This window comes from Lytechinus variegatus, chromosome 9 (genome assembly GCF_018143015.1).
Source record: "Lytechinus variegatus isolate NC3 chromosome 9, Lvar_3.0, whole genome shotgun sequence".
NCBI lineage: Eukaryota > Metazoa > Echinodermata > Echinoidea > Temnopleuroida > Toxopneustidae > Lytechinus > Lytechinus variegatus.
The window spans coordinates 7,446,886-7,518,974 of record NC_054748.1 but is presented as its reverse complement, the minus strand read 5'-3'; the positions used below and the strand labels follow the sequence as shown (position 1 = coordinate 7,518,974).

At 37.2% G+C, this 72,089-nt stretch overlaps 1 protein-coding gene across 5 annotated transcripts; it reads left to right on the top strand.

Annotated features, from left to right (window-relative positions):
* The first annotated feature begins 17,318 nt into the window (after nt 1–17,318).
* On the top strand, nt 17,319–59,930 carry LOC121421023 (ecdysone-induced protein 78C-like). Of its 5 annotated transcripts, none has more exons than XM_041615613.1 (7): nt 17,319–18,683; nt 41,948–42,129; nt 43,423–43,576; nt 49,472–49,818; nt 50,393–50,568; nt 52,112–52,404; nt 56,556–59,930. In XM_041615613.1, exons 1-7 carry the CDS (start codon nt 18,569–18,571, stop codon nt 56,813–56,815), a joined length of 1,527 nt encoding a protein of 508 aa, XP_041471547.1. In that variant the 5' UTR covers nt 17,319–18,568; the 3' UTR covers nt 56,816–59,930. The 5 variants fall into 5 exon arrangements, with proteins under 5 accessions (XP_041471547.1, XP_041471549.1, XP_041471548.1 ...); XM_041615615.1 differs by having other exon boundaries at nt 17,320–18,683; nt 43,423–43,567; XM_041615614.1 differs by having other exon boundaries at nt 17,320–18,683; nt 49,475–49,818.
* The last annotated feature ends 12,159 nt before the right edge of the window (nt 59,931–72,089 follow it).

Here is a 72,089-nt window from a genome sequence, read left to right as displayed (position 1 = left end):
TGTTTCAATTTAGCTTAATTATTTTCTCACAGTAGGCCTATACATTTTAGGATGTGGTTATACAAGAAACTCATCGTGGATCCCCCATTTTTGGTGACAATCATCAGGGGGCTTGCCTTCCCTATCTCGCCGAATGTAGAATTTGCTTTTCCTGCGAGGAAGCGAAATAGATTCATTTTAGGCTCCACGCTAATCCCCCGTCTTAATGAGAAGATTAAAGCGATAGAGACGCAGGAATGTCAAATATACCATGTGACACATTTGAGCTGCTGGCTAGTGAGAGATTTGAGGATGATGTCATAGAATGTGCTAAGACAGGTGGTATATGTATGTATGTAAAAGTGACATAGATAGGATTGTATGGTGGTCTATGCCCCCAAACAGAAATCAATGTGTTGTTTTGTTTGTTTGACTTTATTTATTCACAGTTACATAAGTTACAAATATGCAATATACATAGTTGCCCACAATGAGAATATGGCTATTTTACAGTGAGGCCATGATGTAGAAAAATCAACAAGAATACAGCAAGTACAGAAGGCAAAACATTGAAATTCAGCAAACAAATTTTATGATGACAAATCAAAGTTGCACTAAATGTATAGTTGCCTGCAACAAGCATGTATTGCTATTTTACAGTGAGGCCATGATATATGAAAACTAATAAGAATACAGCAAGTATAGAAGTTTAAACATTGAAATTCAGGAAACAAATTATATGATGACAAATATGCATTTTATGTGTGTTCTTTCTCTTAAATGCCATGTATTTCTGGTTAAAGTATGAAACTTCTCATTATCTTTCCTTTGTCACAGCAAAGGTTAACACTTTTCTTGCATCCAATTCTTTTTAATTGAACTTCGGGGTAGCATTTCATAGAATGTATAGTCAGTGATTTTCACTGACTATTTGTTATAAGCTACTGAAATTATTGCTTCTGATTGGCTCAGTGCAAATTAAACTGAAAAATCATTGACCAAACTATATAATGTAACAAGGATTCTCTTCCACTGATGTTCTTCTTTCATCTCTTCTCCCTTCTCACCTTTATTTCAGACTTCAAGCGGGTGGTGGTGTTTTGCAGGCATCAATTTTCAGACTATGTTATAAGCTAGTGAAATCCTTGCTTCTGATTGGCTGATAGTAAATGAATCAGTGGAAAATCATTGACCAGCTCTTCATGAAAAGCTTCTTAGGTTATGCTCATATTTTTCTTTCTCCTTTCCACCTTTATTTCAAGATGGAGTTCAGACTTCAGGGGGTGGTGGTGGTGTTTTGCAGGCATCGATTTTCAGACTATGTTATAAGCTACTAAAATCCACACATCTGATTAGTCAAGAGCAAATGAATCAGTGAAAAAATCATTGACCAGCTCTTCATGAAAAGCTCCCCAGGTTCCATCAATTCTTCTTCCATCTCCAATTTAAGATCGAGATGATGAGACTGGCTGTTGCTGGTGTCGTGCAGGCCGGACTGCATCGCCATTGGCCGCTATCTTTAGCGGATGAAAATGTGCAGGCCAAATTAGCATATGTGCTTGAGATCCAAGGCCATGCAATTCCTTGTGCACAGATGAGGTGTAGTTTTTTACTAGCAGACACGGTGTTTACTGCTGATCAATGGCATATGCCTTGATGTTCATTGACTTTGCATGGTTTTTGGAAAAGTCATTTCAGTGAAACTGACTCCTCATGTAATATAAATGACTCAAGTTGCGTGTCATTTGGAATAATGTAGGCTAATATCTTTGAGTAATACTGCAATCACATTTCTCCTACAGCAGCCACGTACATCAGGTAAAAAACAGCAGTTTTTTCTTCATATTCAAATCACCTATATGTAGCTGGTACAAAAAAAATTAAAACAGGCGTTGTCGACTCTCCATGCGCCATTAGTTGGGGGTTTTGTGACCGGTATACTGATACAATGGATTGGTTTTACAGCTAGTCATTTCGTCAGCAAGAGGAATATCAAGTGAAAGAGCTACAGAGATGTTTTCAGTTAATCCCTTCTTTCATCATTTTTTTTTCTTGGGAAATGTTAATTTTTTAATTTTGGTGATTTTATTTCGAACGGCCCCTTTAATTTGCAATGATTGCCCTTATCCTCAAAGTATATTTTCAGAAAGAGGGAAAAATCCAACTATCGCTTAATATTGCATTGTATGCATATTAAAGACTTGTTTCTCAGCTCTGTTATCAAAGTGTAAACTTGTTGTCTTTCCTGCAAACTGAACTTGCTCTGTTTGTTCAGTGGGTTAATATAGGGGATATTGGCACCTTGAAGCGACACGACACGTTGGACAGTGGTCAGTGGTCATCCCAGTGAGATTTTTGCCACTTTTGACCATCTGCCTTCCACCCAATGGAAGGTTTTTCCCAGACAGACATTAGTCTTCCATCCAGGCACCAATCATTATCTCCCTTCACTTGCAGTCTGCAAGCACAGACTCATAATTGTCATTTCAACCAATAACAGGTCTAGAATGAAGACTAGTTGCCAAAGGCTCTGTCTGTGTTAAATAATAGCCAGCCATATTACATAGTGAATCTAGTCTCACTATTTCAGACTCAGCATTATGTGCTATTCAAATTGCAAAAAACAAGGGTCTGTGCTTGCAGACTACTTAAGAAAATAAAGATTTTTATTAATCCCACTTTACATATAGTGTGTGGCAAAAATAGTCAATCATGACTTATTGCCAAATAAAAACAAGGAATGGCATGGAGAGTACAAAAAGGTGTTAGTGCATAGATGTTATGTTTTTTCTTCTCAAATGAATACTCTACTATTTTGTGCATTGAATCATTTGCTTTTTGTTCTATTTTTTGTCACTGAAATGGATATTTTACAGATAGATGTCGTCTGCTTCTGCATTTGTACACTGTTAAGCATCTCCCTTGTCTTGAATGGGGAGGGTGCAAAAAGGACATTAATGCATGCAAATTTATATTGTAGCTGAAAAAAAAATGATTATTCTAATAACGGACATTACCTTTCTTATTGATTCATACACAGTGGAAGTGCTGTTGATTTTTTTTATACAACCCTGTATATGAACCTTATGGTACTTGTTTAACAGTTATACAACCATGCTTAACTTATTGAGAATTCAATATTGAAAATTAAACTGTTGATTAAGATAGTAAACATTGTTTGAACTGTAAGATTCATATTGTAAACAGCATCATGTATAAATTTTAAACAACATTTTTTAATGTGTAGACTGTTTCTCCATTTTTGTCTCACCTGCGAAGCAGAGTGAGACTATAGGCGCCGCTTTTCCGACGGCGGCGGCGTCAACATCAAATCTTAACCTGAGGTTAAGTTTTTGAAATGACGTCATAACTTAGAAAGTATATGGACCTAGTTAATAAAACTTGGCCATAAGGTTAATCAAGTATTACTGAACATCCTATTAGAGTTTCATGTCACATGACCAAGGTCAAAGGTCATTTAGGGTCAATGAACTTAGACCATGTTGGAGGGATCAACATCGAAATCTTAACCTGAGGTTAAGTTTTTGAAATGTCATCATAACTTAGAAAATATATGGACCTAGTTCATGAAACTTGGACATAAGGTTAATCAAGTATCACTGAACATCCTGCATGAGTTTCACGTCACATGTCCAAGGTTGAAGGTCATTTAGGGTCAATGAACTTTGGCCGAATTGCGGATATCTGTTGAATTCCCATCATAACTTTGAAAGTTTATGGATCTGATTCATGAAACTTGGACATAATAGTAATCAAGCATCACTGAACATTTTGTGCAAGTTTCAGGTCTCATGATTAAGGTCAAAGGTCATTTAGGGTCAATGAACTTTGGCCGAATTGGGGGTAGCTGTTGAATTACCATCATAACTTTGAAAGTTTATTGGTCTAGTTCATTAAACTTGGATATTATAGTAATCAAGTATCTCTGAACATCATGTGCGCATTTCAGGTCACATGACCAAGGTCAAAGGTCAATGAACTTTGGCCGAACTGGGTGTATCTGTTGAATTACCATCATAACTTTGAAAGCTTATGGATCTGATTCATGATTGTACATAAGAGTAATCAAGTATCACTGAACATCCTGTGCAAGTTTCAGGTCACATGACCAAGGTCAAAGGTCAATGAACTTTTGCCGAACTGGGTGTATCTGTTGAATTACCATCATAACTTTGAAAGCTTATGGATCTGATTCATGATTGTACATAAGAGTAATCAAGTATCACTGAACATCCTGTGCAAGTTTCAGGTCACATGATCAAGGTCACAGGTCATGTAAGGTCAATGAACTTTGGCCATGTTGGGGTTTTTTGTTGAATAACCATCATATCTCTGTAAGTTTATTGGTCTAGTTCATAAAAAGTGGACATAAGAGTAACCATGTATCACTGAACATCTTGTGCGAGTTAGAGTAGTATTCAAAGTCAGCACTGCTGCTATATTGAACCGCGTGGTGCAGGTGAGACGACCAGAGGCATTCCACTTGTTACATTGTTAATATCTCTTGTCTTGTATTGGGAGTAATTGCCACAGGAGCAAATGTAGTGTCACCAAAGTTATATGCGCTATATTTTTGTGCACTCTCCCAATATAAGACAAGAGATATTAACAATGTAAAAATGGAGAAACAGTCTACACATTAAAAAATGTTGTTTAAAATCTATACATTTCATATGCTGATTTAAAACGATCTGTGATTTTTTAGTATAATTACAGATTGATGAATGCATCAGATATTACTGTGTTTTAACTTGAGGATATTTTTTATATAGCATATGTAATGTTAACCTATAAGTTTGTTTTATAAGATATGCATTATAGGCAAAACATATGGTAGAAATTTAGCATGTAAGGCATAACATGGGTGGAGCACTGTTGTGCATTAAAGCATGTATATGGATCTTTGCAGGCTAACAATCAACACGTAAAAAAACTGATGACGGAATAAAAACGGTGAAAACAAGCTGCGAAAGCAATGAAAAATACATCAGCCATGCTGTTTTTCTCATCAAGCACTTTGCATGCACACATAGACTGTACCTTACTATTGGGAAGGTACACATTAGTTGCACACGAGGCATACCAGGACACACAAGCAGACAGAAAGTCTGTGCACATCCCACTCATACACTTGGCAAACATTACACACCCATGCCTAAAGCCTGCACACTTGATACCACATTGAAGTGCAGTATAAGCCCCTGCAGAGCACACTTGGTATACACACTCTGCACATTATCGCACAGAGTGTGTGTGTGATACAGCACACAAACGTCTCCATTGCCTCCCATGTGTATGTGTGCTGTAGACTAGTCTCCATTTGCAGACCCTGGATAGTGTACAAGAATGAAGGCCCCATTATTTTATGCTTATCAGGTAATATATTTTATAACATATAATTTATTATCTATCTATCTATCATCTATCTATTTATCTGTCTTTTTGCCTTTTAAAGGGGTGGTCCAGGCTGAAATTATTTATCGCTTAATAAATACATTAGAATTCACTGAGCAAAATGCCGAAAATTTCGGTGTGCAAATTTATAACATGTAATTTATTATCTATCTATCATCTATCTATCTATATATCTATCTATCTATCTGTCTTTTTGGCTTTTAAAGGGGTGGTCCAGGCTGAAATTATTTATTGCTTAATAAATACATTAGAATTCACTGAGCAAAATGCCGAAAATTTCGGTGTGCAAATGTTAAAGGAGGCTAGACTACTTGGAGGAAGGGGGAGAGGAGGAGAGGGGGAGAGAGAGAATGAAAAAAAAAATGGGAGTGGGCTCAAGGATTTTTAGCTTTTAGCTGTTCGGCCGCACACATCAGCATTCGTTTACATACAGAAATTTTGGGGTTGCGCAAATAAGGCCAAGCACGATCTCTGCAGAGAGTTTTTTCACCCAGATAGGGATGACCTTAAACGTCGTTCAAGAAAGCGCTCTGATGTCCGGCATAACTTGGCATAACTCCTTCGTATGGCATCGCGAGAGCGATTGAATGGAATTAAAGGAACACATCAGTTTGGCTTGTCAAAGGTTTCTTTATGTTACACGTGTTTCCGGGAATTATATTAAAAGGGTACTCCAGGCTGAAAATAGTATGATTTGAACAGATAAAGGAAAAATCAGACAAACAGAACACTGAACATTTTATCAAAATTGGACAATGAGTAAGAAAGTTATGACATTTGCATTATTCTGGTGAAACAGTTCTAGCCTTGCCTTCATGAATATTCAATGAGCAAATTGATGATGTCATATCCCCACTTGTTTTTGTTAGTTTGTATTTTGTTTTATGAAATTAGGTTTATTCAGATATTTTCTACCAAGAACTTCAAAAAATTGGAATAACAATTGAATCAAGTGCATTAGATATTTCATTCCCGTATCTTATTTTGTTACAAGGGACACATATTATTCACACATGTATGAAAAAATGAAACATTTACGATTTCATGTAATAATAAGAAAAGGGAAAGTGGGAATGTGACAGCATCAGCCCACTTAATGAATAATCATGACGACGCGTGTATAACTGTTCTCACAATATAATGCTGGAACTTAAAATTCAATAACTTTGCTGATATTTTGATTACATTTTCAGCATTTTTGCTCGGTGAGTTTTACTTAGATATTAATATTTTTGGCCTGGAGTACTCCCTTAAAGGTCAAGTCCACATCAGAAAAATATTGATTTGAATCAATAGGGAAAAATCAGACAAGCACAATGCTGAAAATTTCATCAAAATCGGATGTAAAATAAGAAAGTTATGACACTTCAAAGTTTCGCTTAATTTTCACGAAATAGTTCTATGAACGAGTCAGTTACATCCAAATGAGAGAGTTGATGACGTCACTCACTATTTCTTTTGTGTTTTATTGTTTGAATTATACAATATTTCAATTTTTACGAATTTTACAATTAGGACATCCTTGCCTGAACCACAAAATGTTAATATAATGTAATTCCACGTGTTCAGGGAGGAATGAAACTTCATTTCACATGACAATGACGATACAATTAAAATATTTCACATTTCATATAATACAATACAAAAGAAATAGTGAGTGATGTCATCAGTTTGCTCATTTGCATACCAACCGAGATGTGCATATAACTGTTTTGTGAAATGAAACGAAACTTTAAAATGTCATAACTTTCTTATTTTACACCCGATTTGGATGAAATTGTCAGCATTATGCTTGTTGGATTTTTCTCTTTTTATTCAAATCAAGTTTTTGTTGGGGTGGACTTGTCCTTTAAGTAACTCTTACTACTACTACTACTGCTACTACTACTGTTACTACTAATACTACTACTACTACTACTACTACTACTACTACTACTACTACTACTACTACTACTACTACTACTACTGCTGCTACTGCTACTGCTATTACTACTACTTCTACAACAACTCTACTGTTACTACTAGTTCTACTACTAGTACTACTACAACAACAACTACTACTACTACTACTACTTCTGCTACTACTGCGACTACTACTACTACTACTCCTACTACTACTACTGCTACTACTACTACTACTGCTATTACTACTACTTCTACAACAATTCTACTGCTACTACTAGTTCTACTACTACTACTACTACTACTACTACTACTACTACTACTACTACTACTACTACTGCTACTACTACTACTTCTACTACTACTACTACTACTACTACTACTACTACTACTACTACTACTACTACTACTACTACTACTACTACTACTACTTCTACTGCTTACCACTTTTATGACTATTTGCGAACTGAAAAAAGCTTGTACACAATTCATTCATGATATCCCCCTAACTTCCCACAGGCTTTAATAGGCATACAGTACTGGAGGGAAACATGCTTATCGCATTCTCGTTAATATTTTTTTTTATCTAGTTGTAAAAATCTATCCAGATAAACCCTCTTTATGCCTTCCTATTTCCTTATCCCGTTCCTTCCTGTGTGTTTTATCTCTCTCCTACTAGTGTTTCCTTGCGCTAAGTATTGTGTAGCAGCAAGATTTCAGCTCTTTATAAAATAAACATATTTATGTACTCAAACCTCAAAACTCAGTGCTTGGATCATGTGATTAAATTCACCAACAAGAATAACGCCCATACACTCTTAGTCTGAGAAATGTTTTAACCAACCAATGATAGGGTTGGTTAAAATATGAACATACCAGCTGTTGGTTAAAAAAATTATCCATTTATTGTACATGCAATTTTTTTAAACAACAGTTGATAAGGTTCATATGTTAATGAACCTAATATTTTTGTCTGAGAATGTGGTACCCCTGGACCAAGCCTGATCGAAATAGTGGAGTCTTGTCGATAAAGATTCTCTTCATGAATTTAGAAGCAATCTGCACAATGTACTGTGCATGTCATTACAATGATAGTATTATATTCAAGATCAAAACAACACTGCTTAAGACTTACTTTTTAATGATATTTCTTGACATAACAGTTGGGTTTAATATATTCGAAAAAAAAATCATTTGATTTTTTCTCTTCTGACACTGGTAAAAAAACTGGCATTGTTGTTTGTTTGAAGCCAGAAAGAAATTGAATTCTGCTTGAACACAGTTCATACATTATAGACCTTCGTGTCTGAATAGTTCGTGCTTGAATACTTGGAAGCTTCTTCTCTGCTTCCCCTGTGCCCCCTCCCTTCCCCTCACCCCTCTCCCTTTATCCACCTTCCCCTTTTTGTTTACCCCTATTTCCCCTCTCTCCTTCCCCTCTCCTCTCCCTTTTGTGCATGCCCTCGCCCCTCAACCTCTCTCCCCTTCCCCTCTCCCTTCCCTTCCTTCCCCTCCCCCCTCCCCTTTCCCATCTTTACCCCTCCCCTTTCCCTTCTTTCCCCCTACCCCCTCCCCTTTCTGTCTTTCCCCCTCCCCCCTCCCCTTTCCCGTCTTTCCCCCTCCCCCCTCCCCTTTCCCGTCTTTCCCATTCCCCTCCCTGCTCCCTTCTCCACTTCATCACCCTCCCCCCTCTCCCTCACACCCTTTCTCCCTCCCCTTACATATGCACATTCCTAGTGCGGGCCCATGTCCTCATGGTGAACTTCTGGTGAACTCTTTTGACCTTTACGTGACCTTGATCAGATTGTAGACCCAGGACTCAAGGTGACTACTGTGCAAATCTTTCATGTTCTATTTTAAGGAGCTGACATTTTTAATGAGGGCATTTCACACCAGCAAAACCTGCATTACAACTCACCTGTGTACTAATATAAAAGTCATGGTCGTTTACCTTAATACAGAGCCAAACTACGGGAGTACCATATATTTCTACATTTACTCTCAAATGCTTAAGCAATAAGATCTCACTTTTTAGGTGCTTTTCATTTTTTCTCAGTCTTATTAATTTTTCTGATTTGGTGTTTCATATTAGACATTATCCAGGGACAGTCAATTTTGTCTTGCAAAAGTAAATTTCTTCTCTTTTCTAGCACCTTACCCCCCCCCCTCTTGTGTTTAGTGTGTTTTCATTTTGCCATCGGACACCCCCTTTACCTTTATATGTACCACTCTCTTTTTGCTACCCTGCTTTCATTTAGTTTATCTCCCTTATTCCTCCCTCTTCATAAATCAATCCACTTGTCCTTACCACTTTCCTCCCTCTTCTCCCTTTCTTCCTCTTGTTGCCTCTTACTCTTTGTCTCTCTCCCCTTTCCTCTCTGACTCTCCCTTTCATCTCTGCTCTCTCCCCTTCTATGTATGTCCCTTTCCATCTCTCCCCTCTCTCTGTGACTCTCCCCTTTTCCCTCCTACACTCTCCTTCTGTATGTTCCCCCTTCCCTTCTCTCCCCCTCTCTATCTGACTCTCACTTTTCCCCTCCTAATCTCTCCCTTTATATCTATGTATTCCCAAATTCCATCTCTCCCCTCTCTGTCTGACACCCATTTCCCCTTTCACCCCCCTTATTTCTATATATTCCCCTTCCCCCTGTCCCTCCTTTTCACCTTCACCCTCTCTCACTTTCCAACTATCTCCTGACTCACAATGTTACACTGTTCAATACAGGCAGGTCTGTAAGTGTTCGCACTGTGAGTCATATCCCCACAAACCCTTGGCCGAGTTGAATTCACAAGAGAAGTCAAAATGATTGTTCATGGTTGTTGGAATCTAACCACAACAATTTATTCAATTGCCTTATTCATTAATTAAGTTGATGTATTATTAATTACGCATATACATCGAAGAGAGCTCCATTGAGTTGTCTCTGAGTAAGTTTGAAATTATTGGACCGATCTGGAAACAGTATTAATACTATCAAGTCTCCACAACATCACTTCGTCGTTGCACTCAAGAATCGTGATTTTGTGCTTCAGAAATAAAAAAATACCCTAAACATCATTCAAATTTTATTCTGTAGACTGCATGTGTTACAGTTAGACACCCCCCCAAAAAAAATATATATATATGTAATTTTTGTAGTCAGGGATATGTTAGATTATCAGCACATTGTATTTCTTCCTATGTGTTTTATATCCTCACAAACAATATTTCAAATACAAGACGTGCCAAAGTTGAGGATTTTTTTTCTAAATAAGACTTTTATGTAATTATCATTCCCCTCAAAACTGGTACATTTGCTGGAGACCAAGAGAAAGAGTAGACAAAGAGTTCAAAATGTTTGTAAGTTTTCTCTTTTCCGAGTGGAACTGATGTTGTTTGCGTAAGTATTCTAAAACTGAAAGTAAAATCACAAGCAGGAAATAAAGTATTTACTTTAATTGTTGTTTTGTATCCTAGTTTCACAAACAAGCTAAAAGAATATTTCTTTATATCTCACTTCTTCTTTTTTATTGATGGCTTGTGGTTTTGCGCCATTTGGCTATTTAGGGTTATTTTCCCCTTATGTAGGCCACTTTGCACGAAGCAATGTATTTTGTATTTTTTTTTTTTGGGGGGGAGTGTTGGTGCAATGATGGGACAACTGCTGATATAACAAAAGAGCAGTGGGGCTAATGTACCACCTTGGGCTACTCCATGATCCTCTTTCAGAAAACCTGTTATAACAAGAAAAACATAACCTTAACAGTTTACCATTAGCAAATCAAATTGAATGATTTTAGTAGCTTATTTGACTAAATTGATGAGCATACATGAAACCTCCATACAGCCTTGTCAGAATTTTATCAAGCCATTTTAAAGTCTAATAACTTCACACAATAACAATAGAGATACATTAAACTGATATTGTTAAGTTCTATGAAATGAGACCCCTGATGTAATCCCAGTCTCATGACTACACTGACTATCTAACTGTTCCAATTTGCTTGGAATTTTCTTTAACAAAAATTCTTCTCGTCTTTAGATAATTGCATTATTTTGTCAGACAAAAAAACACAAGCAAACAAAAGAAAAAGAAGAACAAGATCATCACAGATTGAGGGTGTAGAGACCCAGTGCTTTAAGAAAAATTATATTCAGGGCTCTGTCTTACAAAGAGTTGCAATTGATCCGATCATTCACAACTAAGGAAAGCCAGCAACATCAACTTCTAAAATACATGTAAAATGATGTATATTCAAACATTCAACATTTTCTTGACAATTAGGTATGCTTCTCTTTGTTTGATAAGAACATTGAGCAAATCTCCTGAAAAAAAAATGATTGGCATTGATGCATTTCCATATACTTGAGATTGATCGGATCAATCGCAACAATTTGTAAGAATTACAGGAGATATAGACCTCCTGGCCCATTCCACAAAACTTTGCAATTGATCATCAAGATTGATTGCACCAAATAATCATTGCAACAAAGCATGATAATCAGTTCTGTGATCAATGCTAAGATAAGTGTAACTGTTCTCTGGAGCTTTAGATTCATAATGTTTTGCTGTAATGCATTCACATCACTCACCATTGGGCATTGTGGTAAGTTATACTCCATCAAATCAATTTAGAAATCCCAGAATCAGACAATTAGCAAACCACATGTGGAACTTGTGTATTTTCTCAGTTGGTACTGTATAGTGGTTTGATGTATCTAAAAATACTTTAGATGTCTATCAAGTATTTTGTGATTCTAAGAAAGTTTAAGTGATAGAATAGATAACTGACTTTTTTTTGTTCCCTTCATGGAATAGTTTTAGAAGGTTGTTTTATTTCTTGATTTGAACTTGATTTGAATTCCATGGTTCATTGTTCCCCCCCCCCATGTCAAGCTTTTACACTTTGTATTGATGGGGGAAGGAGATTAAAGGGGAAGTTCACCCTGAAGAAAACTTTGTTGCAAAAATAGCAGAAAAAATAGTAAAAAATATTGGTGAAGGTTTGAGGAAAATCCGTTAAAGAGTAAGAAAAGTTATTAGAATTCAAAGTTTTGGATTTGTGACGTCATAAACGAGCAGCTGCCCCATATGTTATGTAATATAAAATGCATGAATTTCAAATTTTGCATGGTTCCTGATGACTTAATTTTGTTTTCTATTCATGATCGGGTGTGAAATGATTTGTCTATTGATATACAAAAGGTACAGTGAAAACCATTATCAATTTTCTGAGAAAATGACATTTCATTGATTTTTTACCATTTGCTATGTAGGAATGCTGCTCGCATATGACGTCACAAATCAAATAATTGAAATTCTAATAACTTTTTAATTATTTGATGAATTTTTCTAAAACCTTCGGCAATATTTTTTATTATTTTTTCTGCTATTTTTACAATAAACTTTTTGTCAGGGTGAACTTCCCCTTTAATGGCAATTACATCATTTTATATTCAAGCTTTGTAACAAAATGTGCAAATGTGCAAGAAGGAAGAGGAATAGAAAGGTGAGGGAGAGGAGAAGGGCAATAATCTTTAGAGTTTCATAGTTTGCATCTCATGAACGAGTCTTGTTCACCAATTGTACTTTTCCAAACTCTTTCGACATTCTGATATCCATGGCTCTAATTAGCCCCATTTCCCTTTTATCCTGCCCGATTGTTAAACCTGGAATTAAAAATAAAATTAGGCGGTTTCAAACCGCCTCGATCACAAGAATCCCCGTTAAATTACGAGAACTTTTTAAGGCTAAAAAATACCCGTTAATTATTCCTGCATTCAGACCGCCCCGAAACACATCCTTCGGGATAAGTTCCCGAAGTTACGAGCATGCGCAGTATGGTCTGATAAGCAGGCAAGGCGCGAGATTCAAAATCACTAGCCCAGCAGCCACCCACGCCGCCGCGCCCAACGACACGCTGGGCTAAAAGTTCCCGTAATTTGCTTTCACATCGCCTAAATACCTGCGACCTTGGAAAAATCCCCACGAAAGTTCTCGTAATTTCGCCAAGTACCTGCTATTTAGCGGGTATTTTCTTTCGGGGATATTACGCGTAGTTTGCTTTCACATTACCAAAATACCTGGTATTTTCTGATCGGGGTAAATTTCCCGATCAGAGAATACCTGGAACTGGCGAACTTCGAGGCGGTCTGAAACCACCTATTGAGGTGAAACTCTACCTTTTGATCTTCAACCCTGAGGTGAGGTTGCCACTGCTATTTCTATTTTCTCATTAAAAGTTGAATTCACACCTAAACTCATTCATAAAAATACCTGCAAATATTAAGAAATTGGCCACAAAAGGCCAGGGCCCCGTCTTACAAAGAGTTGCGATTGATCCAATCAATCTCAACTGTATGGAGATCCATTCATACCATAGTTTTTTCTACAGAAAATTTGCACGATCTCCTTAGATAAAGAAAATCCCACTTAATCTTCATGAGTATAATGAACTTAAGAATATAAGGCCTTGTTTATGCTTCCACTTTTCAGGCCAGAATCAGGGTATCCAAATGTGATTAGTCCAAAACATGGTTGCGTCCATGCTTACTTTAATGTAAATGCTGTTTCTTGAGTTATCCCATGTAGCATACGTTTCACGTTCTATTTGCTTCGCCTTGGCATTTTTCTGCTTCCACGCTACAAGTATTCTGGTACCTTGGAGAAAGTTGCTGCAATAGTTTGCAGAAGTTTGTAGCCATTAGGTTGCAGATGTTTTTACGGCAATATGACAAGTTTCTTTTCTAATTTCTTATCTTGCACCCTGAGCATCTTTTCATGATGGATACTATAGTATATTACAAATGTCCATATTATTATTATCATTATGAAGCACATGTATTTGCTTTCATAATGTTAATTTTTTTGTGGGTAGAATTCCCCCCAAAATCTCTATATTTCTAGGATGAGGAGGTGTGAAAGCTTCTAGCATAATGTGATCTTGAAAAAGTACAAGTAAGTTGTTTGGTGGAGGAATTAAAAGTGGTTCATGTTGTTTTTATGGAGGTTGTTCGCCCCAGAATGATGAGGGCACATTGTGGTTCTCTTTTTCTCCTTATGTCTGCTATCTGTCTGAAAGAAGGGGGAGGGGAGGAGAAGAGAGAGAGCGGGGGTGAAAAATTGAAGGGAATTTGTGAAGGAAAGGGGGAAGGAGAGTAGAAACAGGTAAGGAACGCATGAAATAATGAAGAGGATGAGGGACTGGAAGAGGTATGAAGAAGTGTATCGGGACAAATGAAATATTTGATAATGAAATAATGTTTTATTTAACTAGTAGGGTAGCCACTACAGTAAGTAAACTGCTCTACCAGCTGGCTCTGCATCGTTATTATTACCCTTCTCCAATCTAAATGGAGAGGTCCTTGTGAGAAGGTATGACCGGGCCAGGATTGAACCCACGCTCTCCCATTCATGAGGCGGGCGCTATGCCACCGAGCCACCTTGCCTGGCCAATCGATTACTAAAGTCGCATTGTAGAGAAAGTTGTAGAGTAGGCCACTGTTCGTTGTAGCTGTGTGCACTAGTCTCCAGAATTGGAGTGAGAGGGTCGTTGGTCCAAATCCTAGCCATGGCGTAACTTCCTTCAGGAAGAAATTCATCCATATTCATGCTGCATTTGATCTAGGTCTGGAACATAAAAATGTATGCTTATCTTTGTGAAATCAATCTTGGCTCTGAACCGATAATGCTGATGATCACCAACACAGAAAAGCATATTTCGGACAGTATACTAATATTACTTGCAAAAGTACCCAAATTTGATGGAATTCCATGCTTCTTTTACTAGTTTCTCAGCAATTACACATATTCATACAGAGTCATTGGGCACATATTTTTGACATATCAACACTTGGGTGTTAATTTTATGGATTCTGTTCGAACTCATCTTGAGACTGTTACCACATCTGGTATTTGTCTTTAAACAAATTGTAGAAAATTTAAAAATTAGTTGTTAAAATGAAGGAGTGAACAATGAGCTAAGAATTTTGAACAGCGTTTTTAGTGTTTTTACATTGTATTATTTTAAGATATAGGCGTATTATGGGCCTACCATTTTCACCAGATGGCATCTTAACAGTCTACCCTGTCCCATGTCAAGATGATAATAGACCCATAATTCTATTAAATTAAAAAGGGAGAATATAATTAGGCTCCATAAATCAGGACATCTAATTAATGTGGTAATTATCCACCTGCATAAATCACTGGTCATTCTGGTCTAGAGCACCCAGGCCCTGTGAAGGACTGGTCATTCATAACGCTTTAAAGGGGAAGTTCACCCTGTCTATATGTTGGTTTTGATAATTGCAGAACAAAAAAAAAATGATGAAAATCATTGATGGGTTTTATTAACTCTTTTCAAGCTGAATTAAGTTTGGGGAATAATAAATACAATTGTTTCCATGTTATTTTCTTTAATTCAAGATATCCATATTGCACCATTGATACTTTTTATTATTTAGATGTTATCAAAGACCTATTAACTTATCTAATTTGAAGGAAGGTGAGAAAACTCATTATTACAATTGTTAAATTTAATTAAAAATTGCAACATCAACGCACAAAAGGTAAAGGACAAATCCACGGATTATCCACCCTAACTAAAAGTTGACTTAATTAAAAAAGAGGAATTCAAACAGCATAACACAAAAAATCATCAAATCCAATGTGAAATAAGAAAGAGCTAATATTTTAAATATCTTTGCTTGATTTCACATCCTGATTGGTATGCAAATGAGGGGACTTAATCATCCACTTGCTATCTGTTTTGTTTTTCATGATATGAAATGTTTTAATTTTCTCATTGTCATGTGAAACAAAGTTTTATTTCTTTGCTGAACATGATGAATCACCATTGCTTTTAACATTTTGTTGTTCAGTCAAGTTGGTCATGATTTTCAAATCTGTACAAAAAAATCAAATAAAACAAGTTAAAGAGATAGTGAGTGAATGACATCATTGACTCTCTAATTTGCATACCACTGATTTGTGCATAGGCCTATAACTGTTTTGTTATATAAATAAGCAAAAATGTTAAATGTCATAATTTTTTATTTTATTTTTTTTACAATCAAATTTGGATGAATTCTTTTCAGCACCATGCTTGTTTGGTGTTTCTATTTTCATTAAATTCACCTTTTCTTTTTTCTTGGCTGGACTTTACCTTTTGATGTATATTTATTTTTGTACGATGTATTGTATATAAAAATGGTTAATGGAACATTTAGGAGATTAAGGTAGAAAATATCTCTTGTTTAATCAGAACATAATATTTTATGTCACACAAGATGGACATTTTTTTAATAAAGATAAGCTGACCATTTGGAACCATGTGGTTTCTGTATGCAAAACCTAAAGGAATTACATAATATACATTGGTCTAGACACTATTTTAACAAATACACGATTGTGGTCTACTTCTATCATGCTTTATATATATATATATATATATATATATATATATATATATATATATATATATATGCATGAGATCCTATTATTATATCTGATGGATACAATGTCTTATTGTCCTCTGTTTCACCATGGTTTCACCATGCTTTATAAAAATGCAGTTGTTCATATTTAGGCCCTATGTGTTTTTTGGACACATGCTTACTGAATCTGATATTTAATGGCTCTTTATTCGAACCTCCATCTATCCAGATGTTTCTATGTTCTTATATGTTTCCCAGTGCACAACGAGACAGTGTTAAAAATAACACCCAGCATATTGTAAAACCCTGAATGGCTTGACCACATGGTCTGAATGTCCACTCCGGGTCATTAATATGCAAATCCTCTCCGGCCAGCCAGTAATGATCAGGCGGCCTTGCATGGTCTCGTTTGCCTTCCTCGAGTTTTAAATTAATGTAGCATTGATAAGGGGATGACGTGCACTTGTTGTAAGGTCATGCCATTGAAACCCTGCTTATGTTCTCATTTCAATGTCCTCAAACCTTCTTTTGGTCACCTCTTGCTTCTGTCTTTTTCCTCTTGGTCTATTTCAAGCCTCTCTCTCTGTCTCGTCCATATAATGTTAGGAATCACCTTCGGAGGACGATAACAAAACTGGACATTCATCAGGCATTTCACACACCTCTTTCTCTCGGTGCCAGCCACCCTCTCTCTCGCTCACTTTAGCCATGTCCTGAGCTGAGGACAATCACAATAGCCTATGTCCACTCCGCTGACCATTCACTGACCACTCCACTTCGGCAGCTAATCTTTTTATTTCAATCCATTTAGATGAATGGAATCTGGGTATAGGGATTGTCGTAATCGCGTTGGTTGTTCCGTTTGTTTGCAAGCCCGGTCTTTTCAGGATAATCAAGGACCCAGCTTGATTGGTCTGAAAAGAGGACCATGTTACATGTATTCAGACAAAACCAGAAATAGTTCTCTTACAAAAGGAGAGAAGGAGGAGCACCGGTTGTAATTATCCAATGCAGTGCGCTGGGACTTGTGGATCTACTCAACGACTCACACCTTGTTCATTTCTCTCAACAAAGTTGTTTTGTTGCTGCGACCATTACGAAAATGGACAACAAGTGAAAAACAAACGACTGGTGGTGTACTTTAATAGCTGTTTCAGATTGAAGATGTTCTTTAGGCCTGCACTGTGAATCAAGCTCAACAAGTCATTTGTATCCTCGTTTTAAACTTCGGACTGCAGCTCAAGATCAGTGATTCCAAATGTGCTTGCGATTTGAAGACCAATTGCTTGACTTGAGGTGGACTTGCGATATCTTTTCCTGAAATTTTGATATTTTAATGTTCTCTTGAGATTATGGTGGCATAAAAAACAAGCACCAACATTCAGTAAAAAAGAATTGTCCTTTTATTTTCAGGAAGGTTATTCCAGTGTCTCTGAATGCATTTCAGTCAAGAATGAAATGTTTTGACCAATCTTTTTAGAGAAAACAATTATTTTAACTGGACCATTTACATTTTCTAGTAGTCGATTTGTGGAGTATTCATTTACAACCCTGAATGGTATATCTGATTCAACATTTGACATTCTAATGAGAAAAAAATTATAATTCAAAGAGTGGAATTGTAGGTTCACATGCGTGCATGTGCTGGAGGAAGTGATAAAATTCTTCAAGACTATCATTGTCACCCTGCAAAGTGTGATCTCGTGCTATCTGATACCATTTTCTTTGCGTGACTTTGACGCTGCCAAACTAGATTAGAGAAGGACATCACACTGATACGGTTTTCACGGAATTCTCGGAAGAAGGTGCCAGCAGCCAATATCATTTTTTTTAATGACTGGATTCGATTTCTTACCAGAAGCCATGTTTGAGCAAGTCTTGGGAGCTCTGTCCAATGTTCCGGTTCCCATGCCTGGCAATGCTGGGGCATCACCGGCGACGTTTGGAGGTAAGGGATGAATGACGATGATGATGATGATGATAGGGGTGATGATGATAATGATGATGGTAATGATAGCGATGATGATTGTGATGATGATGATGGTAATGATGATAGTGATGATGATGAAGTTAATGATGATGATGGTAATGATGATGGTGGTGGAAGTGATGGTAATGCGATGATTCAATTCATTTATTTCCATATTCAAATTCAAATTGTACAATATGAAAACATGATCAAAAATACAAACAAGAATTAATTAGAAATGGCAAAATACAAAAACATTACCAGTAGGCCTACCAAAAGCTACAAAAAATACAAAAAACAAACCAAAAAAGCAGAACATATGATGCTTCTTATGACGATGATTGTGATGATGATGGTGATGATCATGATGAGGTTATGATGATGATGGTGATGATGATGATGATAATGAAGATGATAACAACGATGATGATGATGATGACGATAATGATGATGATGATCCTGCTGCTGATGGTGATAATCTTCAAATTGATTTGGTAGTGCCAGTGGTAATTATTCACTTAGTACATCTGTGGCTGCCATGGAATTAGTACTTTAATATCAGTATGACTGCTTTTTGTATTCTAAGCTTGTATAAACTATTCTTGTATGCAGGAGGAGTAGTTTGATAGCCCCCCCCCCCCACATCTCCCATTTTCCTTTTTTATTGAAAATCTAAAAGAAATTCATCCAAAGGATGCACTAAGTCAATGGATATCTAAAACATGCTCTTGTGGTCAGCTAAGTCAATTGTCCACTCAGCTTTATAATGCTCTTGAATATTTTACAGTATTTAATTATGGCCCCTTTATCCATGAAAAAATAGTAATCCTACATTTATCCATAATATTTTGGTTTCTCTCTCTTTAGAATACCTGTACAACAAGAATAATTATCACAGATAATTTTCCTTTAATTCATGGACTGTTGGTGAATGATGCATTTGAGGATTTTGGTCCTTGATTCTGCCCGTTTTGATGAGGTCATAAGAACATAATCATGACAGCTAGTGATGGTCAGTGTGTCTCTTGACCATTGGACATGGGGGTCATGAGTGGTCACTAGGGGTCTGACACGTGATGTCCAGTAGGGTGATGTCCGTTTTTGGTTTACATATGTTTGACATGATTTCATGTCATCCATAGAAGATTGTATGCATCATGCCTTGCCAATTTGAGGAGTACTGATTAAATGATGTTGACGTCTATGGTGATGAACATTGACACCATGTTTTTCAGTTTTCGTATCCTCTGATATCATGCTGTTGAATTTGTTGACTGTTTGATAATCATGAAAAATGGAAGACTTTGACCAAAAGGTATTTTGTCTCCCCCTTCCAACCGTTATTGACTGAAAAAAAGTTTGCTCATTTTCTTTATATTTCTTGCACCAAATACATTAAAGTCATGAATAGGAGACAATTGAGTTTTTGCAGATTTCTCTCTCTCTTTTGTACTAATCCATCATGAATGAGGGGGGGGGGGCATTGAAACCCTTTCTTCTTTTAGTTCTACCACAATATGTACGAAGGTAGCTTGTTGAAGAGATTTCAATTCAAACTTTAATGTACATAGCCCCCAATAGTATTGACTCAACGGAGCATGCGGCAACTGCTCTGAGTCAAGCCCAACTCTAGGTGGTTTCAAACCGCCTCGATCACAAGAATCCCCTTAAATTAAATTACGAGAACTTTTTTAGGCTAAAAAATACCCATTAATTATTCCTGCATTCATACCGCCCTGAAAATACCCTTTTCGGGATAAGTTCCCGAATTTACGAGCATGCGCAGTATGGTCTGATAAGCAGGCAAAATCACTAGCCTAGCAGCCACCCATGCCACCGCGCCCAATGACACGCTGGTCTAAAAGTTCCCATAATGTGCTTTCACATTGCCAAAATACCTGCGACCTTGGATAAATCCCTGCGAAAGTTCTCGTAATTTCGCCAAGTACGTACTATTTAGCGGGTATTTTCTTTCGGGGAAATTACGCGTAGTTTGCTTTCACATTACCAAAATTCCTGGTATTTTCTGATCGGGGTAAATTTCCCGATCAGAGAATACCTGGAACTGACGAACTTTCGAGGCGGTCTGAAACCACCTTCTGATATACTTGTCACACCAGTGACAGGTCTCAGTCTGCGGCGGGTGGTTCACGCCGGACCTCCCCCCTTTTCTGGGAAGCCCATCTGAACTTGGTTTCGAATCACTTCCCCCCCTCCGGAGGGGGGAGAGGAGAGCGGGTGGAAGGGTCCAGGCCACGACGCCAGTGACATCCAGGGGATGACTTGCACTTCCACTAGGTATGAGTTAGCCCAGGGAAAGAATTAGATCAGCATTTTTTGTTTGCTCATCTTCATCATAATTTCATGGCTACACTCATGGCTAAAATGCATGTATCTTGCATCTTTTTTTTCTACTTCAATGTACATGTACTGCAGCTTGCAACACATGTGATTTCCATGTCAGATGAAGGCTAGGTCCTGAAAGTATTAATATATGTATCCTTGTCTTAATTAGCCGGTGGACATTTTGAACATGACGTAGATGAGATAAGGATGTGAGCTGTAAACTGAAGTGATAGCTTTTTATTAGTCATTAAGGATTATGTAACCTACCTAGGCCTAGATGCAGTGTAGGGCCTATAGATTTGTTACACAATTCAAATATACAAAATTTATCCAGGTTTTGTTGCTGTTATTCACCAATTATGAAGTGAAGCACTGTGCTTTGTATGATTGTTTTTAATTGTTATTAGGCCTATGTATTTTAAAGGAAATATGTTTTCATATCTAGTATCAGTATGAGGTTTAAGGACCCCATTGGAAATAAGCCATCTCGGCTTTCATGGGCAATCCTGTCAAGGTATACACTACTGTTCATATTTTTCATGTACTTGTTCACAGTTACCTGACAAATAAAATCAATCAATCAACATGATCCTCCCATTTCTTTGCTAGCATTTGCTATATTGCAGAGAACTCCTATAAACAACACTCTTAAAACAAATTAGTCAAATTGACTAGACCAGTAGTCAGCTGGGTGCAACTGATACAACAATCACTGATCTATTCTAGTCAGATATAAATCCGTTCTAGTTAGAAAATAGTCAAATATGACTAGAAGAACAGTTGCACACAAATATTAACTAGCCATTTTTGAGCGACTTGTTTTAGAGTGAAGCGATGCAGTTTCCCAGTGAGTTATCTTTCTTATTTTTATTTCTTGTATTTATATTGTGCTTTGTAATTATTTTGTGAATATGTTTGACTGTGAAATGAAAAGAATAAAATTAAAATTCAATCGATCAATCAGGGAAAGAAACCCAACTTTTTATCTGGTAACCAGCTAGAATTTATTGTTTTGCTATTAATATTCTTTTTTGTAAAGGAACAAAATACATTTTTTTTCTTCTTAGTTCAGATTAAAAAAAACAATAGTCTATATCATCCTTACAATGCAGACCCTGATAGCATAAAAGCCATGTGCTTTCATTGTAGAATTACCTGGGAAGAGACCACACATTGCACATCTTTATTATTTAAAAAACATAAACAATCCTTGAGAGAAGAATAGCTTTGTCCTTAAATGACCTCAGTGAACCATTATCAGGTACTTATCAGCTCCCCTCTCAATGCCTTCTGGCCCATAACACCTCAAGGGTACCTGTTACATAATAGCCCACCTTGTAGTCTACCTCCTCAGCCACTTTGCCTATTTCATCAGACTATTAATCGAGTCTTCGAAACGAGGTCAAGCCTTAAAATCAATTCTTTAATAATTATAAAAATCAGGACCACTTTATTATGAAGAACAATAGAATATTCAATTTTCGAAGCTTAATTTAATTACTTTAAACCTTCAGCTGTTGTAATCAATTCATGAATGGTCTGTATTTGTAAAATACTTTAATATATGTCCCTATTGATAAGATGTTTTACTGGTAGTTGTTGGAGTAATAATGTGATAGCCAATTATCCTAAATAATTCTATAGTCTGCTTGTCCTTGCTGAAATTTTATATAGTTTTTTTTTCTAAAGAAATGAATTATTATACAAGTGATTCTTCCTGTTTTTATTTCTTCACATTGCTGCATTTTATGACAAATTATTGTTCATGATTTCTTTGGGAGATAATAGAGACTGTCCTTCAAATGCTTTATTTTTTTTTAAAGATAATTTTACTCTTAATTCCATTATGGCTTTTTGTGTGGGATTTCATGTCTCCTTGCTTTTTCTTTTGTTGTTTGTTTTGTAGGTCCCACCCTAAACCATGCTTCTCCCTATTTCTCTTCTTATTCCTATTTCTCCCTTTCTTTATTATTTTGCTCTCCCCAATTCTTTTATAAAAGGTATTGAAAAAAACTAACGTCCTGTTTTATTGAAAGTAATTCATGATTTTTGCATTGTTTCTAATATCATCTTTTTCCTTCTACAACCAAGCCAAGGCTACTCAAAAAAAAGGTGAAGTAAAATAAATCAATAAGTAAAATCAATTTTGTTTTTAATAGCCGAGTAAGGAACAACATAGTTAAGAATTTCAAAAAGGTCTGTTTTCATCTTTTATTTGTTTTATTACTAATAAAATTGCTTTTACCCATTATTTGCAAGCCACCAGCTAAGAAAAAAAAGCTGAATTCAAAATTTGGAAGCTATAAAGCAAGACTGGGGATGGCACAACAGCATTGATCTTTGTTGTCTTGTTATTTTCTGCCAATCCACCAAAGCCTTGCCTAGGAAAAAATAAAAGTTCATGGAGAGAAAAAAGTACTAAAATGGAACTATCCTCTATGGCCTGTATTCTGAAGTCAGGTTTAACTTAGACCATGGTCTAAGTCTGTGCTAAAATTATGGAAAGCCAAATGTTCAAAGATTCTATTTATATTTTATATTTCTTATGTTCACTATTTTGTTTGTTTTTGCTTTCATAATGAAGAAAAATGCTTCAGTAAACATTCCCAGACAATTATTAACAATTTGGGTGTCATATGAGTTAATAAATTTGATTTGTATTGTAAGGGATTTGTGAACCAATTGGCTCTCCATAGTTAAACCACAACTTTAAACCAGAGTTTAAGTTAAACCCGACTTCAGAATACGGGCCAATGGGTTTAGAATTGTTGATATTGACACGTTCTGCAGCAGGTCAAATTTGTTAAGGTTTTTAATATTTTTTGGGGCTACTTTTCACAACTTACTGCCTATCAGCGTGTCTCTGAAGCTACAGCATTGGATAAGATTTAACATTGCAAGGAATGGAGATTTCCCAGGGCTTTTTTTAGCATTCCGGGGGGGGGGGGGGGGTTGAAATTACCCTGAGCCCCGTCCCCCCTGTTCTTCAGTAATGATAACAAAGCAGATCAGCTCTTTTGTATAGTCCTAGATACAGTTTCTTTATCCCTGATACTTTGTTGTACTTTCACTGTCTGGGAAATAAATCAGTGTTATGTAACATTTTCCATGCGAAAGTAAAACTCCGCCAACAACTCATTGTGTTTTATTTCGACCATGCTTCCGGATAGGACAACGACTGTGGGATTTTTTTGTTTGTTGAAAACATAGTGGTCTAACCATAATATCCTGCTTTGCAATTACAATTTAATGTCCAAGAGTGATAGAAAGAGAGAGAGAGAGAGACTGTGTTCACCCATCCTTTAAGGGGGGGGGGTATTATTCTTCTCTGTGTCTCAGAAAATTAGCAGATTGATATTAAGTTATTTAAAAGAAATGTTTAATAATAATAATGATAGTCAGTTCTTGTATAGCGCATAACACATTATGAATAGCGTCTCTATGCACTTCCAAAGGACTCAGATATTGGTACCCTGGCTGTAGCTCAAGCAGCTTTTATGCGCTCGGCATTTCAAGGAATAAATTCCTGCCAGGTACCCATTCACCTCACCTAGGTTGAGTGCAGCACAATGTGGATTACTTTCTCGCTGAGGGAAACTATGCCATGACTGGGATTTGAATCCACGACCCTCTGATTAAGTATCATTTGCTCTTTTTTTCGCATCCCCAGGAGGTAGAGATATAGGCACATTCTCCCTATTTCCCCCCATAATATGCTATCACCTCCACCCCTTCCCCTCACCCCCCCCCCATCTGCCTGTCCCCAGCTCAACCCTCCCCCTTCTCTTGCCTCCCCAAACCCGTCACTGTTTCTAATTCCATATGGATAACTGGTCTTTGAGTCATCCCCCAACAAAAACTTTGTGAAATCCATCCCCCATCCTGGGCCGCTAATAAACTGAGTCTAGACGGGAAGTTTTAAACAAATCACATCGATTTCACTGAAATTGGGGGTAAGCAATCCATCCCTCCTAAATTGGCCAGCATGGACACAAATTAGATGCATGATGAGTAGGCCTCCATGACATCATGTTCAAAGTTTCTGTGATACATATTTTCCTGTACCAAAGATTTTGTAAAAGAAAATGCTCTTCCTTCCTTAAATGGTTGATCTATTTCTCTCCTGATTCATATTAAATTCTTTGTTTTTCTTGTGAAACCATTACGTGCATTCAACCCACCTTGATATTTGTTGATTTGGTGCTATGTCAGTAATTTTTATTCAAAACTATATTTGACATTTAAGTCTCACCAAAAATTAGTCTACTGTGCAAACTCTTCACTCAAGTTAAATGGTCTGAATGCGTAGCCTACAATGGCCTGTTTAGTGAAGGCAACCCTCTCATACAGGAAATTGCAACAGCAAGTTTTATATGTACTAGTCTTGTTTGAAGACCCTCTTGTTGATCAAAGCGTCAGTAATGGTTTGTGCATGCAGACTACCAGAAACGGTGGGACTTTTTTTTGTTTGAAAAGCTGGACATGCTGGTGTTCTACTAAAATGTTGAGTGTAGGAATGTGTCTACCACGAAGCCATGGATAAAAGTCATCAAACTTTTGTCAAAGGTTTCTCAGCAATTTTTTTCTTGAGCAATATTATTACCCTAAAAAGTGGTATTCTGAAGATTTGGACATTCTTGGGGATCTATACTATCCCTTAACCATGTGAGGGAGATGAGACCTCCAAACCACAATTATGCATTAGGGCCATCTTTTGTTCAGCATGATTGATGAGACCTGAACACAGTTTGAACTTGAACAGAAGGTGGTTTCAGACCGCCTCGAAAATTAGAACTTCCGCAGATATTTTGGAAAGCAAATAACACGTAATTTCCCTGAAAGAAAAAACGTGCTAAATAGGAGGTACTTGTCAAAACTTATGAGAACTTTCACGGGGATTTTTCCAACATTGCAGGTATTTTGGCAATGTTAAAGCAAATTACGTGAACTTTTAGCACAGCGCGTAGTAGGGCGCGGGCCGTGGGTGGCTGCTGGGATAGCGATTTTGAATCTCGCACCTTGCTTGCTTATCAAACCATATACTGCGCATGCTCGTATCTTCAGGAACTTTTCTCAAAGGGTATGTTTCGGGGAGGTGTGAATGTGGGAATAATTAACGGTATTTACTTGCCTGAAGAAAGTTCTCATAAATTAACAGGGATTCTTGTGATCAAGGCGGTTTGAAACCACCTAGAGTTATATTTGGAGATGGGCTGGATTTGAGGAGAGGAAAGAATGTGGAAAGGGAAATAATGGGGAAAGGAAGAAAAAAAAGGATTGACATTTGCAGTAAAAGGATTTGAGAAATAGGATAGGTGGAAAAATCTAAGCATGAGATTAATAAGAATTGAAACAGGAAACAGAGTAAAAGCAAATTTAAGAATTGGCCTATTTGAAATAAGAATTAATAAGTATTACCCTGTTTTCATAAGGGCGCCGTATAATTTTTTTCAACAAATAAATTCATGTCTTTTCCCATTTACCACACCTGGGTGGTGTGTGGCAAATGTAGATCAACGCCTGTCCACAAGATGTTAGTTCATATCATCAAAGCTCTGCCAGACCAACACATTTCTATTACAGGAAGATGGATTTCTTGAAGAAACATTTCTTTGAAATCTAAGTTTTTGTATCAGGAAAGTGGGATACAAGTTGTTACCATTGTAATTCTGAGTTGCTTGTTAGGAATGCAGAGTATTTATTCCCTGCTTTTTTTGTCTTGGAGTTGGATTGGAATAATTCTCAGCCTTGACCTTAACTTTTCTTGCAACTATGTAAATACTCAGGAAAATGGATGTTTGGTATGGGGATTTAAAAATTTGGATGCAGGAGGGAAGGTCTTATAAGCAATACATTCAATTTAGGGTGCGTTTATGCTTCCACTTTTCAGGCCAGAATCAGCGTTTCCAAACGTGATTAGTCCAAAACACGGTTGCGTCCATGCTTACTTTCATTTAAACGCTGTTTCAAAACGCCGTTTCAAAACGCCGATCGTAAACTCACAAAAAGGTGCGTTTATAAAGGTCGTCTGACCAGAATCAGGCTTTCTGGGGAAGCATAAACAGAACCACGATCGTAAACGTGTTTGAATGACGTCATTTGGTTCATGCTTCCGGTGAGATGAAAATCTGCGGGCAAAAACAGTCGTATTGCTCCATGTTATCTCTACGTAATAACAACAATCGGGGAAAAAACAAAATTTCAAGAAAGGCGCGCCCAATTTGACCTCGCTTTACGATGCGAAGCCAGCTGGAGATCATGATTTACTCTGAAAAGTGAAGCATAAACAGCACTCCCAGAACCACGTTTACGATCGGCGTTTTGAATTGACGTTTGAAATGGCTGATTCTGTCCTCGCAATGGAAGCATAAACACACCCTTAGTGAAGAGAAAAAGAACAAGGAAAGCAGGGAATGGGAAGAGGAACTGTGAGCACAAAATTAGAAATAAAGTGTTATGAAGTTGTAAGTGTAAAATATTCAAATTCCTAGTCGTGAATTCATGAGTAAGTGGATGAAGAAAATGAATCATGGCTTTTTGTTTTACATGCTGTTTGTATACATATCACATAATGCTGTGTGGAATGTTATGCAACGCTTTTTACTGCATGAACCTTACAGTAAGTTGTTAAAAAACTTTAGACAAGTGTTCTTAATTTCTTGCTGATTAAATATAAAAAATTAAACTTTGTTGTTTTTAAGATCTTAAACACTGGTTTGCACTGTTTGAACAACAATTGTAAGGTGTATTTAGTAAACAATGCTGTATAAACAGTTTGAACAGCTTTTTTTCTACCGTGTATTTCAGCAGCACATGTAAAAAGGAAAGGTTGAATGTGAGAGATGCTATAACTTGTGATTGCAATGTCTGAAGTGAGCGACTAGGCGGCTTCGCTCACACAACAAATTTATAGATCCATCCCGTCAATGAAAGAAATATCATAAAGAAATGACCCAATTCTGGTCACCTGCATACATCGCCGCTTCCATATGAAATATCTGATCGCCGTGGCAACGGCATATTTGGACTGGATTGAGCTGGCAGTGACCATGGTCCTTGGAGTCCTGTGGCCACGCCCATTTTTCGTCCCCGAGGACCGGTGTCATGTCGAAAAGGGGGTAAGCTTTTCAATCAGTGCTGTTCTAATTTGACTGGTTCAGAGGCTCTAGGCTTGACTCAAAGACTCTGCAAAAGTTCTTTTCAATCCTTAAAAATAAAATGGAGGGGGAGAAAAGGCAGCTTGTGCAAAATAACAAGTAGTAGAAATTCAGTCATTAGAATTTTAGAAATGCAGTACGATAAGAGGGGAAGGGGAGGAAAGACTTGTTTAATCTGTAATAAATCTAGGAATTATTTTTGCAACAATCATGACCCCATCACTTATTTTTATCATTAAAAACAAAGACAACAATCTTCTACCCCTCCCCATATTTGTTTTTATCAGTTTGAAAACCTATCCTCCTTCAGTCTCAACTCCTGCCCCTCCCCCCTTCTAGTGAAGCTTTTGCTGAGCTGATGATCCGAAGCACTGTTTGAAGACATTAAAATTTGTGAGATATTTCCTATTTTTGAGCAAGCGCCATGAGCGCCCAGCTGAGGCGGATACCGGCGCTATACAAGAACCCATCATCATCAGCTATTCATCTATTTCTGTTAATTCAGTTATAATGTCATTAATAGAGTAAGCTCATTTGACCCTTGTTTATCAGTTGAATAAACACAGAAAGGGAATTAGATATGGCGTGAAAATCATGGGATGTAAGAACCGGGGGGGGGGGGGGGCAGAGACATGGAAGAGGAAGGGGGTGAGAGGGGGAAAGGGGATAGGGAAGAGGGGGAGGGAGGTTAAGCAAGGAAGGGGGTGGTGAGGGAGAGAATGGAGCAAGGGGGAGGAGGAAGCAAGAGAGATGGGGAGGGAGTTGTCAGCTCATTTTGAAGAACGAACGTTGAAGGGGAAGGGGATACAGAAAAAGAAAGAGGGAGTGGGAGAGAGTTGAGAAAGGGATCGTAAGAGATGAGAAAATCAAAGAAGAAAAGGAGAGAGGGGTCAGGAGTACGGGGAGCAAGGGGAATGGCAGTGAGCGGGAAGGGGGATGAGAGTTTGACGATAAGCATGAGGGGGGGGGGGGTGCTTGAAGGTTAGCCTACAGATGATGAAATGGAAGGAGGAGGGGTGTAGTGGTCAATGTTCATCTTTTGTCCACAATCTGAACAAATTTTGTGGTCAGAAGACAGAGTTGACAAGTCCAAGGTTTACAATCCATTACTATTTTTGTTTGACCATGGAGGCTACCTCCATGGTTTGACCAATAGGGGAGACAAGCTTTAAAATTGTCAAATTCTACATAATGAAAATCACATGATATCACTCATTACTTTGGTAGGCCTATATGTATATTTCATGCTACATATATTTAGATTTTATTATTCAAGGTCCTTATGACATGAGCAATAACTGAATCTGTAGGTCTCTACCTACATGTATGACCCTCCATAAATCCATTTCCATTGAAATTGTATCCTCTGCATGCAAAAGAAATGTGTTTGTCCATGCATGTAAATGTATTTTGTGAAACATAAATTCTAGTGTTATCATGATAAAATTAGTAAACTTGGGAAACTTGTTTCCAAAAATGAACCTCCTTATTCCCTTTGTTTCAAAAAAATTATTCTCTCTTCATTCTTCTTATTTGATAGTTTTATATTAATAAAAGAAATTATATTTACAAAATGGTTGGAAATTATTTTTCAAAGTCAGATGAAGTAAAAAAAAAGTAATTAAGACAGAAACCACATGAAGAATAATGTGAAAAAACACAGCCTCCCCCTCTTTTTTCTTAAAGCCTGTGTATAGCTTTGGTAAAGGGTCAATAATGTGATTGATAATCGAATATATCATCTAATATGACAGTCTTACTGAAGCGTAGAGACCGTTAGATATTTTTCCAACTGCACTTCTCTGAGAAAATTTCAAATCTTGGATATATAGCGCCCTCTCTCGGCGATGCTTGTTTTAAATTAAAAAAATGGGCATTCAAGCACTTATCTTATAAATTTAGTGATTAGATATCCAAAGTTACAGACAAAGAACATATCTTGAAAGTTTCAGCCCATTCCATGATTTGGAATAGGATTTAATTGAAAGACAAAAACACACAGATATTTTAATTTGATCGGGTGACCCGATCAAGTTAAATTTCCATGTAAAATCGCAAAATTTATCCTGTAAAACACATTTTCATTTCATATCCTCCACATCATAACTGTTATAGGGCATATCCATTCATATTAGCTAGCAATGAATTGGAATAGTGATAGGTGCATTTTGGTGGATTTACCAAAACTATACACAAGCTTTAAATTAAATAATTTTGAATGTCTCCACACTTCCACCTAAAGATGAACAGCCACAATCTGGAGGGTTTTATCTTTATCAGAGTGTTGGAAAATGTGTGATAATGGATGAATATGACCCTCGGGTCCATTGTTTCTCAAGATTTTCATTTCAACTTTGTTTATATGTAAGGTTGAGAAGTTGAAGGACTTTGGAAGGTTAAAGTCAATAAAAACAAACTTGGTGTAGAAACCGTTGGCCACACGATTGATCACCTGTTGGCTCAAAGAATGTCATCGTTTCCTCCTCTTTGTTTTCATCAATCTGGGTGGTGTTTCACAAAGATTTAAGTATGACTTAGAGTCGCACTTTAATGTCTAGTTGCGCGCAGTATAAAAGGCATGACAGCATTGGTCAGATCATGCCAAGAGGACGCGCACTACTGCGTATTGATAAATAAGATTGCGCGTTGCATACCATGTACGCGTCGACATTTAAGTGCGACCTAAGTCATACTTAAATCTTTGTGAAACACCCCCCAGGTCTGGAAACCAAATAAAAGTGGCCATTGTCAACATCATCAATGTTCATCTTTTCTTTGATGGCCCCATATTTTATTTCCTCATCATGCAAGTTCAAAACAAAATAAGAATGACATTTTTTTTTCAATAATGTCCACATGTTTCATCATAATCATTTAACCTGTGAGTTATTTCCTTCAGAACTATTGAATTTAGCATATTTATGATGCTAAGAATAAAGGTCTTGAGAACATTTGTTATCCTAAACTACTGTATCAAAGAATTACTCCTAACATAATGATACTATCAGTGGGGTTAACATGTTTTATGTTTTTGCAGTAGGGGCATTAATGTTGGGGTGCACCCCCAGTTGGACTCACTACCTCCACTCACCCCTAGTTGCCACACAGAAATTTAAAGAAAAAAAGGAGGATCAGCCCCTTGCCTCTCACATTTTTTCTTGCCCTCCGCTACCCCCCCCCCCCCCGCCCCTCTTTGAAAATCCTGGTGCTGCCACTGAGTTTGATGATGAGGTATGCCTACGCTCTTATATTTTGTCATATGCCTACATTTGAAGGGGGGGGGGTGAAAATCACTTAAAGTTGAAAAGTTCATTAAGTTTGCACAACAGTTCTGGCATCATGCAAGTTCAAAACAAAATACGAACAATCACCTGTATATGCTGCTGTTGACTTTGGTTTGAGTCACAGTGTTAAGAATCAATCAACGATTTCAAAGCAAACAAGAAGAAAAAAATATTGATGTTTGCTATTTGACCAAGTTAAGCACAAATGTCCTTGGTTATTTTTGCAGGCAGAGTATGTTTGTGTGTAAGGTCCATGATGATTGTGATTAGTCATAGAAATTAACTTCATCATTCATTCACAACCAATACTACATTTTTCTCCCTCTCCCCCTATTGCTGCTATGTTTGGTGACATGACATTTGCTCCTGCGACATTTGCTATGGTCTTAATATCTCAGAGGGCATATGGTTAGGAGCTAGGGGTGTAGTAGTCTTTTTGGTTTAGAATAATGTTAAGATTAGGATTAAGGGTTTATTTAGTTTCGGAGGATAAGTTTTATGTTTGGCTTAACGTGCAAAGTTTACATCGGAGCTGTTGTCGCCAGAGCAAATGTCATGGGATCGCTATGTTCACAGGATATCATACCCTTTTCATAAACACATCCTCCAATTAGCCGCCTAAGAGTAATGCGGATAATTCAATAAAAATTGCGTTCACAAACTCTGAAAATAAGCCGCATTATTTTTACGAGCGCCCGTCCTGAAAAAGGCGGATAATCGTCATGATAACTGGACACACCCCCTCTGATGCGGTTGGGTTGGAAAAGGGTGACCTTGTGACCGCACCATGGCAATTATCCGCATTATTTGGAAATGCGTTCATAAACTCAAAATCTTGTCCCGATGCTGCTTTTATGCGGATAATAGCAGCATCAAAATAATGCGGATAACTCTGGTCCTCCTCCAATTTTACGACCAAATTATGCTGTTATTAGCTGCATAATTGGGTTTATGAAAGGGGTATCAGTTGCTCATTACAACCCACTTGCATATCGCGACTATGGTTAATGTGACTAACATTACTGCTCTACAGGTCTGCAATATGTATATTATTGAGGTTTATTCCCAATATGTGCCATGTAAGCGTAATCGTATTCATATAATCTAACTTGAATATAATTGTGCAATGTCATTCATGGCTTGTGTGAATGCAACCTCAGTTATCTACTGATTTGTTACCATGTGCTTCTCTGAGTTATGTTCATATTTCAAATTAATAGGATCAGTGCGAACATGGCTACTAGTATTATGCTATGATTGTGTATTTAAAGTTGAATAGACATCTCCCCAAAACATACACATGGTATTAATGCTTCATTTGGTTGGATGTGAACACATCCAATGTGACATAATGTCCAAGCGTGTGACTCTCAATTCAGTGTTTCATTTGATGGGATATGAACACATCCACTGTCACATAACATCCAAGCACATGACTGTTCACTCGATGTCCTTGCTGTGGTCAGAGGAGTTCATACGTCCAAGGTTTATTACGTTGTGGATAAACATTCTTGAGGTTGACCCTCCCAAGGATAGAGATGACCAATGGTCACTTGAGACAAATGATGTAAATAAAGTTTGTGGTCAGGAGATAAAAACACCAATGGAATAAGAAATGGGGTGAATGTGATGGTCATGTGACAGGGTCAGGAAGTGACCCACTTCTTTTTGACAAATAGAATGTATGACATCACAATGGAACATTTCAATACAAGACGTATGACATTATGATGCACTGAAGAAAATGAATCCATGATCAATTAGAGAATAATGATTTGAGAATAATAAAAACAGTACAGCCCATGTAGGGCTAATAATAAAATTTATTTTTGTTTGCTGTTTCTTGAATCTTATTTGAAACTCTTGAAGGAGTTCCATGGCATTAAAATTAAAACATTTTAATGATTATTTAGCTTTTCCTACTGTTGTACAATATTGATGCTAAGTAGGATTACTGGAACTGCAGATGATACTTCAACTTTTTTCAATTTTTGTTTCATTGAATTTTACATGAATTTGTATTCAGAGAAAGGCATTTCAGATGTAAGTAGGCAAATTAAGGATACAATTTTCAAGAAAAGCATCTCTTCTGGCCCGTGCCCCCCCCCCCTCTTTTGAGAGGCACAATTAGAATTAGTAATGTTAAAACAAGAGTGTGCCCCCCCCCCGTTTCGAAAGTGAAGATTTATTTTTTTTTGCTTCCTCAGAAAATGTGCCCCCCCCTCATCGAATATCCTGGATCCAGCCCTGTCTTAGATCATGGTACATTTCTCAAAATTCCCTTTTTGACATTTCTCAATAATAATATTCCTCTTTTTTGTACTTTTGCTGTATTTTTTCTTTATGTTACATGGAAATGGTGAACAAAGAAGAAGGCCTCATTAGAGTTGAAACCTTTGAAGCAGTGAAGGAATTCAATTATTACTTTGGATATCATAACACGGTGAAAGCGATAGAGACAAAGGGCACTCATGTCAGATCAAAGAAAGTCGGAAGCCAAAGACAAACTGGATGGAGAGAATGCCTCTTTGTTTTGGCGCTCGTAAACTAAATTTACTGACCAGAAATGACTCTCCGGACAGCTCTTTTAAGGTCCGAAAAGGCTCCAGAATTTTGTTGGCACTGTTGATGTTGGGTAAATAAACCCAGGGATAAAGTAGGTGATAGCTTTCATATCCCCCTCTGACAAAGAAGACCTTCAGATGGAAAGGTGACCGGACGATGCCTTGGACTTGGAAGATGTGACCATGGTGATGATGATGATGATGATGTTATTGGTGGAGGTCTGTTAAACTGAGAGGGAAATGGTAGAGAGTGATGTTGCTTTAGAAGTTGAGGTGAGGGGGTAATGATAGTAGGGGGGGGGGCTCAGGTTAATGGGATATGGGGTGATGATGATTAGAGTAAGAAAATGATGATGTTGGAGGAAGTCTGTTCAACTGAGAGGTACATGGTAGCGAGTGATGTTGCTTTAGAAGTTGAGGTGAGGGGAATGGGGTATGGGGGAGGGGGTAATGATAGGAGGGGGGGGGGCTCAGGTTAATGGGATATGGGGTGATGATGATTAGAGTAAGAAAATGATGATGTTGGAGGAAGTCTGTTCAACTGAGAGGGAAATGTAGCGAGTGATGTTGCTTTAGAAGTTGAGGTGAGGAGGAAAGGGGATGGGGTAAAGATAGGAGGGGGGACTTGGGTTAGTGGGATAGGGGATGACGATGAGTAAGGGAATGATGATGTTGGTGGAAGTCTGTTCAACTGAGAGGGAAATGTAGCGAGTGATGTTGCTTTAGAAGTTGAGGTGAGGAGGAAAGGGCATGGGGGAGGGGGTAACGATAGGACGGGGGGGGACTCAGGTTAGTGGGATAGGGGGTGATGATGAGTAAGGGAATGATGATGTTGGTGGAAGTCTGTTCAACTAAGAGGGAAATAGTAGCGAGTGATGTTGCTTTAGAAGTTGAGGTGAGGAGGAAAGGGGATGGGGGAGGGGGTAAAGATAGGAGGGGGGGGCTCAGGTTAGTGGGAAAGGGGGTGATGGTGATAAGGAAAGGGAATGTTGGTGGAAGTCTGTTCAACTGAGAGTAAAATGGCACTAAGTGATGTTGCTCAAGAGAGGATGGGGTAATAGGGATGGAATAGGGGAAAGATGGGAGGAGGCGCTTGGTTCATGAGGGGGGGAGCTAGATGGTGATTGGAGTACAGAAATAATAGAAGTCTGTTAAACTGAGAGTAAAATGGTCGCGAGTGATGCGGCTCAAGAAGTCGGGGTAATGGGGAAGAGACGTTAAGGAGGAAAGGGGTAAGTGGAAGGAAGGGGAATGTAAAGATGTTGATTGGGGTTGGGGAATTATATTGGTAGATAGCTGGTAAACTAAGAGTAAAATGGTAGCAAGTAATGTTGCTCAAGAAGATGGGGTATAAATGGGGAAGAGAGGATAAAGTGGAAAGGGTGCGGAGAGGGGGGTTAGTGGAAGGAAGGGGGTGGTGATGTGAGTTTTCTTGATTGGAATAGGGGTATGGTATTTTAAACTGAGTGAGAGTAAAATGGAAGTGAGTGATGTTGATCCAGAGAGGTAGGAGTAAGGAGAAGGGGGGGGGGGAGTGGGAGGAGCGTGAGGGCTGGGGTGGCTGGGTTGAGCTGGGGAGGGGTTGGGATGAAGTAGTGATGAGGGATTGGAATAGAGGAATGATGTTGTCGGTAGCAGTCTGTTAAACTGAGAGTAAAATCGTATCGAGTGATGTTGCCAGAGAGAGGATGGGGTAAGTAAGGATGAGGAGGGCGATGGGTAAAAAGAAGGGTTATTGGGGATTGGGGATAATGAAGATGGGAGTTCTGTTGATTGGAATAGGGAAATGATGATGTTGGTGGAAGTATGATGAAGTGAGAGTAGAATAGCTGGGACTGATTCTGCTCATACGCTTTAAAAAAAAATCAGTCAAAATGACTTATAAATCTAGTCGGATGGGTGCAACTGTTACGCTACTAGACCTACTTATCAACTCTTCAATGAGAAATTAGCCAAGTAAATCATTTGAGGTGAAAATAAGAGGAATGAATATTGATGTTTTTATATGTATCTTTATGTTATGCTACAATTGTCCCCACCATGATCTGTGTGATAAAAATGGAGGGTGCTTTAATACCCCACACCTCAGTCATCACATTTCCAGCTTGTCCCCAAACTGGACATGACTTACGAAAGTAGGAAGTCCAGTGCCGGCTCTTGAGTGTCATGAACAATCGCCGACCGCAATTTACGATGTCCAAGCAGGTTTTGTGGATTATGTGTAAAGAACCCTCCCCAGGGATTGATATGGATAAATAAAAAAAAGAGAGAGAAAAAATAGCATGAAAATAATCTCCCAATAGCCTTGACCTGGCCGGAGCGAAAAGAATGGACATTTGCCAAGACCAGGGGTAGCATATGTGTGTACACATTACATGTGTGATGTATTGCTGTGTGTGTGTGTGTGTGTATATATAGATTTGTGTGTGTGAGTGTGTATATGGCTGCATTTTTCAATGTCCAGCCAAAATGCAAATGTCCAATCTATTTCTATTTGATATCATATAGCCTTGGCTGTGACTGTGAGTAGTCTATAACTGCAGACCCTCCAATGTACAATATTTTTTTTTTGATGGGGTGTGCCTCACAAAACCCTGAAATCGGGGTTAAAGGAACTGACTTAAAGAATTGTGTGATCAGAAGGTTTAGTCAAAGAAAAGGCCTATAGGCTGAGGCCTGAAATTTGTATTCATGATAAATAATTTAATGTTATTTGAATGTTTTATTTCTTTTCCCATTTCATTATGATTATTGGTATACCTGTAATTATCTAAAGGAACGTATTGAGTAGGCCCGTATGAAATACGCACGTGGTGACTGTAGTTCGTTTTACTTCATATGAAGCTGTCTTTTAATAGTTAAATTTGAGGTTTCAGGGTGTGGGTGTGTGTGCGCATGTGCCCCACATTGCTAGGATCTGAGATAAGAAAGCAGACAAGAAAGAGAGAGAGAAAAAAAAAGAAAGAGAGAGATATAGACAATAAGAAAATTAGCAGATCAAGAGAGACAGTCACATAGATTATGTTCAGAGACAAAAACAATAATAATGCATAAATCTATGTGAAACGGGCGAACATTCAGAGACATAAACATAGACATAGGTCGCGATAAACAAGCAAACATGCAATACAGATAAGGACAAATGTGTACGAATAGGGAATGCTGAAATGGTGCAGCTAGCAATGGTTAGGGTCTGAATGGGGTAGACTAGACAGGCATTTGTGTCTTTGACATTGTAATGAAACACAGCCCCTCGGCACGAACTCACCCACCCACTCATACACGTACACACCCCAGACATGCACGAATGTCCAGTCCCTCTGGCCAGTGCGCTGACCAGTATATACACACACAGCAAACAACACACAACAGCACACATACCTGGACTTCAGTTATTGGAACAAGTTCAAGACTTCTCTCCCAGCCCCTGCTGGTCAGTCTCTCTGGTCAGTCTGCCTCACGTGTGATGACCGATGCCTGCTCATGCTGGGCTAGCCAGCCATGGACATAACTGGACATATCACGCCTGTTCTCTGTAAGTTCTGATAGTCTTGCCACCTTGAGAGAATTTTATTTTTTGTGTTATATCAGATTGCTAGGTGTGATGTGCACCTGCTCTACTGTGAAATTTACCCACCGTGAAGGTCCGAGTTTAATCAAAGTTTGGAAGAGTCTGTGATGGGTTTTAATTTCATGTGTTAAGTGGAGAGAGGAGGGTGTGATACACAGACTGTCACACGGACAGACGGCAAGACATAAGAAGAGACAGACAGCAGAAATGAATTCCGGGAAAGGATAGGTTTGGGTACCATAAGACAGGTGGATTTGGATGCTAAATCGGGAAGAGAGATATGTGTAGACAGCCGTGCAGGTAGATGCATGCTGAGGGAGAAAGATATGGAAAGAGAGAGATAAAGAGAAACAGAAGAAGAGAGAGACAGACAGACATACAGAGAAAGAGGAGATTGACAGAGAGAGAGAGAGAGAGAGAGAGATGGAGACAGATAATCAGACATGTTAGGTAGATTGGGGGGGATCCTATAGACAGACACTCAGAGAGGGTCATAGATAGACAGATAGGAAAAGAGAGAGAGATAGATCTATAGGCCTATAAACAAGAAAAGGAGAGAAAGACACAGAGAGACAGACAGAGAAATAAAAGAAAGACAGACTGAGTGAGATAGGGACAGACATGTAGATAGACAGATACAGGATGAGTGAGAGAGCAGCTGATACGCAGGCTGAGACAGACAGAGGGAAAGACACAGAAAGAGAAAGAAAGAAATACAAAGTGGGAGAGACAGACAGACAGTGCATGGAGCAATGGACAGATCAACAGGCATAATAACCATAAAATGCAATGACTGCTCATCCTACTGGTTTACTTCTCTGCTCAAAATTCCTTGTTTATGAACATTGAAGGTTGCGTAACCCAGCTGAAGATTGTCAGAAGAAATGAACCATCAGATTAAAAACCAAGACTGATCAATAAAGCTTCATTTCTAACCGGGAATAATGACTGAATTGGTTTTCTTCACCATCAAAGCATGATGGATGGAAAAGGACAGTCAATTACCAATATACAATGTTGACAAATCGCTTCCCTTGATTTTCGCACACAATTAGACCACGGCTTAAGTTAATCTGGGCTTTAGAATGCAGTTCCTTGAATTCGATAAACTATTGATCATTGATATCTTAGATGCTGTTTATGTCGAAGTTAGCATTATGTATTACTTTAATATGCAAAGAAGACCTTACTGTATTCATTATATTTGAAGGTACCTGGAAATATATTTGTACTGACATGACTGCAAGAGCCTTATGCAGTGCTGCCATATAGTACTGATTTTCAGTATTTAGTACTGAAAATGGGAATAATTATGATTTCATGCAAAATACTGATTTCTAAAGTTCAGTTTTATGTGTTGTCCTAGGGTATGTTTTTGAAAACACTGATTTTTCACCAAAATACTAATTTTCAGCTTTTTAATTACTGAAATGTTCTTGTAGTTGTTGGCATCTATATACCCTATGTTCAGTGTATATAAAATGAAGGCCTATATGCCCTATTGATATCTCAAGAAGATATGAAGTCATTATTTTCCCTGTGGTATCAAATATTGAGTAGAAATATTGAAGTTGAGACATGTTTTTGTGGCTTAATGGTGTTACAAGGAACTTGGAATCGATGGTGAGACAACTAGGCCCACAGTTTATTCATAACTTTTGCAATTAATTGCAAATTTGCAAAGAGAGTATGTATTTGGTACAGTGTAACTGATTTATAGTTTATATAGTTTCTTGTAACACATTTAAGATTGGAAGTATAGTTTCTTGTAACAAATTTAAGATGGCAAGTGCATTGACAATATGCAATATATGTTTCCCCCTATCTCTCTCACTGATTTCCCCCCTTTTCTTTCTCTTGTTTGTGTTGATTTGTGGATGCATGAAATCAATTTACTCATGCAATTTCTCAAGTCGTTGACTCAACATTGATTGTTTAAAGGAGGGGCACCCCGTGTTCTTTCAGTGGTCCTCCTGTTAGTAGGACTTCTTCCTCTCTTTCCCTTCTCCCTTTCCTTGCTCCCTCTCCCCCTCTTGAACTCTCCCTTCCCCATCATATACTCCTGCTCTTTGTAGTGTATGAAGAGACTTCATTCTTGGTGTGGTATGGCATGTATGTGATGCCCAGTTGGTCAATGTGAACTTGCATCTCTCCTCTCAAAACCTGAATGCCATTTTGCAAAGGTGAATTCAATGAATTTTTACATGAATAGTAGAAGAACCAAACTGAATTTCTGTTTTATTTACTGGTAAAATGGGAAATCACTGTCCCTATCTTAGATCATTTCTCCTCTCTGCCTCTCTCTTTTTGTTTCTCTTGGTCTTTCTGTCTTCTGTCTCTAATTGTGTTTTTTTTTCCCTTCTCCCCCTTCCCTCCTCCCTCTCTATCTCTATATCTGAATTAACTTAACTAACTTTTGATGTGGTTAGCATGTGCTTGCTGGTTGGTCAGTGTTGTCTCATAGTCTTACCCGATTCTGTGTCAGTCTGTCAACATGGCTGACCACAAACCCTCCAAATAAGGGCAGGAGGTCAAAAGGTCGCTGCCAATTTCAAGACTCTTGGGCAGCCAATGCCAAGCAAAGGTCCTCAAACTCCGACAAGGTCATGATCAAAGGAGGGGAACCCTGAAGAAATATGTTCAAAGGGTTCTGATTGTTGTTGTGTTTAGAGAAGGGGCGGGGGTGGAGAGGGGGCACCGGTCATTGTCCAGGCCACGTTCCTTGGACAGTAGCCAACTTCCTTGATGATCATCTTCTGGAATTCTGAGTATCAGACAATTTTTTTTTAGAGAGATAGATAGCTGCTATATGATGCAGTATTTGGTACCCTGGGGTACCAAATAATAATCCGCCATTTTGTTGAATTATTTATTTTATTTTTTGCGCTGTACCCTGGGTTACCAAAAATGTGTACAAGTATATTTTAATGTTTTGTACAGATTTTTTTTTTCTTTTTAGTGATCTTATGTAACAATTAATGCATGCAAATGATAACTTTATTCTATTTGTTTACTATTATTGGCATAAGATTGTATCAAAGAAAGGAAATAGGCGTTGTGATCATTGTCCCCATCATTGTCATGATTGTCGCACCGATCGTACGACCGTGATCACCATGACAACAATGTTACTGTACACTATTACAACACGAGATGGCGCTGCACAACGCCGTACCCCGGGGTACTACGGTACCCCGGTGTACGGCGTGGTGCATCATATACCAAAACTTCTTAATGAAATGTCATATGAATGATATGAATCATATCCAGACATAAAAGTAGCAGTTCCCAAATTTTCTTCAGATTTGGCTCCAGGTTTGGCAGCAGGATACTTTGAATTGTAGGGGGGGGGGGTGCGGAAGGAGAAAACCTAAAGGAATCCTCAATGTGTTCTTCCATTTAACACTAAAGGTGCTATGCAGTTGCTCATAAAACTTCTTTTCTCTTTTGTCCTCCCTCTTTTTTTTCTTTTTAAAATGAAAAAGTAGAACATTCCATACTTTGCAGATCTACTGCAAATGGCTGCAATGACAAATACTTCATTTAGTTTTTCACCTCAGAACTTTATCTGTGGATTCCTTCCAAGACAAACATTGGACCATCAATATTTGAATTCTCATGCCAAGCCAAATGACTGCAGTTAAAACCTCACACCAGCCTCTCATAAAAACCCATAGTTGTACATTCTATTACACGTGCCTGGAATCAAGATTGTTACTAACAGGTCTCCTTCCTCTACGTGTCTTTTTTTCCATGTGTCTTTGACCAGATGTTACACCAGACACACCCGTAGCAATTGCTTCAGCCAGTACCTTACACCATCTGTTGGTTGAAAAATAATGTTTGTCCTGAAATTAATGTTGAGCAGGTTAACCTATAGACAAAATTCTAATCGTTTTCTCTTTTAACTTGTATTTATCTGGATGGTACACCAAGCACACCTGCAGTAATCGCTTCACCATGTACCTGTCACTTTATACTGTTTGTATAAATACATTTGTATATCCTTTGAAATTAACAATGAGCAATTTATTCACTTAAGGACAAAACTCTTTATTGTCTTCTCTGTTGTAAAAACTCATATGTGTATGTCCTCTTAAATTAACATTTAGCAGATTTATTCACCTGAAGACAAAACTCTAATCATCTTCTTTTTTTCAATGTGTCTTAGACCGGTTGATAGCAATCGCTTCAGCCAGTCCATGCCACCAGTGGTTTGTGAAGACTTGGAAAATGTTTGTACCCCGAAATTAATGTTGAGTAGATTCATTCACCTCACGATTAAACTCTTATCTTCTTTTTTCATTGTATCTTTGACTAGATGATACACCAAGCCACACGCCCACCGCAATGGCAGCAACCAGTACCTCACACCAACCCGTCCAGAAACCCACCTCAACCCAAGGTCACATGCAATCACCGCCACCAAACTCCTGCTGTCAGGTCTGCGGCGACAAGTCTTCGGGATTCCACTATGGCGTCTTAGCTTGCGAAGGATGCAAGGTAAGGGATTTTAACAGTGTTCCACAGTGTGTGCGACAGTGTGGTACACATTGTGAAATCACCTTCACACTGTTCAATTTGAGCATTTCAACAGTGTGATTCACATATTCACAGAGTGGACAATGTGAACACGCTGTGAACTGTCACACTGTCAAGGTGTCCACAGTGTGAAAATATCTTCATACTGTTTAATTTGAGCATTTTCACAGTGGGAAAATTATTTTCACATAGTCCGCACTGTGAACACACTGCGTTCATTCCAACAGGGCTTTAATATGATCTTTCCAAATAATAACAATGATGATGATAATTGCTGGATTGAGGCTATTGTAAAAAGTTAGTTCCTTGTCTTTTAGTAGGAATTCCCGCTATGTGAAGGTGCTGTATGTCTTTCACAACAGCTTTCATGCATTCCCTACTACTTGGTTTATGATGAAATGTGATTATTAGTAATGAATGGCCATTTGCAGGATTCCTGCAGGGGGGGGGGGAGTGAGGTGGTGCTCAATTTTGTAAAGGTACCTTACATGTATGTGGCACTTCTCCAGAGAATACAAATCCTTATTATCATCCCCAAATAAGCTTGAGCTGCTGCTATATCAGTGCTTTCAAGGAATGAATCCTACTGGTGACCTTTTCACCTCACCTAGATGGAGTTGTGGAACAAAGTGCTTTGGACACGTAAACTGTATACATGTAGTTTGTCATGATGATGATCCACAGCATTTACAGTGCACCATATATCTGTTAAATCATTCAAAGGCTCAGCTTGAAGCAAATGACTGAATATTAACGATTATGTTAGAGGTATGAATGGAATTCATAAAGGGCTTGTATCCAATCTGCAGAAAGTTCATGGTTTCATTCATTTTCATTCTAGTCTGGCCGTTATCCCAGTGCATGACCATTTTAAACAGGAGACATTGCTTACAGATCCACTTACTATAGGGGGCGTTGTGGTGTGGTGGTAATGACTCTTGTCTTTCAATCAGAGGGACATGGTTTCGAAGTCCTGGCTTGGCGGGTTTTCCTTCAGAAAGAAATTTATCCACATTGTGCTGCTCTCGACCCAGGTGTGGTAAATGGTCACCTGGCATGATTAATTCCTTGAATGCACTGAGCACTGGAAGGGAGTTCGAGCTAAAGCCAGGGTAATAATATTAATATGATGTGCCTCGCATTAGATTATTTCTGGTCTTCTAGATAGATGGGGCTGTATAAAATCCTATCATTACTTCACCTGTGTCGAGAGCAGCGCCCTTTGCATCTTCTATATATCTTTGCCTCAAACAGGGCTTCTTCAGGAGGAGCAGCAAGAGAGAGAAGGAGTATACGTGTCGGCATGGCAACGGTCACTGTACGATAGGGAGGATGAATAGGAACAGATGTCAGCATTGTCGGTATAAGAAGTGTTTAGCAGTAGGAATGTCCAGAGACGGTAAGACATGTGAGAGCCGACTTCCCCTTTCTTTTCTGTTAAGTTCCTTGCCCTGTGAACAATAAGCTTAGTGTTTGATCATGGAGAGTGTTTGCGATTGATTTATAGAATAGTCAATCAAGCAACATTGCAATCACTTGCTAAACTTGATGATACGGGGCTCTGTTCAGTTCTGGGCCCTGTCGCATAAAGCTTTTCAATTGCTTGTGAGGATGATTTTTTTTTACAATGATCACATATGTTGGTCAATGCAATCATTCCTAGAAATCAGCCCAAAGATCAATCCCTTAGCTTTGTGAAACAGGGCTCTTTTCAGTTCCAAGGCCCTTTACATGAAGCCCAGTGATTGCTAGTGCGAATGAGTTTTAGGATTGATAGTAGGGGAGAACAGGGTTAGTTGGAACATGGGGTAAGTTGAAACATTGTAATTTTCTTTAACGCCTGTAGAAAGATTTTATGCAATACTGCCCTCAATTTATTGCAATAATAATACAACACTGTTGTATTATTAATAGCAATAAATTGAGGGCAGTATTGCATAAATTTATTTCACACACTTTAAAGAATATTACAATGTTTCAACTTACCCCATGTTCCAACTAACCCCGGTCTCCCCTACACATTAGTCAGTGTAATCAATCATATGTAGCAGCTCTACGATCAGTCACAAAGCTTCATGGTACAGTCTCTGTTCAGTTCCGAGGCCAGTAACATAAAGCTCAGCGATTGACGATGGGGCCGATCGATAGCCACAATTAATTGCATCGATCATCATTTGTGATTGGTCGTAAAAATTATCCCTGTGATCAATCACTGAGCTTTATGTCACAGGGCTCTGTTTCTTTTTATTTGTTTATCACCCTTTTTATTAAAGTCTGTAGTTGATAGAATATGATTTACTTTCACTTTGTCCTTTATTTTTTTCAAGTTACCTAGTAAAGTTTGTAATCGATAAAATGATATGACTTTGTCCTATTGTGTCATAGAGTTGTTATTTGATTTCATAGTTACCCCCTTGTGTACAGTACCTTTGTTTATCTCATTTCCAATGCCCGAACCCCATTGACAAAGAAATAATTAGAGTGTATGGAAATGTATTTAATTGAAAACTATTTGTTGAGAATAAAATAAAATGAAATAAAATGAGGGAAATGAATCAATAAATCAATTTGAAGAATGCTAGTTGTGGCAGATATATTTTCATTGGGGTACTTTATGAAGCTTTTCATAAAGTTACAAATACCTGAGAATCGGGGGGGGGGGGGGGTCTAAGTTCATTTTAATTGCATTGAGAGGCTTTTCACATTTTGTTGTTGGACGGTTTGAGACCATTTGGTTCCAATGTATTTTGCACATGATTGTGCAACAGTTGCGAATAGGCTCATGACCGACTGTGAATGCCGTTTTTGTTCAAACTGCTGTACACGTAAGCGGATTATCTCCTTATTAATTTGTTTTCAGGACAAAGCATATCATTTTGAAATGAAATCATACAAGAATGTTTTTATCCCAAATGTGGCACCTTTAAAAAAAACATTGTCAATGCAGAGGACAATTGACCAGTGATACAAATTCACCCAGTGTTCTATTGTGGCAAAAACACTCTTCCACTTTGAAATTAAAGTGATTGATTAACATTGGTTTGACTTTTAAAAAATCTGAGCTATAAGGTCACACTTGTCACCTGTGTCTGTGATATGTTCCAAAAATGAAGCCCAGAAAAAATTGCATTCGAAAATGATTATTTAGTGCTTCAAAAATTGAAATATAAAGTGACCGGAAACACCATCTTAATTTCATCCCATACACTTATGTGTACTATTTAGGTGTCTATAAGACGCCTATTTACAAAATCGGGGTTTGCCTTGTAGTTTTAGCTTTTTGTTCTCAATAATGGTTGTTTTCAGGGTTTATTAGTTCTAATACATGCACTTGTACACATGTTTCATCTTGGTTTGAGAATTTTTTAAATCGGCTGCTCACAAAGTTAATCAATACCTTTTAATAAGCTGTCCCAATGGGGTTTTTAATGGGATCAGATGCCCCTTACCCATGCCACACTGATTCTCATTAATCTTCCATGAAAACAATGAAATATGGTCTTCAAGGTCAATCAAAAACTGGGTGATATGGCATTAAATTAAAAGATACAAGTATTTTGAAATGCCTCATCAGTTTGACTGAACTTTATTGGCCAACAAACTTTTTCTATACAAACACTTCACCTGTGGAAGAGGGAATGTCCCTATTTTTTAAGGATGACCTAGTAAATGTCCCAACCAGTTCAACCTTGATTAGTAGCAGTTCTAAATCAGTGCAGACCTCCCTCTATTAGAGGCAATTAAAGCTTAATAACTCACAATGATTCAAATCGCTCGGGCAACCTTTCACACCTTCCAAAGGTGAAAGTCATAGAGGCTGATGAGCCACTTCCTGTGTTCAGAGGCACAAGGTCACAAGTGCTGCTCTGGGGATCAGGTGATACTGTCCTTCTGGCCCTTCAGCAGGCTGCACACCTAATTGAGCAAGCTCTGTTGATTCTGTGAGTAACGGGTTAGTCAGCACGCTATTTGTCAAGTTGACAGGGATGGTAGTGAAAAGCCTCATTCACATGGAAGAAAATATGATCGTGTGCATGAAACCATTCACACACCAAAAATATAGATTGATCAAACCTATTAAAATGTTCACACAAAAGTAAATATAATGATCAAGAGTATGAATGCAGGAAATAGCCATCGGAATAGGTTTTGAATAGTTGTTGGGGCTTTATTTTTTCATAAATCCTGTGTCTAAACAGCGCCATCTATGTTCTAATCCCAACATCGGACCTCCATCTAGCCTTCAAAGTGAACGAAAATCAAAGGGAAAATGTAGTTTAATTGCTAAAACATGATCTTTTGAATTTTTAATCTTGGAATAAAGTTTTTAAATATTAACTTGTAAAAATTATGTATGCATTATTTATCAGTTTAACAAAATCACAGGAAATGAAATGGTGATTCATTCAGACAAAAAAAATGATATCAACTTAAGCACTCGGTATATAATACAAATTAATGCACTTTCAAAACATTTCTTTTTTAAATGATAGGAAAAGGAAAAATCACATCTGAAATAATAGAAGATAACATTATAACGGAGGTAAAATGTTGAGCAAATTTCAAAGTAAGACCAGGAGAGGATGATCGTAAAAATGCAAAATTTTCAAAGTTGATAAAACATCTATATCAACAACTCTGTACCCTTAAATCCCATTCTATCTTCCGTTAATGTCCCAGTCCCACAAAAATGAAATTTACCCTCAATCTGAAATAAAGATGAGATTGCTGAGCTCAAATGATGTTCGTCCTAAAAAAAGTTCACAAAAAATTCATGCCCTAATCTAGTCTTCAAAATGCTCTTACTTGATAACATTTATAAGGAATATAGACATGTGCTAACGTATTTTTATTTTTGTATCTCTGTATTGTCAATATTCATGATGCTAAAAAACAAGAGTATGAGCATGAAGGATGGTTCATTCACTCTGTACAGTGCGTTCCAGAAAAAAGGAAACCGGGATTTCCACATCTTTCTTCAATTGCAAATTAACTATGATTTTTCGTTATCATCATACCATTTGATTATAGCCTATATCTACATTGTGATACCTAATTCGTGACGAACACTTCACGCATTAATGAACAAGACGAGTTTGAAATTTTAATGTCAAGATCAGGTTGAGCAGAAAAAATTGGACAAGCTTGTTTGTGATACGACAACCGTGCTTATTCGAAGATTAGCTCGTTAGAATTTCTTTTGTATTCTTTGTTAAGTTTCTCTCACTGATCCCTGAAATGAGAGTCGATTCAGATTCTTGTGTCAGTTTCTGAGCAAATCCTTTCTAGCAGGCCTCAATATTTATTGTTTGTAACCTGACATGTGTGAAAGATTCGCTATAAAGCTATTGGTCTCAAATTAAAAATGAGATGCCACTCTTACTATCAGTATCAAATTCATCGTAAAAACATGTTTGATAATTGTGAAATTACATAGAAGACAGAAAACCGATCTTGTTATAAAGTAAAATTTGTCTATACTGTTAAAACCCTTATATGTATGTTGTTCCCACAATATTCTTAGCTCTTTTAAAAACCAACTGAATAATGCATGTTATGATGATTACAATTCAACTTGAATTTTTTTAAATCATTTTTTTGCCTAGTATACCAAGGTTTTCCTGAGTGTGAAAGGGGGTAGGTGTCATAAAGCAATGTTGGGGGTGCTTCCCCTGGCTCTAATCTGTCTTAATCAACACCACTTCCCCTGATGGGGTGCTTGTCACTCATACCCCCAATGAATCGGAGGGGGACAGGGGCGGGGAAGGGGGGCGGAGTCGGCCGAGATCCACAGAAAATTCCCCTTCTGAAAAGTTCATGGGAAAGAGAATAAAGTACTATTACCCCGGCTTAAGCACTGCTACCCTGAACAGGCGCTTGAGCATTCAAGGAATTCCTTCCTACTGGTACTACACCTGGATGGAGAGTGGCAAATGTAGATCAATGCCTTGTCAAAGGAAGCCAAAGGATGGTTATATTCCCATATCTTCATTGAGACTATAGTCTGCTGCAGGCACAGAGCATGCATTGATGAAACTTTAACCTTCAAGTGGGTCTTGAGACAAACCTAGCGAAAATTACAATTTGTTCATATCAATTGGTATAACACACATTTCCTTGCATTCCTGGTAGGCTTCTAATTCCGACCACATTTTCTGTTTTGAAAAGCTATTTAGACATTGAGACACTGTGTCACACGCCACTGTTTCTGCACCGACCAACACATAAACTACCTGATGGGGACTGTAACTAAGGCTTTTCATGAAACAAACTCCACTTATTTTTCGCTATTTTAGATTGTTAGGGACTTCCATCGCGCACCAAAAACTTTGAAGTATCGTCGAGCGTACATGCTGAAAAGATAGAGTTTAATCTCTGTATAGAAACATTTTCATTTTTACTTATAACTATGTGGATCCTAAGCCGTCCCTGCCCTTTCCCCCTCTCTCTCTCTGCTCCATCGTGTTTGCCTGACAAACGGCGGGAAGTGACACACCTCTTCAATATTAACATTTTTGCACTTCATAATATTGACAAATTTGCGACTCATGTTCGCTTGCACTGACTCAGTGCTTGACGGTGGGATATCCCTTTTTCGTGTAGGGTCCGACGTAAGTATCAGGGAGGTAGCTAAAAGGGAGGAAACTCCTGCTATGAACTCTTCGGGGTTAAAACAAGGAATTATGTGAGTCAAATTGACAGATCTGCTTTCCTCTACCATTTGTATACACACAGTGTGCCCTATCATATTGTAAATATTGATGTACATGATTAGTGTTTTTATGCCAACTTAGAATAATTAGGCCGCTTCATATGAAATGTAAGCAGAAGAAGACTCGTATTCAATTTCCTTTTTTGATACTAAGAAGACTCATATTCAATTTCCTTTTTTGATACATTTTGGTGGACTTTAAACTACTTATCAGAGCATTGAATATTGGAAGTGTAACTTTATCTTTATATTGAGAAATATTAGTGGGACCTTTGGGGAAGAAAAAGATGGAAGAATGAGAGAGGGAGAAAAGGAGGGGGAAATAGAGGAGGAGAAATAAAGGGGAAAGTGATGGAGAGAGAGATAGGAAGCAAGAATGAATGAGACCCTTACATGATGAACACTGGCGCAATCAAAGAAAACTGACCGATTCAGATTAGAAAATTAACAAATCGTTTAGAAGCAGTAATACTTCTGCTACATTTATTGTACTGAAGAAATGCTCAGATGAACTGAACTTTGATAGCCTAGCCCACATAACCCATCTAATCCTTTTTTCTCATTCTTCATTTTTCATTTGTTTATTTAAAGCAGCAGTCAGGTACGGCAGGGTTCCCCAGAGGGGCAAGAAAAATGGACCGGTGGGGAGCTTATCGCCAGGCGGGGCGACGTCGATGCGAAAAAAGAGCACGGACTCGGAGTACGGTCCAAGCGACACAGACGATATCCTCCAACCCTTTCCACCCATGCCGGTGAACGGATCGACCTTTGACCTCACGCCGCCCCATTCGATGCTACCGATGGGAGCCGACTCCACGCTGCACATCAAGCAGGCAGAGATGTACGAGCTAGTTAACACGATATCGTACGCGTTCCGTATGACGTGTTTGTATACGCCTTCTAGTGCGCCGTTTCTCAGGGGTTTCACGTTCCCTCAGGTGAGTGTAAAGATATAGATGAGATTTTGGTATGTCGGTGGAAGAGCACCCTTGGTAGAACTTGTGCATTGCGTAAAGGCGTTACTGTACCGAAAATGTGAGGTAATTTATGAATACCAGTACCACAGTTTTTTTATTTTATTCACTTGACTACTGAATTCCCTGATGCCCATAGGCTCTGTACAAGAACCAGCCGTTCCAGTAGATGGATTGCGAGTCAAGCGTGTTCTGAAGAGCAACCTGTTATTCAGTGTGGCAATTTCCTGCGGTATTAGAACCTACCCCCCCCCCAAAAAAAAAAACCCAACAGATCAAAAGTGAATGAGCAATTTTTAATATGTACATTTATGAACATAAATTTTTGTAGTGCCATTTATGACTATACAACAGAAAATTTGACTTCTACTACATGTACAATGTATGTATATTTTTAGTCATAAGTGTAGCCGGGTAATAGTAATAGCAGGGCCCGCTTGGAGAACAGTTTTCGGAACTGAAATGGCAACCCGGGGTAAATATACCGTTAATATTATTATTAATGTATTTCAATGTGTATTTTTTCCCATCACTGCAGGAGAATCAAAACTCGCACTTCCCGACTGAAGATCTGGATGCACGGGGAAGAAATCAGTGGGTCCAGCTGTCCCACATTCTTGACCAAGCGGTCAGCGGTCAAGTAGAATTTGCCAAAGCCATTCCAGGGTTCAGGAATCTGACCCAGGATGACCAACTTCTCTTACTAAAAGCTAGGTATGTTGTGAGCCATGATCACCCCTTAGGCCCCCATTCCACAGAACAGAGACCATTGAAAGACCACTGAAAGATTTAACATTGGTGAGGTCTTACAGCGGTCTTCAAGACCACTGAAATTTGTCATCTTTGTAGAATGGCTGAGAAAGACCCCTCAAAGAACTCTGAAAGACTTTTGGATATTTCTTGTCTTACTGGTCTTATACTAGTCCTATAGAGATCTTTCAATGGTCTTTCAGAGATCTTTATGCAATAGGTAATTTTAAAGAATTTTTCCTTGGACTTTGCCTGGTGTTTCAATGATCTCTCATGAGTCTTACAGTGATCTCCGCAAAAATCTTGAGAGACTGCCAAAAGATCATTGAAAAAATATTAAGACCTTTGAAAGTTCATCGGAAGACCACTGATAGACTGCTAAAAGACCACTGAAAAATCATTTTCCTGTAAGACTGTTGTAAGACTGTTTTGAACCTTTTCAAAAAGTTTTGGAGCCCATGAAGACCACCAACACCACTGAAAGATTGGTCAAGACTCGTGTAAGACCTCAAAGAACATTGTAGGTTCATTGAGAGACCTCTGAAAGATCAACCACAATTTGTGGTCTTTCAAAGGTCTTTCAGCAGTCTTGTTCTCTATGGTATGGCTGCTCCCCCCATTGTAGGAAATACATGAGGGTGACGGGTGATTTCTTCCTCATGACAACCCAAATAGCCCACCAAAACTACCCAGAAATGCATGCTTTGGGGGGCCAATCTTTCCAAAGTCGCACAAAGATATATCACAAACAATATTCAGTGAGAGCTGAATCAAGAGGACGACGGGTAATTTCACCCTCATGAGAGCCCAAATCGCCCCCCCCCCCAAAAAAAAAAAAAAACTACCCTAGAAATGCATGCTTTGGGGCAACCAATCTATCTAGAGTCACCAAAAAAAATATTCTAACTATGCCAGAATGATATTTGGTTTCACTTTATGATTGCTTGTTGTCCCTAAAAACTAGCCCGTAAAATAAGAAAAAAAATAGCCCTGAATATCAATATTCCCTCTGGCAGAATTAAAACATATGCTTTTACGTCTTTATTGCTTGTTGTCCCTAAAAAGTAGACCTTAAAAATGAAAGAAATAGCCTTAAATTTCGCAATCGCTCCAATGTGGAAAAAGAGAGTAAAACTTTTTTTCTACCCTGCCCCTTACATCAATTTGTGGATGCCAACTTTTCTTCAAAAACATTCTTAAAGAATTGATGAATGAGATAGCAAGGGTGTGAATATTCATAATACAAACTCACAATGTACAAATAAAATCATTGAACATTTTTAAAAAGAATTACAGGAAACTACTACAAAATTGCATGTAAATTATCAGGTTCATCTTTATCTTTACGTTTGTTTATGTTATGTCTGTTTAGGGCTGGTGAGGTTTTGTTGAATTCTCAATTTTATTTTATATGTATCATCTTGTTTAGATTTATTTGCACAAAAATCTTACAAAACAAAAATCTTACAAAAATCTATTTCTTTTTCTATCAATCTTTTTTTATCAGTTTCTTTGAAATGTGGGTCGTAAGGATCGCTCCTCTCCTCATGATCCCCTCCGCCCCCCACACCAACAATGGAATGGGCCCGATGATGACATCACTGACCATGGACATGCACCACTCCCCATCCTCGGGGGTCAACGGCATGGGTACGGGGTCGTTACTATGGCAACAGCTCTTCCATGTCTTGGGCGGTGACCTGTACCATGCCATGCATCAGTTCGCTCAGGAGTTTAATCAACTGGGTTTGCTGGAAACGGAGGTGGCGCTATACGGGTCCTCCTTACTGGCAGCAAATGGTACGCTTTTACGTTGTGCTTTCTCCACCATCTCCAAGACCTGGTTGAAAATCAAAAGGGAACTGCAACACTTACAATGTTTTGCAACAGATAGCTATTTGTTTTAAATTTGAAGGACTTTACAAATAAAATATTCTGTCTCTTTTCTGTTTAGATTTCAACCTGTTTTCAAATGCGTAGAATTCAGTCAAGCTTTGAAAGGCTGTAATTAACGGTAAACATCCTTCCAAACTGATGAGTTTTATGTTGGAAGAGTCAATCTGCTTTAAATGAGAGCCAAGTATGAATCGATTTATGATGATATTTACTGATTGATTCCGTAGTGTGTATACTCACTTTAAATAATTATCCCAAGTTTATTAAATAATTCATAACTCGGCACAGAATGATTTTCAATACCAATAAATCTTTCCCATCCTAAATCGGATTGCTAATAGATGGAGTGGTCTTTTGGCTTAAAGAAATGTTAGCTACCAGTTAAACCCTGGCAGTATTCAACCAACACTTTTACCCTCGAACCAACATGGTTTTCAAAGACATTTAGTTCAATTAAACCACAGTATTGCATGATTTCCAAGGTTGCCAAAATGCTGATTGATTACTGGGTCAAGTGTTTGTCTTTGCCCACAAAACTTGAGAAGTAACTGAGCAGCCTCTGGTTCCAAAATTGCAAAGTAGGACTTTAGTCAGTTGTCTTAGTGAACTCTATGATACTTGTCTAATATGTCTGATGCCTGTCTTAAATTCGAGTATCCTATACTTTATTTTATGTTGTATCTATGATTCCTATGCTGAAGATTGGGTAAGTTGTCAAAGGTCTGTGCAGTGTCTTTGTTTAAGACTATATGTGGTATCAACTTGCCAAGCTGCAACGTGCTCAAAATTCTGCTGCTGTTGAAGGGCCATTCGCAGGATCCCTGCAGGAGAGACTTGTCTCTGACTTTCGATAAGGTGCCCCGGGGGGTGTTTCACAAAGATTTAAGTATGACATAGTCGCACTTAAATGCCGAGTTGCGTACGGTGTGAAAGGCGTGACAGCATTGGTCAGATCGTGCCATGAGGAGGCACACTACCGCATATAAAGTAATAAGATTGCGTGTTGCATATCATGTACGCGGTGGCATTTAAGTGCGACTTAAGTCATACTTAAATCTTTGTGAAACACCCCCCCCGGTATCATAGTTCTTGCAAATACTTTGTTTTAAATTTCATAAATATGTATACACAACAAAAAAAGTAAGTCCCCCCCTAAACAAACATCAATAATTTCCGAACCAATGTGAGTTTTGATATATTTTTACATGAGCGTGTAGGTAATTTTATAAGCTACCCTATGAGTAAATGTTGTGGATGTATCTTACGCCATGCTTCAGTGAGCAACGTCAGAAGGCAAAAATGTCACTTTTCAAAAGTCACAAGCAAAATATCACGACTTTGATTCCATTGTATTGGAACTAATTCCACATTCTCATCATGAAAACTAGTCAGAAGGCTTGGAAAGGGTACTTTCTAAAAGACGATACAACTTTTTAAGCTAAATTTCACGGTTGAATAAACTCAAGTCCAAATTTGCTATAATTGGATTTTTACACATTTTTTTCAATAAAAAATGCTAGAATATGATGACAGTAATTTTGGGGAAGACTATCTCCAACAATATTCACCGTTTCACGGTTCAATGAACATTTATTGGAAACAAAAAATGCGATTTTCAAATATCGTAGGCAAGTATTGCTTCATTTTTCTAACTGAAAATGATCTTTTCTCAACTTTTTTGTTATGTTCATGACCAATTAACATGCTTCAATGATTCAAAGGTGTCAACTGAAACATTTACGCTTGAATGAACATGTGGAATGTGATTAGCTCTTTTTTACGTTATTGGAAAAACTGCAATTTGTAACTATGGATATCTGTCACACAACTCCTTGCACAGTTCATTTGATTTGATTTTCATGAAAATCCCGATGTTTAATGCATCAGTGAGCACACAATATTCGAAAATTATGCAAATGAGAAGAAAGTTCAAGGCCTTGGCCCCACTCTCTACCGAATCGAATGGTTATTTTGGTGTGTGCACATTTTGGATAGCGTTACTCTGAAGCCATGTGCGAAGTTTCATTAAATAACTGTTGGCAGAAGTAACAAAAACCGTCCATGAAACAAACCCTCATTTCATATTTGTTAAAATTTTGACTTCCTCTCTCATAGACTTGTGTACATTATGGGTGCATATGTTTAAGCGCATACGTAAACCCCTTATTCAATATGGTGGAACTTTTTTTCAAGACTGTCTTTAGCAATGTCGTTTGGCAGTAATGTTTATCAACCTATGGGCAGAATTCTGTGCAAAAATGAAATCGATTTGCTTGTTTATGGATGAGTGAGCACGCATCAAAGTGGGAAAATTGGTATTTTCAATGACACAGACTCATTTTAAAGGGTAATAAAGTGAATATTGGGGGCAAATTTGGTTTGAAAGGTGTCTTTAATTGCTGTTGTTTTTATCATCCATCATTTCTATCACCAAACACTTTCAGAACTTTAGCCATTTCATGGTTGAGCGAGCACATTCGAAAATTTAGGAATGAATACTCTTTATACTGCATAAATGTATTCTTTTCCTAACAATTTCTCAGGATCAGTTGAATGTATGGACAGATCAGTGGTGGATCCAGAATTTTAAATGGGGGAGGGGCCTATAATCGGGGGAGCCATCAACATTTTCAAATTTTAACATGATCTAACAAGCTGTAAAAGATAATACCCCAAAACCCTATGATGACACGTCACAATACAGGGGCCGCAGAGCAGTTTTTAAAGGGGGGGGGGGGGCTGACCATGTCAAAAATCACAATCGTATTACATTTTTGTACTTGCTTATGGAAAAAAGTGGGGGGGGGCTGAAGCCCCCCAGCCCCCCCCCCCTCCCCCGCTTCCGCGGCCCCTGCAATACATCGTGCTCACTCAACCATGAACATACGATATCAAAATTTGGTCTGAAATGGTTAAATGATGGATAGTAAAACAGCATAACACTATAAAGTTCACCTAAAAACAATTTTTGCCCAACTTTGTATTTGCACAATCTGAAAAACGACTCTTGTGACTTTCAAAAATGGTCATTTTTAATTCAATCTTTAATTACTCATGCATGACTCAACCGATCAATCTCATTTTTCCCCTGGAGTTGCTTAATGAGTGTATAAAACCACCCATGAAATATCATATCTCAAAATTATTTGGTTCAAAAGTTACAGCAGTTTGATTTAGGGGGGACTTACTTTTTTTGTTGTGTATATATATAGTAGAGCTGAACAATTGTGCAAAATATTACTAAAGCGTGAAACTTTCACAAGTATTAGTATTTGCCATAAGATTTATTTTAAAGATGGGAGGTCAATTTATAAATGCCATTTTCGGCCATTGCCATGGCAACGGATTAATGTCTCCAATATAGCATAGTTACATTCCCGTGTAAATGATAAATAAACCTGATATAGATGACCAAAAAGATAATTTTCAGGCTCCCAATTGAATACATATGAAATTTAGGAATATTCAAGATCACCATCATAGTTCCAATTGGTTGGTTGCCATGGCAATGACTTGAGATGTTATTTATACTTGTAGCAACCAAAATACTTTGCTTAGTACTGTAAAATTAGGGGAATTTAAAGATAAATTGTTTTCTATGTTTTTTTAATCAAAATTTTTACTTTTCTGGGGAAAAACAAGCCGTTGCCATGTCAACGGACCAATTTGAACTATCATGGTGATCTTGAATATTTCTAAATTTCACATGTATTCAATTGGGAGCCTGAAAATGATCTTTTTGGTAAACTATATCATGTTTATTTATCATTTTTTTCGGGAATGTATGCTATTTTGGAGAAATTAATCTGTTGCCATGGCAACGACCGAAAATGGTGTTTATAAACTTACCTCCCATCTTTGAAATAAATCTTTCGGCATTTACTAACACTTGTAAAAGTTTCATGCTTTAGTCAAAATCTGCACAATTGTGATTTTTAGAGCTTATCCGCTCTACTAATAGTGCCCTTACTCTGTATATCCTATCGAGAAACTTTCGTCTTATGTGTTTCATCAATAAATCTGTGTCATTCTTGTTTTCTTTCTGATAACTTCAGATATTATGGGATTAAGCAACCCACAGGCAGTGGCGGAGCTGCAACACCAGCTTGTCGAAGCCCTCCAAGTCCAAGTAGACGGCAACCACCCATCGGCCGCAGCCCCCCTCATGGCCACACTCTACGGTAGGGTCCAGGAGCTCCGGCGGATCGGTGGCATGCATCGGGACTTTGTCCTGGGGTGCTCGCAGCGCTGGCCGGACCTCTGTCCCGGGCTTCCGGCGCTGTACACGGAAATGATGGACATAACGGTGATGTGATGAACTGAAGGAGAGGGTGGCGGAGGAGCAGGGAGTGGAAAGGCGATTGATTCTGAGATGGCTTGTAGTAAAGATGATTAGTTTAGGATGGCATTGAACGAAGAACCAGCAGGATGGAGGAAGAACTGATGCTACAAGAAATTGATGGCAGGAAGAATAATAGAAAGAATGAATTGATAAAAGGAAAAAGACTCTTTATGGATAGATGAAGGGAAGGAGGAAACGATATAATGAGAAGATTTCTTTGTGTTGACGTTGGAATGTTTGTTGGTTGTGCGTGTACTCATGGCTGCATGGTATCCTATGGAAAAAAAGTATAGAAAATTTTATGAATTATAATTGCTGGCAGAAAAAGAAAATCAACTTCTTTAGGATATCAAATAAGTGCACCTTATATAACCCAAAGACAGTTGATTTTAGAATAGAGAGAATTTGGTATAAAGCATTATGCAACATAATTGACCCTAAGATTGTAAGGTCATAAGTCATGACCCTTTGGAGAATAAGGTTATGACCTTAGTGTTTAACGCAGATGACCAGGAAGGGTATGATTTTCTGATAGGAGGTTATACCCACTGTTGAGGTCATGACCTTTTGATTGATCAAGACCTATGGGTATATGAAATTATAATAGATATGATTTATATTCAGGGTTTTAAGGGTTCCAAAAGAGTAGTTAGGAAGGAGCATGCAGCTGTTAAAGGATCTAAAAGAAGAAAAAAAGATGAGTGACCCTATGAGATTTTCATTGCAGGGTCAAAGGCCAAAAGCCAAAATGTTAGATAATTGTGAGAAGGTTTCTATTAGAGGGAAACAGGCGACTCCTCATCTACTGATATACAGAAAGAAATTGCGATGAAGCAGATTTATGTGAATGTCAATACTTATAGATGGTTATGGTAGCGAGGAGGGAAAAAAAGAAAAGGAAAAGGCAAGGAACTCGTTATCAGTGCAAATCGAACCAGACTGTCACCTATCTATATTGAAATTGTGTGTTAGTCCGAGAAGTGTAAACCAGTATTTCTTTTTTCCGTGGAGTGGAAATTTGTTTCCTTTATATGATCAGTGTATTTGCGTGACAACTCGAAAAACATGTATACTGCCGTGGATTTATCTGTAAGATAACGGCTTTGGCAGCAAGTTATTCAACATGTGTGTGATTTTTTCAAAAAATACAAGAAGATATACAGTTCAGGGGCATTTTATTACAAAGCAAGCGCTTTTTTCATATTTTTTTTTTTGCTTTTAGCATGAACTTTGTAATATAAATATAATTATATATATATATAAAATATATATATACACGCTTTAATGTGAGTAAACTATATATGAGTCTATCTTGCTTGTATTTGTATGCGCAATCTCCGTGGATAAGGTGCCAAAAAAAGGAGAATATGATGTTTTCTGATTTAGAGGGATGAGTGGAAGTCCGACATGAATGTTTGTCCAACTTCCACTTATTGACGTAGTAAGATAACTTGTTTCACTGGTTGTGAAGATGTTAATAGAGTTCTGTGTGAAGTATCGTGTAGCAGTGTAGATAAGCTTGTAGGATAATGGCTCGTAAAAAATAATAGTGATGATGCAAAATGGCATACCTCTGTATGCGGCTCTGTAAATAATATGTATGTCTACGCAGGTATTAAAACGGCAGGGAAATTCGTATTTTAATTCTTTCATATTTTTTCCTCTCTTGTGTATATTCGTGTTGTCGCCATTGTTGGCCGATTAGGGTAGCTTGCCCTTTTCTTATGTAACATTTTCATCATCTTTTCAAGATGTCTAATAGTTATGTTTTGACGAGACTTTGAATTGTGAGCATGTGAATAGAGAGGTCTCTCTTGAATCCCCCTTTCCTCCCCGATAGCAAGATCCCTCTCTTTCCATGTAAATCGTCACCCCTTTCAATGTCGCAAACAATCCACGTTTCGTCCGGGTATCTGATCATTTCAGGGTGTTCGTTTTTCAGAGGATATTTTTTTATATAGTTCGCTCAAAATCTTTTATATGCACTGTGTATTTACCTCATAGTTATACCTCTTGGCAAACCATTAAACACATTCATAGAAATACTCAACCGATGAGTCTTTGTTGCGGTACATAATTACGCCTCTTCTGCTAAGGGTGCCAGAGGCGTACGCACGTATTCTGAGCTCGGTCATATAACTGTTAACCGTGACACGGTTTGTGCTAAACATATCGCAATGACTTGGCAACTTAGAACAAGCTCAAGTCGTGTGTAAAGTTGTGCATAAAGTTGTCTGTGAAGTTGTGCGTAAAGTTCTGCATAAAGTTGTGTATAAAGTTGTACATAAAGTCATCAGTAACTCACAGACCTGTGTTAACTTAAATTGTGCTCTAGGTATTCTTGGATTTTGGGTTCTAAAAACAAACACTGTACATGTATATCCCTCATTGTTGATGGGATCTTTTCTCTTGCTCTGATGGTGAATAAGACTAATGTAGTTTTTATTCAAAGACAGTATGGAGTGCCGAATGTTCTGGGGGGAGTTTCACAAAGATTTAAGTATGACTTACAGTCGCACTTATAAGCCTAGTTGCATGCGGTATAAAAGACATCACCGCATTGGTCAGAGCAAGCCAAGAGGACGTGCACTATTGCATATCGATCAATAATATTGCGCGTTGCATACCATGTATGCGTCAGCATTTAAGTACAACTTAAGTCATACTTCATTCTTTGTGAAACACCCCATGTAAGAGTTAATCATCGACAGTTGAAGGTTAGTTGCTACTTTTGGCTACCCATAGTTCAACTACAGTGCAAGCCCAAGTTCTGAATACATATGATTACATTTTATTATTACTGTTATACTGGATTTTCCGGGAGAATGGATGATTTCATGAATTCTTTGCCAAGTTAGTAACGTTCATACTACCTCATTTTTTGTCAGTGCCTAGTTGTTTGTACTTGTTTTGTGGATGGAATGATTATGAAGAAAAATAATTATTGAGGAAAGCAAAGATTTGAATGGGATATTACAAATTCTCACCGATTTTAGTGCAAAGCTTATGAATATAAATTGGCTGCAGGATTTGTGATAAGAATATAATAAAGAAGGATTAAAAATTTGCCATTAAATAGCAAAATGTTTAAAAATTGTAGATTGACCATTTTGCATCGAGGAATTTTTACCCGCATTTTCATAAAAGATGGGGAGAATACAGATTGTATTGTATTTTTCCAATTAGAATTTATTGGATTCTTAAAGAAAAATGATAATTTGAAGATAATGTGTGTTGTTGTTATCTTTCCCTTTTAAAGCAACTGAAATTATGTACCAGGCTTATTTTAAATTTTTCCTTATTTTCTCAATTTTCTTGCTCACTTTTTTCCTTTGAAAATTGCAGTAAGGAAAGATAAAGCTTTTTTGTGCTTTTACACTTTTCCCATTTATGACATGACTTGGCTAAGATTAAATAATTTTAAAGATAAGTTTTCAAATGCATTTTATACTCACAATATTTCATTATGATATTGTCATCATTTTCGATACGGTTCATAACTGCTATGCAGTTTTCTATTTTTTTGGCAAGATTGTATTTGTGCAAAATCAATTTACAATTCTATGTTCCATTTGTATTTTTAGAAGTATTTTACATTGTTAAGCTTATTTTCGGTCACAGAAATGGTAAATTTAACTAATTCATGGCATTTTCTATGGTTTTTACTGTTTGTATCAGTCTGTCATTTCAATTGCAATATGTCCCACAACTCTTTCCCCTTCTTCTTTTTAAATTTTCTTTTTGTCATTTTCTATTTGTAGTTGTTAAAACTGCAACTGTAAAATGAGTTATTTTGTTGTTACAAGTTCAAGGCATTGGCTAACATTACAACGCCAATGATGGAAATTAATTTCACGATATCTGTGACCTACTCATTCAACAGTTGGGGGCAGGAATAGTGACACATGTGTGATATTGAGCAAAATTTGATGGGTCTTTCCACTCATTTTTACATTTTCACTTTTTCGAAGCACTTGATTTTAATGATTTTAAGAGGGTTGTAACGGGGCCTCTGTTAGCTCATTGTTAGTGCTAACAATGTTCCTGTGCAATCAGTACTGGATGTTAGTAGTAATTGTTCAGAAAACCAAATGCTTTCAGAGCATAGCAATTTAGAAGGCTAGGCAAATTGGTGAGTATACTGTATGCGATAAGGGAGTGTAGGGTTTCCCGAACGAGTAATTACTGATGTCCATTGCAGGCAACAAAGAAACGTTGTAAGCGCCAACGCAGAGACCCTGTCACAACCGGTAATGTCACAGCGATGCCTAATTCTCACAACATCACATGATCAGAGATGCCAAGTTCAAAGACCAGCTATGCGTGAGATTCTCCCTGAATCTGAGTGAGATCACAGACATTGTGTACAATGTATATGGGGATAGGCTGTGATAGTTGCGTGAGACAGAGATTTGAGGGGATGAACAAGAGTCCAAAGTTTCACGCATAATGCGTGAGACTTGGTAGCTCTGCATGATACATCTTGGATGAACATTTGACATCACAATCCAAAAGATGTGCCCGAGCGAACCGTTAGTGTTCTGCGGTAACAACGTTTCTGTGTGGCCGATACTGATCTAGACTAGGTGCCAAGAGCTAAGATTTTTAAAAGTGTAATCAGAATTGACCAATTGCTTTTACTTTCCCCTCTATAGTGTTTAACTTTAAGATGCTTCCTCCTTATGTCACTGAAATAAGCATGAAATCGACAAGTCCGTAATGGCTGAATGTGTGTTTTTGCGTGCCATTACTTTCCAACTCAATAATTGAAATATTTGTATGTGTTAATGCATTGCCAAAATTAACATCGCACTCTTGCTGGGGTTGGTTGTCTATGTGTGACTCTGTGCAAGAAAGGTCCTCTTACGTCCTGTGATAATAATGATAATAATTACATGTTTATTATATTTGTAAGAATCTAGGAATCATGACTCTGTAAGAGATATATATATATAACATCCATGTATCCACTTTATAAATGTCGTTGTATGACATTCACCTTCATGTATGTTAGCATTTTTAAGTGCAGTATTGTGCATAAAAAATGAAATCAGTAACTTTGTAAAATACATCACATTTTTCTTCAGAAACGATTCACCATGAACAGTAATCATTTTGTATTTTGATCTAAACACTTCCAATCATGTAAGATCCATGTCAAATTTTTCTGAACTTGCCAAATTTGTTTCGGATAGCCAACATGCTAGTATTAAATTTACATTTGGGGTTTGTCATTGTTCTACTAAAATAATAAAAATGCCAAGTTTTCACATACTTCTTCTGATAATACTCTTTTATTCGACTTAATTTCTGAATCATAAGTAGATGACAGAAATGTCTTGCCAGTATTGACAATCTGTTGATCTAAAGTTGCCAATTTGGAAAAGGAAATACAGATCAAATGTCATTACTGTATTGCCAATTTGCAGGGTTTAGTGATTAGCTCAAATTAAACTGCTCATAAGAATGATATATCATCGTACACATGATTTCAAATTGACATATTTCAAAATATTGAGAGCTTGAACAATCATTACTTCTTTGAAAGCAGGACAATTAAAACACAAGTTTAAGTTAATTTCCAATTTATTGTTTATTTGATTTCCACATAACATGATAATTAACATAAAAAAATAATAGTATGAAATAGAGCACCAGCCCAAAATGATAATAAAAACCTGTGAATATAAATTCTAAATTTTGTCACTGCATTGCCTATTTTGAGAGCTTAGTGATTATTGTAACTTTTCAAATGCAAATTAAAATCAGAAGATTTTGCAAAGTGGAGATGTTTTTTTTCCTTGGTCCAGGGATATTTTACTTGGAAAACAAATATGTACCTTGATTGATGTAAAGAGCATTTTGTGAAAGTTTTTTTTCAGTCACTTCACCATCAGATGTTATAAGCTACTGAAAACCTGTCCATCTGATTAGTTGAAAGCAACATTTTCGGTAGAAATCACTTACTAAATTCTTCATGAAAATAATGCTCCCTGTTCATTTATATAGTTTTGTCCAGTGATTGTGTGAATTGTTTAGAATACATTATGACTGTACATTTCTTCCAGTGTAAGTGATTCGGGTGATAAGGTCATAAATACCGTTCGCTCAGTTCGGGTTCCTGAGATTCCTCCATTTCCTTCAGGGTCTTTTCAATGCTTCCATTGAATGAAATATTTTGAGGTATTTACAAAGGAACCAATAACATCCATTGATAAAATCTATCTGAGATTAAAAAGTAGAGTAAAATAAGAGAATCGATATAAAAGTTTTATCCAAATTGGTTATAAAAAAAGAGAGTTGTGGAAGTTGGAAGTCTTCTTGTACTTGTTACAGGGATTGCAAATTGGCAACCATGGAGATTTGTCCACAAAATCAGCCATTTCGAACCATGATTGCCATTTTAGGATCCGTAAAGGAAGGTATAGACTTTTCAATCTTCCACAATCCTCTTCTATATGTTATATCCGATTTTGATGCTTGTTTTAAATTGGTCCTGAATTTACTCTTTTCCAATTAAAAGTTGATTCATCTGTGTTTTGGTTTCCTTTAATAATCTGTCTTGTCACCATAAACAATATGCTCAAAATTTAAGCTCATCTTACAATCTGACTGTAAATGTTCTTCAGGGGTGTGTTTCATTAAACAGATTTTTAACGATCAGATGCAAGGATTTGGTAAGTTTGAATGAAAGTGAAATTTGACAATTTGTTTTTTCTATGAAATGCACCCCTGAAAACTGAGTGAATGCATGATTTATCTCAAATATTTTTTCTGAAGTCCCATGCGACCTCATGCTTTTGAAATGTTCTTTTCTTTAAATGAAAATTGTAGCTCTATGCGAAGGATGGGTATAAGAAATGATAGTCATGTTGGCATTTTTTATTTCTGTTTAGATGTGTTGATGGTGAATTTAACTTGCAAAATTATTTCTAAAATTTTCTACAAACTTTTAACTTTCCATACATTTTACACCTGGTTCTTCTCTTGTTCTTCAACAGAGCTCTGTCTTTAGAATTAGAGAAAGTTTAGATTAAATGGAATCTTTCAAAATTTTGTTGTGGTTAGGTTGAAGGTGTGCATGGATTAAAGATTGAAGAATTTTAGATAGTTATATGTCACTATAAGCTTCTACCTCTTTAAGAAAGAAAACATACTGAAGAACATTCTTTTTTTTTGTTTAAACCTGCAGTACTCCTTATTAAAGGGGAATGAAACCTTTGGAACAAATAGGCTTTGTGTAGAAACAGAAAAATCAAAGAATAAGAATAAAGAAAGTTTGAGAAAAATCGGACAAATAATGAGAAAGTTATGAGCATTTTAATATTGCAATCACTAATGCCATGGAGATCCATTGGCAATGCGACAAGGATGTGTGATGTCACTGATGAACAACTTTCCCTTTGGTGGACTATAAAATACCCTCAAAATGTCACTTTTTGCTTTTTCTTATGATGATACAAACTCTTTATCCATGATGTATTCTTAAAAAATATGTATTACATGCCCTCATGTAGAAAGAACACATGATCTATGGATAGATGTGATAAAAGAGGCAATTTAAGTGAAATATATACTAAGGTAATGGGGAGAGTTGTTCACAAGTGACATCACACATCTTTGTTGCATTGCCAATTTGCTATCTCCATAGCAATAGTGATCGCAATATTCAAATGCTCATAACTTTCTCATTATTTGTCTGATTTTTCTCAAACTTTTGTTGATCTGTTTCTTTGATTTTTCTGTTTTCACACAAGCTATCTTGTTCAATGGTTTCATTCTCCTTTAAATGATAATGAAACATATCTTATACATGGATTCGGTATACCTTAAAATTTGGCTATTATTGAGAAATGATCGTTCAATTTCAATGTTTTTATTATGCAGTCATCTCAAGACTGATACAAATTAAACAAGTTGTAAACACACATTTTCTGTAATTAATGATACTACCATAGAGCTATGATAGCTCTATGATACTACCATTCAGTTGGTCCACAAGTTGGCAATTCATTTCTCAATCTCGCCTAAAGGTGGCGCTCTTCAATAGTTCTTGTGCTCTCAATCTTCAATGCTTCTGTATTGGAGAGTTTCTTTAACATTGCAATTTTTATACAACTTTGAAGAAGACCTGAGATAATGGGGCGTCTGTCGGATGTAATTTCACAAATTCAAATTAATTTATTTGACTTTCATCAATTCTTCATGAATACCTGTCTCTATTCTTTTGGATATGAACTTTTATTAAAACCAATGTGATGTGAGGGTGGATTGCCCCTTTAAGTTGAATAATACTATCCATAGTACTTTGATTGAACTAGACCGAAACAATGCTATAAACCTGAAGTATGCGCTTTTAAATAGATGACATAGAAAATGATATTGACAACTTGTGACTTAGTGAATTTCACCAACTGTTGAACCCTTACCTTCATTTAATCTAGTTTCGATCAGTTGTGTAATACCTCGTGTTGGAGGCATCAATGTGAAAATTTGATGTGGAAATTTATTATAAAAAAAAACACCTTGTTAAAATCTTCATTTGTATATACCTCACATAACCATGAAACATTATATAATGATGTTGGATTATGTACGATATATATATATCATTTATATATACTGCTGTTGGCTATACTATAATTGTAGCTTTTATTTTCATTTATTTCATATTATGTAATCCTATAGGCCCGTATTCTGAAGTCCAGTTTAACTTAAACTCAGGTTTAAAGTTGCGGTTTAAGTATGGATAGCCAACTATTACATAAATCACTAACAGTAGAGATATCATATTTCAGCTCATTTGGCTCTCAAATCATTCATAATTGTCTATTGAAAACCATTGAAACATCAGAAAAGAGCACAGTAAACATTAGAAACATACAACTAAATAAAAAATTTTGACACTTTTGGCTTCCCATAATTTTAGCACAGAATTAGACCATGGTCTAAGTTAAACCTGACTTCAGACATGTCAGAATACAGCCTTTTGTGTTTTATGCTGACTGAAAGTACAAGTTATTAATTTTTTTAATGTGCAGGGTTTTATAGCACGCAATCAACCTTTATATTTTGTGTGTCATCAGCTTGTCAAAAGACCATTGCTTCATTTAAATTTTTAAAAATGAAGCCGTTTGTCTCTCTTTCTCTGGCAATCTTTTGTTCTTTGTTTTAGGGACAACTCACCTTTAGTCAAATGGTAGATCCCCGATGAATATGCAATGAGTATGTGTGTTGAATACCTTGGGGCATCATGAATATTCATGAGCCACATATTTCGGGCAGGGTTGCGTGATCGATTATTGGAATGCTCTAAGTGAATTATTAAGGCTAACATGTCCTTGACACTATAGAAAGTTGTAATTTAATGTTATGAACATGGCATTAAAAATGTCTCTTATCATCTTATGGAATGTACATGTATATGATTGGTTGTAAACAACTCTTTTCTTCTGTACAGATAGGTAGCCTGTAGCATTTTCACCATTAATTATGTTTGTTATATACTTATACTTTTCGTTAAATCGAGCCAAAGTGGAGAGTATGGATCTGATGTTTAGAACTGTATCCGGTTTACGTTATTTCTTTATCAGACATTATATATTTTCAATCATTCAAATTATTTGCTTCTCATGGGTATTGAGAAATGATAAATATGTTTATTAGGAGATTGTGAGTGAAAAAAATAATCAGAAAATAATTATGTGATTCTTTTCAAGGCGATGTATAAAAAATGTGTGATTGTATAAGATGTATCCGAATGTTCTTGATGTTTAATGTTCTTGATGTCGTAAAAGTGTACATTTGACGTGGATATAAAGGCATTTGAAAAATGCTCGGTGGATTTTATCTTTTTTAAAACAGACTTCAAATAAGCAATTTTATGAATCTTTTATTCTGTTTGTCTTATTGCTAAATGTTTTTGTGTAGATCTACAATTATGTTGTCGGAGCAACAGATATGTATGATGTTGCGTATATGGAAGTAATAACTTATGCGCGGAAATGATTTTATAACAAGATAGGGAAAATGTTCGAGGGATGCCTGTTGTATAAGAAAATGTCCAGTTGTTAAAATTTAGATCAGAAGGAGAAAATATGCCGATTGAAATGTGATCAGAGATGTAAAGATTCCTGTTCTTTTATATGTTTAAACAAAGCAAATGATATTTCCTTTAATAACCCGTCATGTACTAAAGCCAAGTTGTCCTTTTCCAAAACCTATGGGAATTAACAAACATGGTCGTCGATAGGCAAGTTATAAAATCAGCACCTCTGTCGTGGATGTAAACCTTTAAGATAAAGGTAGGACTTTACTAACATTATTTTCCCATTTAAAACACCTTTGCACTGAAGAAAGGGTGTTATGACGACACTAGACAATGTTGTAATAGGTCATCACCAAGCATGTGACACCAATGTTATGTTGATGGTGTTAGCTTAACACCTATTGGTGTAATCCTGTCTAATAACATATTGTTATATCCAGAGTGTCAAAGTTACTTCAAAAAAAAAAAAAGACAAAGATGGCATGAATCTAAAGCGAGGCCAGTTAAGGTAAACTGACCATGGTTATAGCTCTTGTTTAGAATATTTTTACTTCAAAGAAAGGAAGCATTGCTCTTGGAATATTTTCTCTCTCCGTCTTACTTACTCAGGGGATCTGGATTTATTTTCCCATTACTCAGGCATTGCTTTAACATTCTTTTGTGTGTAAAATAATAATAACAAAAGGTCAAGTTCTCTCTTTTGCTCTTGCTCTTAATGTAGATATTGTTGATTAAAGATTTATCATGATGAAAACCTCACTATCTGGAGGTCATGTTATCGAGTGCTATGTCTGTCTATGTGGTTTCCAAATTTTCTAATTCCCTCAGCCAATTGTGTCACTTTTAGATTGTAGCAACGAGACGCTTTAAACTGTTGTGAGCGTTCATTTAGTTTTAACCCCCCCCCCCGCCCCCTGCACACCTTACATCTTATCCACAATCCGATTTTGGAACAAATCACATTTTGCTTATTTTCTTAAGATATGATAAGTATCTTTTTATTTGTGGTTCAAATTAAATGTAAGAATTCTATACAATTCTGTATGATTGCAAGTCTGTATTTTGGAGTATAGACTGAATTAGTGTCAAATCAAATCCAATCGTACAATTGCTAAGATGTCATTACGACTTGACATTCAATTGACATACAATTCTGTATGATTGCAAGTCTGTATCTTGGAGTATAGACTGAATTAGTTTCAAATCAAATCCAATTGTACAATTGCTAAGATGTCATTACGACTTGACATTTGCTTTTATTCTGATAAAAGTCTGGTAGCATAGTCAGACTTGAACATGGCATTTGTATGATAATTGAGAACTTTACAACACAATAAACTCTTTTATTTAACTTTAGATCTTTGTGCACCTTGAGCAATCTACAGAGTGGATCTGGTGCTTAACAAGTCACATTATTATTATTATTATTGAAAAATGTTCCATGTCTCGATATTCACATCAAAAATCAATTTTATTTCCAAATCGGAAGGTGTGCGGGGGCCTTGATGAAGAGAAACCCTATGATAAGTGCATACAGGTTTACCACCAGTTACGAAGTAATCGGATGTATTGTACAAAAGATTCAGATGCTTGATCAGTAAAAAGAAGGAAATGGTATTGGTTAATGCTAGATTTAGTTGGTAACTTCTAATATTGTAAATTCTCAGGGAATATTGTATAATGTGAACTAACCCGTGCAGGGGCATGGAATTAATGCATTTCATTAGGAAAAAAGGTAGATTAGAAAACTAAACATGTAGGTTTAAATGTTCTTTCATTTTTTGTGCACAATTCACCTTTGTCACACTTACCACTCTAGATATTTCATTTTATCAACCAATCATTTTTTCAGGTAGAAAAAATGTGTTTTTGTAAGATGCTCATTGGAATATCATTTAAATTGACATTTTTATTACTTTCTTTTGTATTAATAGTTTTTGTTATTGATTATCTTGATATCGCTTGCCAGAAGTATTTTTTTCTCTCAGTTATCTTGTATTTCTGATCATTTTCCCATCCTGTTTTGGTTTTTTGTCACAGAGAGAAGTAAATAATAAAAATGTCACTCATTCAGAGATTTATTTGTGCTTTTTTAAGAGTTTTAATTTGTCTTGCCTGGATTTTGTGCAGAATTGAGAAAGCATAGTCATCACTTTGCCATTTTTAAAAAGATGGATTTCACCTTATGAGAAGTGCCTCTTTTCATCACAACGAGGAAACCATACTACAGTGCGTATAAAACAAATTACACTTTGAAAATGCCCTGGGAATTAAAAAATATACATGTGGGTAATTTTTTCACATATAATATTGGGTTTGGGTCTCATCTATCCAATGAAAGTAAAAGTTTTGACAGAATGTTACACTTTAGTGAGCACTGTCCATTTTTGTAAAGCTCGCAGAAATCTATTTGTGCAGAAATGCTTGTTTTTACGGTTACACTTCGTATTTCCGAAGCTTCGTAATTCCGAAGGTTCTTTATTCCGAAGGTTCGTAATTCCGAAACACGTAAATTGCCTATACCTCGATGTTCGTTAATCCGAAAACGAAAAAGGGTTCGTTAATCCGAACATTTGTGGCGTAATTCCGACGGTTCGTTATTCCGAAGGTTCGATAATCCGAAAACGAAATAAGGTTCGTTGTTCCGAAGGTTCGTTAATCCGAAAACGAAATAAGGTTCGTTGTTCCGAAGGTTCGTTAATCCGAAAACGAAAAAAGGTTCGTTATTCCGAAGGTTCGTTAATCCGAATGCGAAATAAGGTTCGTTGATCCGAAAACGAAATAAGGTTCGTTTTTCCGAAGGTTCGTTAATCCGAAAGCGAAATAAGGTTCGTTGATCCGAAAACGAAATAAGGTTCGTTTTTCCGAAGGTTCGTTAATCCGAAAACGAAATAAGGTTCGTTAATCCGAAAACAAAATAAGGTTCGTTAATACGAAAAATGAAAAGCGGGAAAGCAGAGGCAGAGGCAAGGGAAGGCCGGGGGGGGGGGGCGGGGGACACTGTTGCCGTTCAATTATTATGAGGATGGGAAGGCAAGGGCGGCCGAACGAATTTTCGTTGGGGGTAAAGCCAAAAAATGAAACTCATACGTCAAAATGGGCACTTTGGTGATATTTTCACCTTAAGATTATTATCTGCTGTGTTTGATAGTGATTAAGTAGAGAAAAACTATGTTGAAGTGACTTCTTATTATGGCAAAATGTATATTTAGGCTTTTTTTTCGGGAGAGAGTATAATGAGCGAGCGGCTTGGTAAAACAAATTCAAAGGTGAAGTTGTAAAACGTTTTGGGGGTCAATTTTTTTCAATTCTTAAAATGGCAATATTGCGAGGTGTTGCGAGCGTGAATCACAAGCTAAAACTTTAGGGTATTTCAATAAAAAATGAAAATAAGTTTTTAAAAATCCGAGCAGATTTCTGCTGTCATTAAAAAGATGTGCATCTAACTAAAGAATTAACACGAGCGCAAAACGCGAGCTTAAACATACTGACCAGAAAAGGAACCTGTTAAAGAAAGCATTTAGTGACCTCTTTAGGGTGCATATTTCACCAATCGAATGAGAGTGCGAAGCGCAAGCTGAAAATTTGCAATATTCCAACCTGAAAACTTAACTTAACTTGTATACTTTAAAAAGAGTATTTCATTTCGAAAAAAAACATGAAAAACGGCATATTTATTTTTGAAAAGGGAACTTTCCCATTTTGGAAAATATTAATTTCCCTGTTTTTTATTTCATTTTTGGGGTGCAAGTGCCCCCTGCCTCCCTCCCGGCGGATCCAACTTTCGTCAAATAGGGGGGGGGGGGTTTTCAGCCATATTTTCCTCGATCGGCAGCTTAAAGTTGATTTTTGTTTGTTTCTTTGAAAGGGTAGTCCTAACAGTCAATAATTAGCTTTATACTTATAAAGTAAAGTAAATATGTAATAACATGATAAACCCTTTTTAAATAATGCGAGCTATATATTTTTTTAATATGATGGGCAATATGTTTGTGATCTTTAAAACGAGATGCCTATGTAACTAAATTTAGATAATAGCTGCGAGCAAGAAGCGCGAACAGAAATTTAAAATATATAACCTCAGACCTGATCTAAAGGGGACATTTTAAGAACTTTTTGCAGTTAGCCATGAAGACGATGCGTGTTTCAACCAATGGCGGCGGAACGTATTTTCCTATTTTTTTTTTTTTTTTTTTTTTTGGGGGGGCAAAACAAAAAAAGTGGCCAATAGGGGCAATTTGGTGCAAACGGATATTTTCACCATGAGATTATCACCTGTGTAAACAGGTTGTGTGTTTTGTAGTAATTAAATTGAGCAATTTTTTTAAGTGATCACTAAAGTTATATATTTACGTTTCATTTCTGCGAGCGTGGCGAGCAAGCGGTTTGGGGAAAAAATCAAATCTGAAGATGTAAAATTCGCCTTTTTGAGCAATTACTGTTAAAAGGGCATCCTTGTGAGATGTTGCGAGCGAATCACGTGCTCAAACTTTTGGAAATCTCATGTATTCCTAGAATGATAATAATGATAATATTGATATAGATATCATTTACCCGGGGAAGCCACTTCAGTTCTGAAAACTGTTCTCCCAGCCATTATTATTATCATTTTTACAAGAATGCTTAGAATGTCCAGTTTTCAGGTTGGAATATCACAAATTTTAAGCTTGCGGTACGCGCTCTCATTATTTAGTTCGTGAGATATATATTCTATTCATGAGTCACTAAATGCAGTCCTTAAAAGATTACTTTCTGAAGCCTGTTGCATAAAACTTTTTACCTGAGAAAACTCTGGTAAAAACTGAAAACTAAGGTTAGTCTGATTTCCGCCACTGCATGACTTTAGCACAGGGCAAAAACTCCTGTAAAAACAACCTGAGTTTTCTCAGGTAAAAAAGTTTTATGCAACGGGCCCCAGGTCAGTATATAAACATATTACAGCTTGCCCTCGCATTAATTCTTTAGAAAGATACACATCTTTCTCACGATTACAAAAAATGCTCTGAATGCTCACTTCACGTCTTGTTACATGAAATGTCCAGTAGTTTGAGCTTGCAATTCGCGCTTTCAACATCTCACAAGGATCATTATTAGTATTATTTTTTATTTTATTACCAGCAGAAGCTGTTATTAAAAATGACATCCCCTCCAATACAAATCCTATTATCTAGAGGTTACTCGCACGCGACCAACACACTT

Coding starts and splice junctions, on each gene's coding strand:
- LOC121421023 (XM_041615613.1), top strand. CDS start 18,569: ATGACTGGATTCGATTTCTTACCAGAAGCCATGTTTGAGCAAGTCTTG. Junction 18,684..41,947: donor ATCACCGGCGACGTTTGGAG/GTAAGGGATGAA, acceptor ATCTTTGACTAG/ATGATACACCAAGCCACACG. Junction 49,819..50,392: donor GGGGTTTCACGTTCCCTCAG/GTGAGTGTAAAG, acceptor CCATCACTGCAG/GAGAATCAAAACTCGCACTT.